Source organism: Thermobia domestica, chromosome 12, assembly GCF_964235325.1.
Source record: "Thermobia domestica chromosome 12, izTheDome1.hap1.1, whole genome shotgun sequence".
NCBI classification, from domain to species: domain Eukaryota; kingdom Metazoa; phylum Arthropoda; class Insecta; order Zygentoma; family Lepismatidae; genus Thermobia; species Thermobia domestica.
Genome location: NC_137465.1, coordinates 39,284,820 through 39,356,908, shown reverse-complemented (window position 1 = coordinate 39,356,908; position 72,089 = coordinate 39,284,820). Strand labels below are relative to the sequence as shown.

Below are 72,089 nucleotides of genomic sequence, written 5' to 3'. Positions count from 1 at the left end.
TAATTAATATTATTTTGTTACAATTTATAATATTTACTATAGAGTCAATCCATTCTAAGTGATCAAGCATGAGCCGTTCGACCATATCCAAAAAATCTAATTCTTTCATGAATGTTTATCCTTTGTCAGGGTACTTCAAAACCACAATTAATTATTTTTTTTACAACATCCCATGGCGACACAGGGCCTGGCGCCATTTTTTTTTTTAAGATTTTAGGCGTTTATGTTGTTTTGAATATCTCAGCATGTATTTGTCCTAACAAATTGAAAAATGCTGGATGTCTCCAACTCATGCAGAGCTAAAACTTTGATCGTTTAACAATTTTGCCTAAAACCACTTGAAAGGGGTGATCTGGGACTACAGCAGCAACATCCTTGGACATTGAATACATGTTTGGGAAGAGGAGACACTTGATGTAGAGGTCTGAATAGTGTGTGCATGTAGTTCGGGGTCTCAAGTTAATACACAAAAATTTACAGACCTGTAGGCCTGAAAAATCATAAAGTTGAGGAATTGTGCCAATTTGGCATATTTCACTGTTCAATATCTCCAATGGGCCTGGATGAAAAAATCTGAAATTTTGGGAATAGTTCGTCCTTTAGTATACCATAACACACAAGAAAGTTGGTTTTGTGCTTTTGAGCAGAAGGGGTTCAAAGTATTAAGAAATAACGTCATATTCTAAGAGGTGTTTTGTTCATAAATTCAACTGGGAATTTGTTGTTTTGAAGTAAAATAAAGTAGAATGAATGGTAAGTCCAGTCAAAGATCTCAAGCTCGTTTCTTTCCTCTAGTTATAACACTGCCTTATCACACCCACAGCAGCACTGGTGAAGAAGCCGCTATGAACAGAAGGAGAGGAAAGTCAAAATGCACACTTAAAAGAAAAAGTCCATAAGTACTCCTTGCCCTTGCTGCTTGCTATATGACTGATATTCAATCATGTTAATTTTTGTTTTAACTGTCAACTCATGCAGGAGACAATTGTCTTTTCGTTTGATATACATTCCCAAGTCAGGGAACACTTACTTACTGTGAACACTGACTTCGGACTAACCATTCATTCTACTTTATTTTACTTTACAACAACAAATTTCCACTTTAATTTATGAACAAAACACCTCCTAGAATATGACGTCATTACCTAATACTTTGAACCCCTTCTGATCAAAAACACAAAATGAAAACTTTGTTGTGTGTTATTGTATACTAAAGGACTAACTATTCCCAAAATTTCAGATTTTTTCATCCAGGCCGATTGGAGATATTGAACAGTGAAATATGCCTAATTGGCATAATTCCCCAACTTTACGATTTTTCAGGCCTTTGGGAGCAGCTACAGGTCTGTAAATTTTCGTGTATTAACTTGAGACCCCGAACTACATGAAGAAAATGGCGGCAGCCGTTGTGTCGCCTTGGGATCTTGTAAAAAATAATTATTTGTGATTTGAAGTACCCTGATATAGGTTAAACATTCATGGAAAAATTAGATTTTTTTTAAAAGGTCGAGCGGTAATTTTTTGTTTTTCCTCGATTACTTTGCATGGATTGACCGTATAATGTTTTCATCACCAAGTAATAATAATAAACAATCTTATCGTACTGTTAAATAACTTTATTAGTATAAGCAAAAAGTAAAATAATTTGCTCATATGCTGTGAGTTTTTTTTTTTTTTTTTTTTTTAAGATTGCAGAGGAACTGAATACTTGATATTTCTAACTGGATTCTTCCAATCATCTAACTGGATCAGTTGGTATTGCCTTTATGTCAGACCTTACTTATGACTTATCCAAGGAGTGTCGATGGGTATTAAGGTAAATAATTAATTAATGTTTTCCTTTAAATATGAAAAAAATAACTTAAAATGAAACGTTTTAGTGTCGAGTCCAACGATATTGCATCGTTTGGCCTAATCCTCGTTTCGCCTAACTAATTATCTGACAGTAACTAATAATAATAATAATAATAATAACCTTTATTATAAAACTGAAAGTGATTGTGATTTATGGTCTCTTGAACCAGCCGACCGATCTAGATCAAATATTCAATATTGATAATGTTCGGACCTGGTAGTGCTTCTATCTATTCGTTTTGATGGTGTTACTTAGGGGGATGGGGAGGGTGGAAAAATATATATATAAAAAAGAAAACTTAATAAGTCTTGGATCAAACGACCAATCTGGATGAAATTTTCAACATAGATTACGATTGTGTATGCTTTTACTCATTTCACTTTGATGGCGAAATGTAGAGAAGGGGGAGGGCGGGGAGATATACAAAAATCAATGTAAGTAAAAAGAAAAATGACTATGTTAATGAGTTAATAAGTCTTGAACCACCGGACAGATCTGCATCAATTTTTCAACATGGATGAAGTTCGAGTCTGGAGTGGTTTTCATCATATAACTTTGACGGTAAAACTTAGGGGAGTGGAGGGGAGGGGAAAGATATATATAAATAAATAAAACTTAGAAACTCTTGAACCACGCGACCTATCTCGATCAAATTTTTAATATAGATGAGGTTCGGGTCTGATATGGTTTTTATTATTTCACTTTGATGCTAGAACTTAGAGAAGGGGAATGGGAAAGGGATATATAAAAACATAAATAAAAAAATGAAATGAAATCTTTGAGTTTTACGTCCCATGCTTATGCCGGTTAGGCTAAAGGAGACAGTGATGATGAGTAATGAATGAAATGGTGGAATGAAGAAAGTGGGAGAAAACGGGAGAACCCCGAGAAAACCCACGCATATGGTGTTTGTCCACCACAAAATTCACTTGGCGGGGACTAGGATCGAACCCGGGACCCCAAACACCAGAGGTTTACGCTCTCACTCCGTGCCGCCGCGGCCCCAAAAACATAAATAAAATTTAATATCTTGAAGCAGCGTACTAATCTCGATAAAATTTTCAACCTACATGAAGTTCGAACCCGAGATGGTTTTCTTCATATCATTTTTATGGTGTAACTAAAGGAAGGGTGAAGGATAGCAACATTTAAAGGAGAACGAAAAATAACTGATATTAGTATCGAATCTATAATTTTTTGAATCGCTGAGATGAACAGTGACACATCTAATGCCGTTTAAATCCAAATTCAGCCCGCAACATGGAGATCAAAATGACCAATATCATTGTCTAATTTATAGTTTTCCGGATGGTTGAGATGAACAATGACACTGAAGATGCCGTGCTCCGCAACATGGGAAGGGGAGGGGATATATAAAACTCATCGAAAATGACCGATATCAAAGAGCGCTTTAGTAATAGTAAAAAGTGACTGAATAACGGAACATATTATTATTTTTACTCAATTTAGCCCAGGTAAAAGGCCAATTGATGCTAATAATAATAATAATAATAATAATAATAATAATAATAATAATAATAATAATAATAATAAGTGCTATTGAGAACATTAACACGTCTAATTTTCGTAAAACTGCTGCCAACCTGATGAAAAGTATGAACCAGTGTTTGAATCAAAACAGGGGACACTTCCAGCATCTGCTATAGATCTGGTAACTCATTTCTGATAGTAGCAGTGTTGTCGGGTGCATGCAAGTAAACGTGTTATCATGATAATTTCAAAGTTTGTTTTTCATTGTTTACACATAATGTAGACAGATCCTTAACACAGCTTTTGATGCACTGAAACATCAGCAAAGTTGCCAATTCAGAGTATTGATTTATGAAAAATGCGATTTTCCGAGTTCCCCCTTACAGAAGCCTTATCCAATTAGTTAATGGTAGATATGAAAAATTCTTTTTTTCTGTTCCATAGTTTCCAAGCCACTCCAAATAAACAAACTGAAAATTAACGAGAGAACACTATACGTGTGAGTTATGAGTCCGTTTACATGTTTTGCAAAAAAATTGATTTATACCTTCGGTTGTATCTGGCAACACTGTGCGGTTCCTAGTGTGCTTCAATCGTTGCTTCCTAGATTAAAAATATATGAATGAACAAGGCTTCATTTTGGTATAACCATTATTCGTGTATCACTTCAGGTTCAAAAGTTCTACTATCCCAAACTCTGTGTTGCATTGTGTATTGGACACCCTGTAGAAGTCAATATTTGCACATATTCGAACAATTATCAATAAGTTTTTGCCTTCACATTAAAAGAGTGAAATTGGGAGTTTGATACATTATTTGCTCTTTTCCACACGGTCATCGTGTAAAGTTACACAAACTTACTTTTGAAGTTGTCTTTCAAATCTCACAGTCATTATTTGGTGATAGTGTCACATTGACTAGAAAACCTATTGCTTGGTAGTGTAAATGTCGTAAGCATCCGAATAAATATGCCTACTTTTCATTGAAATCTTAACATTTGGAAAGAAGAAGACTGATGACATTGTAAACTAAACAAACTAATATTGGATATGTCACCATGCTTTATCTTCATCGCATCACGATGTTTATATGAGAAACCTCTATAATAGAGCGTAGTCGCGCTTTGACCATATAATCAATGCGGATTGCTCCCACAAAACTGAAAACATTACCGTCTTGGTAGAATGCGGCGCACATACGTTTATGGATGGGTGTAATGTTTCAACTGCTTATTCATAACTTGAGTCTGTGAGTGATGTTGAAGCAGCCAATATTCATCGATGGTCAGATGATGTTCAGAAAATTCATTCTCATCGGTTACGCAAAGGGGCAATACTTCAGACGCACTACCGACTCTTTGCTGTTTCTGAAAAGAGATAAGAACAGTTTTACACTTTCACTCATCTCAGACATATCTTCAAACCTCTTGTATCAAGAAACATAAAACATTTAAATTTGTAATTTAAGATGTGAACATTATTTTGTATGAAAATTTCATTCATCTAACGCAATACTCCCCATACGAAGGAAAAAGCTTATTGTTAAGCCTTTGCATATACTGCAGATATTTCATTACAGTAAAAACTCATTTTACCAAAAACTTGTATTGGGCAAAATACTGTACTATATTTGTAACGGAAGTTATATTTAAATTCTCTAAAATATATTTACACATTTTTATAATACGTCTACTAGCAGCATTATATATTTTGGAAATTTCTAACTATAATATTTTTCAGATACTCACAACGAAAGATTTGGAAGCAAAGAAGTTGTTGCGTTGGGTGGAAGCTTAATATTTCACAAAGTAAGTAATTTTATACTTACCACAGACTCAGGAACAAATTATTTTGCTTTGTTTCTTTTTTGAATTTATTGCCAATATAATGATTGATTTAGAATTTTAGGACTTTAGATTTCTGGGCTCTCGGCGTCTAAGGCCATTTAGCCCATCACGTTTTGAGGGATGCCGTCCCTCGGCGACACACTATCCGGGGAAAGGAAAGGAACGCCCTGGGACCTATAAGTTAGGTACCACCCCGGCATTTGTCTGGTGTGAATGAGGAAAACCCAGGAAGACCTCATTCAGGGTGGCTGGCCTGAAAAAGCGTTTTACACTTTTTCGACCGAGTGTCCCCACCGGGAATCGAATCCAGAACTTTATAATTATTGATATTTTATTATTATATATATAGGCCTTCGGAAAAATATTTTTATACTTCAAGATGGATATTACCTTTTCAGATGATTTTCATCGAATTATTTCAAGAAAACATCCTAGTTGTAAAGCAGTGGTAATGGTAAAGCCCTCCCAAAGTAAATCAGGATCATAGTATGCATCATCTCCTATCAAAAACCATTGTTTATAGTATTCACAATTTATTTCATGAATAATGGGATAATGCGTACTGAATTTCTAATAGATTCACCAGTGTAAATCCTTACGGAATACATAAAGATCTTCAGCGGATCGTAGTTTTAATATAGTTTAAGGCTTCGGGGACGGAAACCTCAAAAATTAAAGAGTGGCATCAGATGAGTGCGTTGAGTTAAAGCAGAGCAGAGCAGAGCAGAGATTTCTTGGCGGTTTTTTTGTGGTTGATTTAAGTACCGGGCTTGGGCCCTTGCCTTCCATTTGTGTTGTTGTCTGTCGTTTGTTTTGCGTGCGTATTTGTTGTGAGAGAGGACGCAACTGTCGCGCTCCTCTTTTGCTGTTCCTATGTCAGTTTAGTGGTTGTGCGTTTTAGGGGTGCGGCATCTTGTAAGTTCGTCTTCTTGGGTTGGCCGTTCCTATGGTGGCTATGTGTTGGTGTGGCGAGGCTCTGATTGTCCTCCAGAAGTTGGCTGATCTGTGAATTCTGTAGTCATGTAGAAATGGGAGTTCCAAATCTTCATGTATTTGCTCGAGGCGAGTGTCTCTCGAGTGTCCAGTGAAAGCCCTGGCTACTCTGTTCTGGATGACTTGTAGTTGGCTGAGGTGCGTTTTTGCTGCGTGTTGCCATGCAGGGTGGGCATACATCAGGATGGGACGAATGCTCATCTGATATATATGGCGTTTGGTTTTCAGGGTGAGGGATGGGGAGAGGAGTAGCGGTAGCAAGGCTTGATGGCGTTGACTGGCTTTCTTGGCGATGGAATGTATGTGGTGAGCAAATGTAAGTTTCCTGTCCAGTATTATTCCCAGGTATTTGGCATCATCTCGGTTCTGGAGGGGTGTTCCAGCCATGGTGATCCTGACGTGAACCCTTCTTCTGTTTCTTGTGAAGTTTACTACTGAGGTCTTCTGTTCGCTGACTTTGATCTTCCACTCTTCAGACCATCGGTGGAGAAGTTCGGCGTGTCGTCTGAGGTATAGTTCAGCGTATCTGATGTTTCCATGGCTGGCAAAGATTGCCGTGTCGTCTGCGAATGTTGCTACCGCTGTGTTGGGGGTTGTGGGAATGTCCGCCGTGTACATGGCGTAGAGGGTTGGGGATAGGCAGGATCCTTGGGGGACTCCTGCTAGGATAGGTCTGGAGGGTGTTAGGTGTCCTGCATGGGCAACACGAAAGGTTCTTCCTTGAAGAAAGGATTTGATGATTCTCAGAAGGTAGTGCGGAGTGCCCTGGAGCATCATCTTGTGAAAGAGGCCTTCGTGCCACACCTTGTCGAATGCTTTTTCTATGTCGAGAAAAAGCCCCAAGGTGTGGCCTCCCTCGTTGAATCTGTCACATATCTTCTCTACCACCTGTACCAGCTGCTGATCCGCGCAGTGTCCTTTCCTGAAGCCGAACTGGTGGTCCGGGATGATGTCATGATCTTCTATGAATTGCTGAAGTCTGCTCTGCAGTACTCTTTCAAACACCTTGCTGGTATGCGAGAGCAGGCTGATAAGGCGGTAGTTGGCCGGGTTTGATCTTTTCTTTCCTGGTTTGGCCAGCATTATGACTTTTGCTTCTTTCCAGGCTTCTGGGTAGTGTCCGGTTCTCATAATGGCGTTGCACAACTTACAGAGTAGGACCAGGGCCTTTCTCGGGAGGTGCTTCAGTGCTTGCGGCGTCACTCGGTCTTGACCTGGAGCCCGGTGTGCATTGATCCTCTTGATGATTGCTTGTATCTCCCGCGGTGTTGTGAGGGCTTCTGGAGGAGGTGGGTCTTCTATTCGGGAGAGGTGGTAGGATCTATGTACTGCTGCAGTGGTGGTTGCTGGCGTGTTGGTAGCGTTGATCTGGAAGGTGGTTTCCAGGGTCTGGGCGAAAAGTTCTGCCTGTTCTTCCGGTTCGTGTATTGTTCCTTGTGGAGTTTGAAGTGTGAGTGTTCTGGAGTTTGCTTCTGGTCTTGTGATGTTTTTCACTAACATCCAGAATTGCCTGCTGGGTGCATCTAGCTCCTGGAGGTGGAGGTTCCAGTTTCTGATTTTGATTCGAAGGAGCCTTTTCCTGACTCTGGATACTAGGTGGTTCCAAAGTGTTTTGAACTGGGGAATTCTCGTACGTTGCCACTGCTTCCGGGCCCAACGCTTCAAGTGGATCAAGGCTGAGGTGCGTCGTTCTTCTGGAGTGGTCTGGTGTGATGGATGAGTCGTTGTTGAGGTGGTTGAGGCGATGGCTATGGCTGAGTTGATGGCTGCGGTCAGGGACGCAGTGGTGGCCTCTATGTCTTCCGTTGTTTCAATTATCCGGCGTGGATCTAACATGTCGCTGAGCAAGGATCTGTAGTGGTCCCAGTCTGTTGTGCGCAGAGTTGGAAGGGTTCGAGTTGTGAAGTGGTAGCTGATTGCGATCGTTTGTAGAACGGGTAGATGATCCGAGTCGAGGCCGTGGAGAACTTGAGGTACACCTAGGATTGCCAGGTTCGCTGTCAGTACCATGTCCAGTACATCAGGCATCCCGCCGTTTCTTGGATAATGCGTGGGTTCCGTTGGAGCCGTGGGAGTGAAGTCTATGGTGGTGAGAGCGTGGTGGAGGATCCTTCCGTTTGCGTTGTTGAGTTAAAGATTGTACGAATAATTTTAGTAGAGAACTGACTTTTGGAATAATGCAGAAAGACTTATTTTTGCATATGAGGATTGAAATTAGAGCTTTGCTTCTCTCTGAGAGAATGAAAATTTTAGAAAAAGTTATTTCACTGCAATTTTCTGGTATGGTACTTTAAAAACATCTAATTCATAGTATCAATTGGAATGGTAACCAGCACAAACGCAAAAGAGTGACATCTAATATGACACTTGGTGTTTAAAATTAGACTAATTTTTAAAATCGAGGTGGAACGCTAGCACCGAAGTTCGTGTCACTGATATTTTAGATAATAATAATAATAATAATAATAATAATAATAATAATAATAATAATAATAATAATAATAATAATAATAATAATAATAATAATATTTAAATGTAGTAATATGTATTTTTTTAAATATATGTGTACTGTGTATTTCTGAAAATGAAATGAAATTTTTGAGTTTTACGTCCCACGCTTATGCCGGTTAGGCTAAAGGAGACGGTGATGATGAGTAATGGATGAAATGGTGGAATGAAGAAAGTAAGAAGAAACGGGAGAACCCCGAGAAAACCCACGCACACGATGTTTGTCCACCACAAAGTTCAGTTGGCGGGAGCAGGGTTTGAACCCGAGACCCCTAGCATCAGAGGTGAACGCTCTACCACTGAGCCACCGCAGCCCCCTGTGTATTTCTATGTGTACAATTGTCCTTTCGTTTGATCGACATTCTCGTCAGTGAACACTGACTTTGGAATGTAGATCAAACGATAGGACAACTGTCTCCTGTATAAGTTGACAGTTAATACAAAAATATACATGATTGAATATCATTGATATAGCAAGTAGCAAGAGCAAGGAATACTTAAGGACTTTTTTTTTGTTAAGTGTGCATTGTGACTTTCCTCGCCTTCTGTTCATAGCGGCTTCTTCAACAGTGCTGCTGTGGGTGTGATAAGACAGTTTTACAACTAAAGGAAAGAAACGAGCTTGAGAGCCTTGACTAGACTAACCATTCATTCTACTTTATTTTACTTCACAACAATAAATTTACAGTTGAATTTATGAACAAAACACCTTCTAGAGTATGATGTCATTACTTAATACTTTGAACCCCTTCTGCTCGAAAACATAAAACGAGCTTTGTTGTGTGTTATGGTATACGAAAACTTCAGATTTTTTTGTCCAGGACCATTGGAGATATTGGACAGTGAAACATGCCAAATTGGCATAATTCCCCAACTTTACGATCTTTTTAGGCCTTTGGGAGCAGCTATAGGTCTGTAAATTTTTGTGTATTAACTTATGACCTCGAACTACATGCACAAACTAATTCAGACCTCCACAGCAGTTGTTTCCTCTTCCCAAACATGTCTTCAATGTCCAAAGATGTTATTTCACCCCTTTCAAGTGGTTTTAGGCAAAATTGTTAAAAGATCAAAGTTTTAGCTGTGCACGAATTGGAGACATCCGGCAACTTTCAATTTGGTAGGACAAATACATGCTAAAGTTATATATTCATGAAAGAATTAATTTTATCTTGAAAAGGTCGAGCGGCATTTTTTTTCTCGATGACTTTGCATGGATTGACCGTATAATGTTTTCATCACCAAGTAATAATAATAAATTATTCTGTCGTAGTGTGAGACAACTTTATTAGTATAAGCAAAAAGTAAAATAATTTGTTTATATGCTGTGAGTTTTTTTTTTTTTTTTTTTAAGATTCCAGAGGAACTGAATACTTGATATTTCTAACTGGATTCTTTCAATCATCTGACCGGATCAGTTGGTATTGCTTTTATGTCAGACCTTACATATGACTGTTATCCAAGGAGTGTCGATGGGTATTAAGGTAACTAATTAATTAATGTTTTCTTAACTTAAAATGGAACGTTTTAGTGTCGAGTCCAACGGACGGAAAACAACTTTTTTGTAACAAGGTTCCTCTTATTTTTATTCTTAATTTTATAATTGAGATTTCGGTTTAATTAGGAAAGTGAAAGTGAAAGATAGTATGGTACTCCCCTCCCACAGAACTTTCCAGGTGACGTCACCCTACAGGTTGGCAACATTGCTGTCCAGTTGGCGAGCCTACGTAGCGGCTATTCTCGGTAAGTAGCGAGAGAGACTTGTTCGCTTCGTAGTCTACGGCCGCAGGAGCAGGTGGGAACTGGGAATTCAGTGTTGGAGGAGCAAGTAGTGAGCTCCAAGTGAAGAAAGAAGTAGAAAACACGTGCTGCACGGCAAACAATTATAAATATCACAGTTTGTAGGAACAGTGGACGAATATTTTGAACAACTATTTACTTATCTATTCTTGCACTATAAAATACTTTAATTGAATATTTAAATATTTAGTGCTCAGCCTAATAAATATTGTGATTTCAATTCAGTTGTTTTCGATCATCTACCTGGTTAATAGTCACATGCCATTAGCTATTAGCTTTCCTTGCATGCGTTTTACCTACGTTTTTGAGTGAGTAATGAGGAAGCGTATTCCTGCTGTTAGCTACCTTGGCCGACAATGGTGACATGTTCACTTGTTGTGAGGGTTTGTTGGTCCGCGGATCATTTAATTTCGAGTATTACTTCATGACTCTTTTAATTAAATGAGCCGGCGCCCACAATAGAGACCTTGGCGAACTGGTGGGACAATATAGTCCCTTACTTAATGATATCTTGCAGTTGTACTGGGTTATGTTAGTAGAAGGTAACTCATCGTGGTAGTGCCGGCTACGGACCGAAAGAGTAGGAAAATGTAAACTTCGGCTTACTTGTGTGTTACAAGAGACGCTGAGAGCAGTCTCCATTAAGGTCAAAGAACTTCAGCTCACGTCACAGCATATTAGTTGACACTGCCTGTGACTCTCACGGGTGTTATTCTGGATGGTGTAGGTAATATTTTGCTGCTTTGCAGTCAAGTTGTGCGGTTTATTGGCATACACCTATTGCTTTAAGCATCCCGATTCAAAAGATAAAAATCATAGAAAGATAAATCCGGGGAGCAAAGGGGTCAAGACCTCTTGCTTACTTTACGCTTTTCTGCAAACAGTTGATGCACCAACGCCAATGATTCTTTCAAAGTGTGGCATGTGCCTTTATCTAGTAGTAAATGTTACTGTATTCTTTCTTGTGATGCCAGTTCATGACAAAAGTGTCCTAAGAAATCATGATAAACTTCACTGTTCACTTTTGAGTGAAAGAACACTGGACTCACTACACGTATATATCCCTGAAACTCCGTACCAAATACGAACTTTTTGATAATAAAGTTTTTTTTTTTTTTGTCCAAGATGTGTGGATTCTCAGCAGATTAGTGCTGCGTATTTGGGATATTAGCGTATCCTGAGAAACGGAACAACGCTTAGTGGGACATAAACTATAGGAGAGGCTCCAAATATCCGTCAATAACCAATTACAGTACGTAACCCGTTCTTCTGTGTCGGTTCCTTCAGTTCCTGTACATGTGTCTCTCGGTATAGTTTTAAAAAGGCATCAGCATTGGCTGACATGTTCTTCGTGACATACCGACCTACTGAGATAATTTCTGAGTAGACTTTTGTGGGTTTCTTGTTATCTGGTGCAGAATATGACGAACAATTTTCGGTGTTCGGACAGACTTTGGTTTTCGCCCACTCGCATTCGCTACCTGATTTGACGCCATTTTTTGACCAGAGTCTGAACACAGTATTTCGCAGGTGTTTTTTTCCTGGGTATTAGAAGTGAAAGCATATTGTATAATCTTAATTGGAATCGTCCACACACGTATTCTGTCGCCGTCCCAATTCGTTTCTCCATGGACACCACCACCTTCTCGATGCAACTTGTTTATCAGGTATATCAGAGCTGTAAAGGCGGTAAATTGGGTTTTCAGGGGAATTTGATTCCCAAAGCGAGAATGCTTACCAGTTAGTCACAAAGAATGAATGATAGAGATACCTGGTGCAAATGCCACATGCTTGTATTATAATAATATAAATGTATATACAAATATATATTAATTATTATAAATTAATTAGGATTATCTCCAGGGCTGGGTAAAATTTATTTTATAGTATTTATTTGTATTCGTATGTTAAGTTCATTATTATTATTGTGTGTATAATTCTGTATATTCTATGTATTTTTTATTTAGTGCATCTGATCATGTTAACGAAAAAGTCTGTCTCTCCTTCTTCTAGCTATTTTATGTAAACTAATTTATTTTTCAAGTACACTGCAAAAGATACAGAGACTACTTTTAGACACAGTAGAACACTGTCAGATACTGTGTTGTCCAAGTATGTCCGGGATGTATGTACAAAATGTGCAAACTCTATATCATCAATGTCACTGACGACGCAGTGAGATGATACATAGGTATCTGGAATAGGCTTAACTCTGGACATATATATTTCCAAAATATAAATACACCTCTACTAACTATACTAGGAAATTTTCTGAAGCTACGTGTGAAGACAAAGGAAATTTTACCAATTATAAATTTGTTCTAACAAATTTGGAATATAGCATATAGAACATAAACAACTATTAACAAAGCAACAAAATAGGATTATACCAACAACGGCAAACATGAAAATTTCGAAGGTTAACTGTATCCAATTAGTAACAAACTTTAAGTTTCGAAAATCCCTCGTTAGTTGAGCAAATTATTATTAACAAGATTTTCCAATTTCAATTCGCAAAATTTCTTACTGCTCAGACACTTCAGTAACATGAAAATGAGGGAGGAAGCAATTATACAAACAGGCTTTAAAGGAAGTTAAACTCCCAAAAAATGGGATCCAATATTTCCTCGTGCTTTTATAATTGATCCAAGAATTGTTTCATTTAAAGTCTTTCTCTTGCCTAAAAATGTAATTGTGCAAAAGGAAAACTAAACGAAGCTTTTCTAATTTTTACAATATAGCTGTTGCCCGATTAGACAGTAAAACAAGTTTCAGCATGTCTTATTGCTAGACTAAAGCTTGGTTTTATTTCCAGAAAGCACGATGCAAGTTTCTTTTTTTATTATTATTATTATTTCTTTCTGTATTAAATAGTCCGTCTTCTAGCCAAGAAAATATTACTTGCAAAACCAATCTAAGATTCAAGTAGTTTAACGAAACGTAATTTGGACCCATTTTCTCTTTCTACATTCTTAAGTTAGATCATTGAACATAAGAATATCCCAGGTGTAAGCAACAAGCTATGAAAGTTTAATGAAAATAAAATGTTCGCGGATTTAGTTTCAATCTCTCGCGGCCTCCAAGAGTTTATGGACTAGAGATTGGGAAACACTGGTCTAGACGAAGTAAGACAAGATGGATTACCAACACGGACATTATGAGGAACACTAGATTTTGCGGGTGTAGGGTTAGTTTTGGAATCCCTTGGTTTACCATGATCCTGTCTGCGATCGCTAACGATTGTTGCAGGAGATGTGCTATTCATCAGAAGTCACAACTTTTGGCAGGAAACCTAAGTTACTCCTTACTCTAACTGAACTACTGTACATACATCCAGACAGCGATCTTTCTTGCTCGATGCTGCGAGCGACATATCTATGGTGTATAGATTTACACGAACACTTTTCCGATGGTACGCATCCACAATGTTCTGAGTATATCATCAGAACATAATCTCAGTCAGTGGCTGTGTGGGTCATCGGTATGAAATTTCCCAAACAAAAAGAATATGTGTTCTTTCACTGCTCCTAGCCCAAGTGCACTTTTGATGCGTTTCGGGGTTATGTGTGCGAAATGTCTCAGTTGGAACTCGTAATGGAAATCACTCAAAAGAAATCATGGTTATTTTCCATGGTGTACTTTCACAAAACCCTTTTCAACAACACATTGTTTTTTGACCGATTAAACACCTTAGCCTGTTTTTAGAAAATGTATGTAATTTGTAATTTTATACACGTGACCTACGACTATTCTTTCATTGCGTTATAGGAGTCAATATTTGCACATATTCGAAAAATTATCAATGTTTTAGCTTTCGAATAAAAAGAGTGAAGTTGGAAGTTTGCTACTCACATTACTTGCTCTTTCCCACGCGGTCATCGTGCAAAGTTAAAATACACAAAGTTACTTTTGAAATTGTCTTTCAAATTTCACCGTCATTACTTGGTGAAGGGTCACATTGACTAGAAATACCATTGCTTGGTAGTGTAAATGTCGTCAGCATCAGAATAAAAGAGGCTACTTTTCATGGAAATTTTAATATTTGGAAAGAAGAAGACTGATGACATTGCAAACTAAACAAACTGATACTTTTATTGGATATGTCACCATGTTTACCTTCATCGTATCACGATGTTTATATGAGCAAACCCCTGTAATAGAGCCTAGTCGCGCTTTGACCATATACTCAGGGCGGATTACTCCCACAAAAACTGAAAACATTACCTTCTTGGTAGAACGCTGCGCACATACGTTTATGGATGGGTGTAATGTTTGAACTGTTTATTAATAACTTTAGCCTGTGAGTGATGTTGAAGTAGCCAGTATTTATCGATGGTTAGAAGACGATCATAAAATTCATTCTCATCGGTTACGCAGAGGGCCAATACTTCAGACGCACTACCGACTCTTTGCTGTTTCTGAAAAGAGATAAGAACAGTTTTACACTTTCACTCATCTCAGACATACCGGGCATAGACAAAAAATCTAAAAACCACTTCGTGCAAGACACGTAAGTTTGGCCCTTCACTGTAAAACACGTGTTGCGGTTGCTGATAGTTTTTTGTTTTCAATGTATCGTGTGGATCTTCCTCTTCCATCAGCAGTAACCAGTTCACCTGTGAGTATTGTGGTGTGAAAGTGGTGCGGTAAAATGGGCGACCTGACAGACTTCCAAAGAGGCATGATCGTTTGTGCCCGTTTGGTTGGAGCTTCAATGGCATCAGTGGCGAACATTGTGGGGGGTATCGAAAGGCACTGTGTCCAATGTCACGAGGGCATACACAATTCATGGGCAAACGACGTCTGCAAAAAACAACAGCGATCAAAAGAATCCTGTCAGATAGGGACCGGAGGGCATTAAAACGGATTGTGGCAGCTAAAACGAAGACCACTGCAATGAAAATCATGTCTGAACTCAATTCCGGCCTATGGAACCCGGTTTCATCGAAAACAGTGCGACGGGAACTTCATAAAATGAAAATTCATGGCAGGGCCGCTATCGCAAAACCCCTGGTCGCAACAGTAAATGCGAAGAGGAGTGTCCAGTAGTGCAAGGATCACAAGGCGTATGAGGCCATTTTGGGGGACCAGATTTTAAACATGGCCCAAATATTGTTCCTTGATGGCGATGACATCTACCAAGATGATTTGGCACCCTGTCACGCTACAAAAACGGTGAAATCATGGTTTGAGGAGCATGACCAGGAGCTATCGCACCTTCCCTGGGTCCCACAATCACCAGATCTGAACATCATTGAGTCATTGTGGTCTGAGTTAGAAAGGCGTGTTCGGTCTCACAGCATCCCTTAAGGAACTGGAGCATGTTTTGGAGGAACAATGGTACAAAATTCCACACACCACGATTCAGGAGCTGTATACGTCCATTCCTTGTCGGATCCAAGCTCTTTTGGACGCAAAAGGAGACCCCACACAATACTAGGTATGAATTTCACACTTTTACAAACCTTTTAGCTTCTTTTTGTCCAACCCTTGTATCTTCAAACCTCTTGTATTAAGAAACATAAAACGTTCAAATTTATAACTGAAGATGTGAACATACTTTGTACGAATATTTCATTCATTTAACGCTCTACTATCCATACGAAGGAAAAATTTTATTTTTAAACCTTTGTATATACTGCAGATATTTCATTACAGTAAAAATTCATTTTACCAAAAACTTGTATTGGGCAAAATACTGTACTATATTTGTAACAGAAGTTCTATATTTAAAATCTCTATAGTATGTTTATACATTTTTATAATACACATACAAGCAGCATTATGGTATATTTTGGAAATTTCTAAGTATGATATTTTTCAGATACTCACAACGAAAGATTTGGAAGCAAAGAAGTTGTTGCGTCTGTTGGAAGCTGAATATTTCACAAAGTAAGTAATTTTATACTTACCACAGAGCCAGGAGTAAATTATTTTGCTTTGTTACTTTTTTAAATTTATTGCCAATATAATGCTTGATTTAGGATTTTAGCACTTTAGATTTCTGGACTCTCGGCATCTAAGGCCATTTAGCCTGTCATGTTTTGAGGGATGACGTCCTTCGGCGAGCACACTATATGGCGGAAAGGGAAGGAAGTGGTCTGGGACCTATAAGTTAGTTACCACCCCGGCATTTGCCTGGTTTGAATGAGGAAAACCTCATTCAGGATGGCTGGCCAAAAAAAGCGCTCTCACCGGGAATCGAATCCAGGACCGTATAATGATTGATATTATATTATATATCTAGGCCTACCTATTCGATATACACCCTTTTTGATGTACTACTTAATGTGAGATGTATTTCATTAATCATTATTTGAGACATATTAATTAAGTGAATTTTCTGATTGCATTTAAATCTGCAATTCGATATTTATTTTAACGCAATTACTTTTATACAATTTGACAATATTATAAAATTAATTGAAATGTTACCTACAGTGCTATAGAATTGATAATCATATTCCTAAGGCATAGTTTACAACTTTAAAATTGGATTTGAAGCCCCGTTGTTACCTTTGCTAACCACTCAAATCAATCTATAACTGGAGAATAGCAAAGGGACAAATACATTTCCCTAGTACGAAATAGTTTTTTCTATTATAAAATGTAATATTAATAGTTCCAATAAACCGGTTTCTTCTTCAATTCTATTTCAATGTCCGAACTTTGTGAACAATATTTTATATGATAATTAATAGTATTCATTAGTCAAATTTTACTTAAGTATTATTAACAACGATATCATGCAAATGAGTTTCGACAAAGTAAGCAACATTTAATAGAGGTGGGAGAAGAAATCAGTGAAATCAATAAATATTCCAGTTCACTTGAAAGAAAAGAAAACATTACCTTCTCGTAATCTATTAGTCCAGAGATGTCCTTGATACACAGTTGCTGAAAAATAACTATGTACTAAAAAGCGTTATAAATTGTGCAATATTGATTCTTGTTTATTACAAAAGCATGTATATACATGTCCTTCGTTAAATAGGAAAACAAAATAATAAGTTAAATCGCAACATATATCCTGGGTTGTTAACCAGTTTCATCAAACTGCCAGAAACAGTTAATACTATTCTAAAGGTAGTCAATTTAGATGTTGGCAGTTACCTATTAAATCCCAACGCCCACTTCCTCCACTGTGCGAGGTTTGGATACGTACACCTCCTTCTTAGTATAGAACCACAAGAAATGGTAACACCTACTGAGATCTATACTTATTGCCGACCGTTCATGAGGTCCAGCGCGGCGATCTGATCCCGTTCATAAACAGATTGACTATGCACCATTTTTAAAAAAAGGATTTTAGGATTTAGATTTCTGGGTTTTCGGTATCTAAGGCCATTTAGCCCTTCACCTTTGAGGGATGACGTCCATCGGCGAGCAGACAATCCGAGGAAAAGGAAGGAAGAAAGGATTGGGGGAGGAAGGAAGCGACCTGGGACCTATAAGTTAGGTACCTCCCGGCATTTGCCTTATGTGAGTGAGGAGAACCCAGGAAAACCTCATTCAGGGTGGCTGGCCTGAATAAGCGTTTTACTCTTTTTCGACCGAGTGCCCCCACCGGGAATCGAATGTTTGTTTATATTGCGTGTGCTGCTTCCAGCGGTCAACGTTTGAGGTAAGTGAAGTGGGTTCTGAGAAGTTTAGTAAATACTTATACTGTACTATCGCACTACTTTCAACATGAAATCAGTAATGTTACAATTGCTATAGAGAATTGGAAATACCTAGCCATGTGGTTTGTTGTGACTATTCTTATAAAATGGAATAGTGATTTTCAAGCTATTCGAGCTCACAGGGACTTAAAATTTAACTCAAAATGCTCTATACACTTGTGTTATCATCAGCGTTCTAGCATATCTCTGCCCACGATCGAAAACCACTCACTGACAGTACTAGTGATTTTTAACTTTATTTCAAGACTGATACCAATTAGGAAAAATATTTTTATTTTCATAAAATTCATTTCTGGGTAAGGGCATAAGTACAGGGTAGCTTGACTGCCAAATTTTCAGCACCAACAAGATAAAGAGACCAATCCTTGACTGGACGCGATTTTGTTTTGAGAAACCGTTCATAACATTAGAGAGATTAAATATACGTTATTCATTTTTATAATTATAGTAAAGCATATTACAGCTAGCTTGTTGCACTTAATAAAAATTGTCACCTCTTCAAGATGGATATTACCTTTTCAGGTGATTTTCATCGAATTATTTCAAGAAAACATCCTAGTTGTAAAGCAGTGATAATGGTAAAGCCCTCGCAAAGTAAATCAGAATCATAGTATGCATCATCTCCTCCATTGTTTATAGTACTCACAATTTATTTCATGAATAATGGGATGATGCGTACTGAATTTCTAATAGATTCACCAGTGTAAATCTTTACGGAATACATAAAGGTCTTCAGCGGATTGTAGGTTTAATATAGTTTAAGGTTTCGGGGACGGAAACCTTCTCAAAAATTAAAGAGTGGCATCAGATGAGTGCGTTGAGTTAAAGATTGTACGAATAATTTTAGTAGAGAACTGACTCTTGAAATAATGCAGGAAGACTTATTATTACATATGAGAATTGAAATTAGAACTTTGTTTCTCTGTGAGAGAATAAGGCCTATGTTTAGCAGAAGGGATCCAGCTCTTTTCTCTAAAAAATATTACAATTTTGGTAATTTCTGTTCACATTCGGTTAGTTTAGGGAAGGGTTGGTTAGTTTAAGTTAGGTTAGGCTAGTTTAGGTTACGGTAGGTTACTTTAGTTTATGTTATATTAGTGTAGAAGTCCCGCATAATTTTCCAAAAAATGATAGAATTTCGCTTATTTCTACTAATATTACGTTAGTTTAGATTAGTTCAGGTTAGCTTACGTTAGTTTATGTTAGGTTAGGTTAGATTTGGTTACGTTATGTTACGTCTAAGTACTTGCATCACTCATTTCTCCTGTAAATTTTGTGTGTTTTACGTGCTTCTGGACCCCTTGTACTAAACATACCCCGAGAATAAAAATTTTACAAAATGTTATTTCACTGCAATTTTCAGTATTGTACTTTAAAAACATCTAATTCATAATATCAATTAGAATGGTAACCATCACAAACGCTAAAGAGTGACATCTAATATGAAACTTTTTATTTGAAATTAGACTCTAATTTTTAAAATCGAGGTAGAAATTCGTATTACTGATATTTTAGATAACACTAATAATAATAATAATAATAATAATAATAATAATAATAATAATAATAATAATAATAATAATAATATTTAAATGTATTTATAGTAATGGGTATTTTTTAAAAATGTGTGTGTATTGTGTATTTTTATGTGTACAATTGTCCTTTCGTTTGATCTACATTGCCAAGTCAATGAACACTTACTCGCTTTGAACACTGACTTCGGAAAGTAGATCAAACGAAAGGACAGCTGTCTCCTGCATAAGTTGACAGTTAATACAAAAATAAACATGATTGAATATCATTGATATAGCAAGCAGCAAGAGCAAGGAGTACTTAAGGACTTTTTTTTTCTCTTGTTAAGTGTGCATTTTGACTTTCCTCGCCTTCTGTTCATAGCGGCTTCTTTACCAGTGCTGCTGTGGGTGTGATAAGACAGTTGTACAACTAAAGGAAAGAAACGAGCTTGAGAGCCTTGACTAGACTAACCATTCATTCTACTTTATCTTATTCGCAACAAATTTCCAGTGGATTTTATGAACAAAACACCTCCTATAGTATGACGTCATTACTTAATACTTTGACCCCCTTCTGCTCAAAAGCACAAAACGAGCTTTGTTGTGTGTTATGATATGCTAAAGAACTAACTATTCCCAAACTTTCAGATTTTTTCATCCAGGCCCATTGGAGATATTGAACAGTGAAACATGCATAATTCCCCAACTTTACGATTTTTTCAGGCCTTTGGGAGCAGCTACAGGTCTGTAAATTTTCGTGTATTAACTTGAGATCCCGAACTACATGAAAAAATAGCGGCAGCCGTTGTGTCGCCATGGGATGTTTAAAAAATAATTATTTGTGATTTGAAGTACCCTGATATAGGTTAAACATTCATAAAAAATTAGATTTTTTTTAAAAGGTCGAACGGTAATTTTTTTCTTTTTCCTCGATTACTTTTCATGGATTGACCGTCTAATGTTTTCATCACCAAGTAGTAATATAAACAATTTTATCGTAGTGTTAAACAACTTTATTAGTATAAGCAAAAAGTAAAATAATTTGCTCATATGCTGTGAGTTTTTTTTTTCTTTTTAAGATTGCAGAGGAACTGAATAATTGATATTTCTAAGTGGATTCTTCCAATCATCTAACTGGATTAGTTGGTATTGCCTTTATGTCAGACCTTACTTATGACTTATCCAAGGAGTGTCGATGGGTATTAAGGTAAATAATTAATTAATGTGTTCCTTTAAATATGAAAAAATAATTTAAAATGAAACGTTTTAGTGTCGAGTCCAACGATCTTGCATCGTTTGGCCTAATCCTCGTTTCGCCTAACCAATTATCTGACACTTTTATGACAGATAAAAGATAAGCTTTATGTCCGCCATTTTAGTCGAAATAAGGATACTCGTTTTGCCTACAATGGTGGACTATAAAAAGTCGTGGAGATAAAACTGGAGGGATATTTTCCGAAAAAAAAATATTCCCTATTCTGTAAAGAACTGAGAAATACAAATTAGTTTTCCCATAACTTATTTGTAATAGGACTATTTGCTTTCGGAAAAATGTTTTGATAATTGTACAGTTACTTGAGAATATTAATGCCTATACACTATAGGGTGTATAGTGACTATATTTGAGATGAGAGAAACACAAAAAGTTACACCTGTTATTAATTTTGTTTAAAGGTGAGTGCTGTTCAAAAGTAACTTTTAGTTTGCAGTTTGTTTCCAAATATCTGATATTGTCGAATGGTACTGCTAATCGGTATGTTAAAGAAAATATAGTTTGTGTGTTTCTTCTTATGTAGGTGCTAAAGTTATTTTATTGTAGGTTTTGCAGATCTTTCAGACGATTTCATTCCAGTTTCAACGCTTTTTTGAAACTGTTAATGCATTATAAGGGATCATATTGTGATTCTATTGTAATTACAATTCGTATGAAATTTGTAACTATTTCGAGCTAGATCTGACAAAAGATCCTTAAATTTGCACATAACTTAACAATAGACAACTGTGATCGAAATGAGCGATTTGTGACAAATCGCTCCGCTGACAAGTTGCTCTTTGGATAATTCCACAATTCAAACATCTCAATTGTCAATGTGTTACTGACAAACAAAGAAGAAAAGTATAATTCATTTCTTATTATTACTTTTGAAATTACAACTTTTGAGTTGAATTTCCACTCGTTTTACATACTACCGGGAATGTCCATAGCGTAAGTCTCTGAGATCCACAATGAGATTGAAATCCGGGCTTCTCGGTGGTTGTGTCAGCAGGAAGAAGTTGAATGCTCCTCCAAACAGATGGTGGCCAACCGGGATCTGTTACGAGGGTGGTTGTCCTGCTGGTACAATCCATTTCCACTCGTATGACAAAAATAAAGATATAGTTGACTCTGGTGATCTTCGTACTTCGATACAATACGGGTGAATAGTAGGTACCAAAGGTCCAAAGCATTGCTTACAGAAAAACACTCTATAAATCAACATGGTCTCCGTTATCTTGTACAATTCCAACCTGGCATGATTTCGTTGGGCTGGTACTAAATTATAGACCATTATCGGCGTAAAGAGATTGACATCGAGACTCATCGCACCAAGGAAAATGTTCGTAAAAGTGTAAGTGTTCGTAAAATCTTGACATTTATGGGTTATCACGTTTCACTCCCGTTTATTATTCGTATTATATTCAGATCTAAATTTCCCATTCATTACTCGAAAAGATTATACTACAAAAGCAACTTTTGAATTTTTTAAATAAGTTTACGAATGCTTCTTTTGTGATTTTTTTTCATAGTTTGTTACTACTGTTATCAAATTTTAATCAAAGAAAAACTCTAAATATTGTTTCGTTTTAATAATGTTTACTATTGATAAAATACATCGAAATGCTGTAGTTTTTTGGGGGGGGAGGAAAGTTCATACAAATCCCACGAGAGGCATTTATTGAAATCAGAAGTATCTTTGGTATTTATTTGTGTATAAATATAAATAGGTCAGAGCCAAAGTGGACTCAAATAATTCGTATCTTTGTTCACTTTTCTTACTGATATGCAAATTAACTCTATTTCTTCTTCGCGATGTATCTCTTTAACTTGGACTAATAAAAGTCGTAATGAACTAACTCGGACTAAGTTAGTACTTCTGTACTCTGCAGCATTTTGAAATTGTCCATATGTAATTCTGTATAATGGTTTCACTTGTGCAACTGGTTATCTTTTTGTCCTTCTGAAATGACGCTTGACAGTTACATTAACAAGTACCTAAAGATCAGAACAACGTATTTTTACCAGGGGTCCTTCATGAGTGAGTCGGCAGACATATCACATTTATGGTCAATTAGTCCCTGTTTCGAGTTCAAATGGAGGACAATTTCTCTCGGATGTAAGCCGAGAAGCGGTTTGATTCCGTTTAAGCTTATGCGACATCTTCCAGCATAACCCGGTTGTTGCATAATAACACCAAGATGAAACAAACGTATTTCTCTCCATATGTGATATAAATACATAAAGCAAATTATTTAAACAAAAACCTGGTTTCAGCCCAAAAAATACCGGGCCTTATGCAGAGTCGTTTTGCGGCGCAATTAGTGCCATACTAAAGAGTTCGGCTAACGTAAGTCTCCTGCAATAGTCAGTAGTTTAGTATGACTCTAATCATACTTCGAAACGACTCTGCATAAGGCGGACCGGGTTTAACACTAGAACGGCGGAGTTTTTGATACTCTCTAGAACGGTGGGAGTGGGTCAAAAATGACCCATTCCATTTTTATTAATTATTTGTATTCTAAACCACTAATATTTATTGCATAATAAAGTGTGACTTTCATTCAATAAAACAAAAAAACTTCTTTGAACTCTAGCTTAATGTTTATTGATCAATGTATTTATGCCAATAATGCAAATTTAAGAAACATGCTATTTTTTATGAATATAATATTGTTCGAATGATATTATTAAATGTATTATATACAATGTCAGTTTATTATATAGTAATGTTATATATCATTCTAATTCCTAGATAGTTTTTATTCTTAGATAGTTTCTTCAAGCGCATGACCTAACTGAACTAAACTAACCTGATCTACACACATCTAAACTTGCAGTCATACACAGAACAAAGTTCAGTCACTCCTCTACAAGGGGAAGGGTCATACAAAAACATTGTTTACAAATAAAAACGTGACGTATTACACACAAAAAAAATATTTTACTAATATGAGTGTAAACGCATCTATGCATTTCTATAACTTTCCTATTTAGAATTTGTGGGAACATAACCTGACATAACCTAAAATAGCATACAAAGTCGAAACTTGCAGTAGTTCAAACCAGAAAAAGTCAGCATAGAGTGATTGTTTTATAAATAAGATATGCTAGGTTCTAATCATGAAAGCTCTGACATGAAAAGAATGGTAAACTACCTGTTCTTTCGAACAACTCCTTTAGAGATTCTACTTCTTTGATTGAAATATAATTTATCCAAACACACGAGAAAGTAAGTTGTCTCCCATTTAGACCTCTAAACGTTTTGGTTTCAGTAGCTTTGAAATTTCTGGTTACGCCACAGGCTAGTAGTCTGAGAATTCTTGGCAGCGCCGGAAATCGAACTCGGGATCCCTCAATCCGTAGTCATCCACGTTCACCATTAAACCAGCGGGGCGGTCATATAATGGCGATCACAGAGAGAGCTTTGGCTTTCCTCTCCCAACCCGTCTGGTATATAGGAACCTTGTCCCAACCCGTCTGGTCAGCGTGGGAGCAGTAGACCAAGCCCTCCCTCCGGGGAGAGGCCTCATCCAATAGTGGATCGAATATGGCTGTGGTTTATTTATTATTATTTCTTTGTGCTATAAACGTCTTCTCATGAAACATTTCAACATAGTGATACAAAAAAAAAAAAACTAGCTATATATTTTCACAATAGCATGCAAATTGTTTGGAATTTTTTTGTTAAAATGATTGAAATTATTATGAATATTTTGTTACGATGTAAGGCATATAATATGTGTTTAATAATAATAATAATAATAATAATAATAATAATAATAATAATAATAATAATAATAATAATAATAATAATAATAATCTTACCTGTTTTTACGACGCTTATTTGCAGAAGTATGGTTTTCGGTGCTTATCTCTTTCTCTTCCGATATTTCATCCGAATCGTCATATTTGTTGTTATTCGGCAGGTACTCTTCATCTGAAGAAATAACAACGTATTCAGCGTCAGACTCGGCCTCACTTATGTCATTGAATTTTGCAAGTATTTCATCCGGTGTCATCAGTTTCTTGCTCATTATGAGTGTTTGAAATAGCACATCAGTCCGAAAATAATGAGATTCTCCTAATCAACACACTCTCTAAAGTATTACTAAATCCAACTAAACTGACAAAATTGCTGAGAAGCTGGTCTTGAACACGAGGTGGAATGGGAGAGTATTATGAGAAAGAACGGTCGCAAGATAAAGACGCAGTGTTGCTACAATGTAACAAAATATCACTAACAAAAGATACTTAGTACAAATATTTCTTCAAGAGAACGAGTAAAACTCACAATAATTCGATCCGATTCGTAAGAAAATAGAAAAGTTGTTAAAACGTAAAGTTCGAAATGGGTCAAAAATGACCCAGCCGCCGTTCTAGTGTTAAAAAAAACGGGTTTATTGCTTTTTTTTAAAAAAAAAAACATGGTTTTTGCAAACTCTGCATCGCACCATGCTACTCGTTTTTATGGTCCGGAAACGGCATTCTGTTCCCAGTGTAAAACATTAACCGTAGTGACATATAATGACAAGTAGTAACCTCGTGGGTTATCGTCTTCTGAAGTCCATACGATGAACCGAACGTTGTCTACTAACTATCCGGCTGAACCCCTTATTCAGTTGGGTGTCCGTCTTGGCTGAGGTTTACTGGTGTTTGGTGCAATAAGCAAAGTTATGAAAACATTTATACCTTGTTCTCTTATATGTGAGTTTCTTTTTACATTGTTAAATTACTGTAGATGTCCAAATTATGCACATTCAATATTGAAACGGGAAATATATCTATAACTTACTGCAGTAACAGAGTGATAGTTTGAGACATGCAACCTGTTTATCGGAAGCTGAATTCACATCAAAAACGATTTCTCATTATCTCTTACGATTTTTAATATTTAGGAATCAATATTGAAACCGAAAGTTGTACTAGTTCTTACTTTAATAGAAGACTCAAGCTGAGATGAAATCTATTCTTAAGATTTGGTATCCATACCATAAATCGTTTGGATCGTTGGAGAACGTGTCGATATATATACTATATATGAGTGGGACAATGGCAAAACCCGTTAAATTCACTTTTAAAAAAATGAGATAGTGGCTGCTCTGGAAAAATTACTTATTTCCAAATAGTATTCAGTAGAAAAAGCCATTTTAACTAGTTAAAATTGAGATTGAAATATGTGCCAATTACCAAAACTTGTTAAATCCATCATGGTAACAGATGCAAAACCAGTTAAATCTCTCTACCATATTCAGTTTCATAAACTGTTAAATCCCAAACCTGCAAATAACCTCATGAGAAAAGCAGAAACAAACCCGATTAATTCCATATTTTAAACAATTTGAGGTTTCGTGTTGTATAGGATTAGTTTTGTAATCTGAATATTTATTGCAACTCTTCGTAAATCATTCGAAATTTTATTTGGCGGAATTTGAAGTGTGTGATTTCATTATTTTTTTTTTATTTTTGGACTGAAAATTGAAAAGAAATGAAAACGGAATCTTTAATTTTACGTCCCACGGTTACGCCGGTTAGGCTAAAGGAGACGGTGATGATGAGAAATGTATGAAATGGTGGAATGAAGAAAGTGGGAGAAAACGGGAGAACCTGGAGAAAACCCACGCACACGATGTTTGTTCACCATAAAGTTCACTTGGCGGGGACTGGGATCGAACCCGGGACCCCAAACACCAGAGTTTAACGCTCTCACACCGTGCCGCCGCGGCTCCAAAAACATAAATAAAATGTAATATCTTGAAACACCGTATTAATCTCGATAAAATTTTCAACCTATATGAAGTTCGAACCCGAGATGGTTTTCTTCATATCATTTTGATGGTGTAACTAAAGGAAGGGTGAAGGATAGCAACATTTAAAGGAGAAGGAAAAATGACCGATATTAGTATCGAATCTATAATTTTTTGAATCGCTGAGATGAACAGTGACATATCTAATGCCGTTTAAATCCAAATTCAGCCCGCAACATGGAGATCAAAATGACCAATATCATTGTCTAATTCATAGTTTTCCGGATGGCCGAGATGAACAATGACACTGAAGATGCCGTGCTCCGCAACATGGGAAGGGGAGAGGGATATATAAAACTCATCGAAAATGACCAATATCAAATAGCGCTTTAGTAATAGTAAAAAGTGACTGAATAACGGAGCATATTATTATTTTTTCTCAATTTAGCCCAGCTAAGCGGCCAATAAATGCTAATAATAATAATAATAATAATAATAATAATAATATTATAATAATAATAATAATAATAATAATAATAATAATAATAATAATAATAATAATAATAATAATAATAATAATAATAATAATAATAAGTGCCATTGAGAACATTAACACTTCTAATATCCGTAAAGCTGCTTCCAACCTGATGAAACGTGTGAACCAGTGTTTGAATCAAAACAGGGGACACTCCCAGCATCCGCAGTAGATCTGGTAACTGATTTCTGATAGCAGCAGTGTTGCCGGGTGCATGTAAGTAAACGTTTTATCATGATAATTTCAAAGTTTCTTTTTCGTTGTTTACAGGAATTGCATAATGTAGACAGATCCTTAACACACCTTTGTTCCACTGAAACATCAACAAAGTTGCCAATCCAGAGTATTAATTTATGAAAACTACGATTTCCCTAGTTCCCCCTTACAGAGGCCTCATCCGATTAGTTATCGGTTGATATGAAAAATTCTTTTTTCTGCTCCATAGTTTCCAAACCACTCCAACTAAACAAACTGAAAATTAACAATAGAACACCATACGTATGAGTTATGTGTCTATTTACATGTTTTGCAAAAAAAAAAAACCTTCGGTTGCATCTGGCAACACTGTGCGGTTCCTAGTGTACTTCAATCGTTGCTTCCTAGTTTAAAAATATATGAATGAATAAGGCTTCATTTTGGTGTAACCATTATTCGTGTATCACTTCAGGTTCAAAAGTTCTGCTATCCCAAACACAGGGTTCCATTGAATATTGGACACCCTGTAGAAGTCAATATTTGCACATATTCGAAAAATTATCAATAAGTTTTTGCCTTCACATTAAAAGAGTGAAATTGGGTGTTTGATACTCACATTATTTGCTCTTTTCCACACAGTCATCGTGTAAATTAACACAAACTTACTTTTGAAGTTGTCTTTTAAATTTCAGTCATTATTTGGTGAAAGTGTCACATTGACTAAAAAAAACATTGCTTGGTAGTGTAAATGTCAGCATACGAATAAAAGTGCCTACTTTTCATTGAAATCTTAACATTTGGAAAGAAGAAGACTGATGACATTGTAAACTAAACCAACTGATACTTTTATTGGATATGTCACCATGCTTTACCTTCATCTCATCACGATGTTTAAATGAGCAAACCCCTGTAGTAGAGCCTAGTCGCGCCTTGATCATATAATCAGTGCGGATTACTCCCACAAAATTGAAAACATTACCCTGTTGATTGAACGCTGCGCACATGCGTTTATGGGTGGGTGTAATGTTTCAATTGTTTATTCATAACTTTAGTCTGTGAGTAATGTTGAAGTAGCCAGTATTCATCGATGATCAGAAGACAATCATAAAATTCATTCTCATCGGTTACGCAGAGGGGCAATACTTCAGACACACTATCGACTCTTTGCTGTTTCTGAAAAGAGATAAGAACAGTTTTACACTCTCACTCATCTCAGACATATCTTCAAACCTCTTGTATCAAGAAACATAAAACATTCAAATTTGTAACTGAAGATGTGAATATATTTTGTACGGATATTTCATTCACTACTCTCCATACGAAGGGGAAAGCTTATTGTTAAGTCTTTGCATATACTGCAAATATTCCATTACAGTAAAAACTCATTTTTACCAAAAATTTGTATTTAGCAAAATACTATATTTGTAACAGAAGTTCTATATTTAAGTTCTCTATAGTATGTTTACACATTTTTATAATACGCGTACTAGCAGCATTATATATTTTGGAAATTTCTACGTATATTTTTCAGATACTCACAAGCAAAGAAGGTGTGCGTCTGGTGGAAGCTTAATATTTCACAAAGTAAGTAATTTTATACTTACCACAGATTCAAGAGCAAATTATTTTCCTTTGTTTCTTTTTTAAATTTATTGCCAATATAATGATTGATTTAGGATTTTAGGACTTTAGATTTCTGGACTCTCGGCATCTAAGGCCATTTAGCCCATCACGTTTTGAGGGATGCCGTCCCTCAGCGAGCACACCATCCGGGGAAAGGAAAGGAACGCCCTGGGACCTATAAGTTCGGCATTTGCCTTGTGTGAATGAGGAAAACTCAGGAAGACCTCATTCAGGGTGGCTGGCCTGAAAAAGCGTTTTACACTTATTCGACCGAGTGCCCCTACCGGGAATCGAATCCAGAACCCACCAACCGAATAATGATTGATATTTTATTATTACATATATAGGCCTATCTATTCGATATATATCTATTCGATGTACAACTTAAAAATGTGAGATGAATTTTATTTAACATTATTTGAGACATATTAATTAAGTGGTTTTTCTGATTGCCTTTAAATCTGCAACTAGATATTTAACGCAATTACTTTTATACAATTTGACTATAAAATTAATTGAAATGTTATTTTCAGTATTATAGAATTAATAATCGTATTCCTAAGGCATAGTTTACAACTTTAAAATTGGATTTGAAGCACCGTTGTTACCCTTGCTAACCACTCACATCAATCTATAACTGGAAAATAGTAAAGGGATAAATGCATTTCGCTAGTACGAAATAGTTTTTTCCATTGTACGATGTAATATTAATAGTTCCAGTAAACCGGTTTCTTCTTCAATATTGTACCTGGTATTTCAATGTCCGAACCTTGTGAACATTATTTTTATGATAATTAATACAGTATTCATTAGTCAAATTTTACTTAAGTATTATTAACAACGACATAACGCAAATGAGCTTCGGCAAAGTAAGCAACATTTAATAGAAATGGGAGAAGAAATCAGTGAAATCAATAAAAATTCCAGTTCACTTGAAAGAAAAGAAAACATTACCTTCTCGTAATCTATGAATCCAGAGATGTCCTTGATACACAGTTGCTGAAAAATAACCATCTATTAAAAATTGTTATCAATTGTGCAATATTGATTCTTGTATATTAGAAAAGCATGCATGTCCTTAGTTAAATAGGAAAACAAAATAATAAATGAAATCGCAACATATATCCTGTGTTGTTAACCAGCTTCATCAAACTGCCAGAAACAGTTAATACTATTCTAAAGGTAGTCAATTTGGATGTTGGCAGTTACCTATTAAATTCGTACGCCCACTTCCTCCACTGTGCGAGGTTAGGATACGTACACCTTCTTCTTAGTATAGAGCCACAGGAAATGGTAACACCTTCTGAGATCTATACTTATTGCTGACTGTTCATGAGGTCAAGCGCGGCGATCTGATCTTGTTCACAAACAGATTGACGATCCACCATTTTTTAATTTTTTTTAGGATTTATGTTTCTGGGCTTTCGGTATCTAAGGTCATTTAGCCCTTCACCTTCGAGGGATGACGTCCCTCGGCGAGCACACAATCCGGGGAAAAGTAAGGAAGAAAGGATTGGGGGAGGTAGGAAACGGCCTGGGACCTATAAGTTAGGTACCACCCTAGCATTTGCCTGATGTGAGTGAGGAAAACCCAGGAAAACCTCATTCAGGGTGGCTGGCCTGAAAAAGCGTTTTACTCTTTTTCGACCGAGTGCCCCCACCGGGAATCGAACGTTTGTTTATATTGCGCGTGGTGCTTCCAGCGGTCAACGTTTGAGGTAAGTGAAGTGAGTTCTGAGAAGTTTAGTAAATACTTATACTGTACTATCGCACTACTTTCAACATGAAATCAGTAATGTTACAATTGCTATAGAGAATTGGAAATACCTACCCATGTGGTTTGTTGTGACTATTCTTATAAAATGGAATAGTGATTTTCAAGCTTTTCGAGCTCACAGGGACTTAAAATTTAACTCAAAATGCTCTATACACTCGTGTCATCATCAGCGTTCTAGCATATTGCTGCCCACGATCGAAAACCACTCACTGACAATACTAGTGATTTTTAACTTTATTTCAAGGCTGATACCAATTAGGAAAAATATTTTTATTTTCATCAAATTCATTTCTGGGTAAGGGCATAAGTACAGGGTAGCTTGACTGCCAAATTTTCAGCACCAACAAGATAAAGAGGCCAATCCTTGACTGGACGCGATTTTGTTTTGAGAAACCGTTCATAACATAAAAGAGATTAAATATATGTTATTCATTTTTATAATTATACTAAAGCATAGTACAGCCAGCTTGTTGCACTTAATAAAAATTGTTACCTCTTCAAGATGGATATTACCTTTTCAGATGATTTTCATCGAATTATTTCAAGGAAACATGGTAGTTGTAAAGCCGTGGTAATGGTAAAGCCCTCGCAAAGTAAATCAGAATCATAGTATGCATCATCTCCTATCGAAAACCATTGTTTATAGTACTCAGAATTTATTTTATGAATAATGGGATGATGCGTACTGAATTTCTAATAGATCCACCAGTGTAAATCCTTACGGAATACGTAAAGGTCTTAAGCGGATCGTAGGTTTAATATAGTTTAAGGTTTCGGGGACGGAAACCTTCTCAAAAATTAAAGAGTGGCATCAGATGAGTGCGTTGAGCTAAAGATTGTACGAATAATTTTAGTAGAGAAGTGACTTTTCAAATAATGCAGAAAGACTTATTATTGCATATGAGAATTGAAATTAGAACTTTGTTTCTCTATGAGAGAATAAAAATTTTAGAAAAATTTATTTCACTGCAATTTTCTGGTATGGTACTTTAAAAACATCTAATTCATAGTATCAATTAGAATGGTAACCAGCAGAAACGCAAAAGAGTGACATCTAATATGAAACTTTGTATTTAAAATTAGACTAATTTTTAAAATCGAGGTAGAAGTTCGTATCACGGATATTTTAGATAACACTAATAATAATAATAATAATAAATAATAATAATAATAATAATAATAATAATAATAATAATAATAATAATAATAATATTTAAATTTAGTAATTTGTATTTTTAAAAAATTATGTGTATTGTGTTTTTTTGTGTACAATTGTCCTTTCGTTTGATCTACATTCCCAAGTCAGTGAACAGGCCCACTTACTCGCTTTGAACACTGACTTCGGAAAGTAGATCAAACGAAAGGACAACTGTCTCCTGCATAAGTTGACAGTTAATACAAAAATAAACATGATTGAATATCATTGATATAGCAAGCAGCAAGAGCAAGGAGTACTTAAGGACTTTTTTTTTAAGTGTGCATTTTGACTTTCCTCGCCTTCTGTTCATAGCGGCTTCTTTACCAGTGCTGCTGTGGGTGTGATAAGAAAGTGTTATAACTAGAGGAAAGAAACGAGCTTGAGAGCCTTGACTAGACTAACTATTCATTCTACTTTATTTTACTTCACAACACAAATTTCCAACATACTTTGAATTTATGAATAAAACACCTCCTAGAATATGACGTCATTACTTAATACTTTGAATCCCTTCTGCTCAAAAACACGAAACGAGCTTTGTTGTGTGTTATGGTATACTAAAGGACTAACTATTCTCAAAATTTCAGATTTTTTCATCCAGGCCCATTGAAGATATTTAACAGTGAGCATGCCAAATTGGCATATTTCCCCAACTTTACGATTTTTTCAGGCCTTTGGGAGCAGCTACAGGTCTCTAAATTTTTTATGACTCCGGACTACATGCACACACAATTTCAGACCTCTACGTCAGTTGTTGCTTCTTCCCAAACATGTCTTCAATGTCCAAAGATGTTACTGCTGTAGGCTCTGTTTTCACCCCTTTCAAATGGTTTTAGGCAAAATCGTTAAAATATCAAAGTTTTAGCTCTGCACGAATTGGAGACGTCCAACAATTTTCAATTTGGTAGGACAAATACATGCTGAGATATTCAAAACAACGTAAACGCCAAAAATTGATAAAACAAAAACAAAATGGCGGCAGCCGTTGTGTCGCCATGGGATGTTGGAAAAAAAAATTAATTGTGGTTTTGAAGTTCCTGATATAGGTTATACATTCATGAAAGAACTAATTTTTTCTTGAAAAGGTCGAGCGGCACTTATTTTCTCGATCACTTTGTATGGATTGACCGTATAATGCTTTCATCACCAAGTAATAATAATAAACAATTCTATCGTAGTGTTAAACAACTTTATTAGTATAAGCAAAAAGTAAAATAATTTGTTTATATGCTGTGAGTTTTTTTTTTTTTTTTTTTTTTAAGATTCCAGAGGAACTGAATACTTGATATTTCTAACTGGATTCTTGCGATCATCTAACCGGATCAGTTGGTATTGCCTTTATGTCAGACCTTACTTATGACTGTTATCCAAGGAGTGTCGATGGCTATTAAGGTAATTAATTAATTAATGTTTTCTTTTAAATACGAAAAAATAATTTAAAATGGAACGGTTTAGTGTCGAGTCCAACGGACGGAAAGCAACTTTTTTGTAACAAGGTCTCTCTTATTTTTATTCCTAATTTTATAATTGAGATTTCGGTTTAATTGGGAAAGTGAAAGCGAAAGATATTATGGTACTCCCCTCCAGCAGAACTCTCCATTTGACGTCACCCTACAGGTTGGCAACATTGCTGTCCAGTTGGCGAGCCTACGTAGTGGCTATTCTCGGCACGCAGCGGGAGAGAATCGTTCACTTCGTACTCGACGGCCGCAGGAGCAGGTGGGAACTGGGAGTTCAGTGTTGGAGGAGCAAATAGTGAGCTCCAAGTGAAGAAAGAAGTAGAAAACACGTGCTGCATGGCAAACAATTATAAGTAACACAGTTTGTAGGAACAGTGGACGAATATTTTGAACAACTATTTACTTATCTATTCTTGCACTATAAAATACTTTAATTGTATATTTAAATATTTAGGCCTGAGCCTAAAAAATATTGTGATTTCATTTCAGTTGTTTTCGATCTTCTACTTGGTTAATAGTCACATGCCATTAGCTATTAGCTTTCCTTGCATGTGTTTTATCTACGTTTTTGAGTGAGTAACGAGGAAGCGTATTCCTGCTGTTAGCTACCTTGGCCGACAATGGTGAAATTTTCACTTGTTGTGAGGGTTCGTTGGTCCGCAGATAATTTAATTTCGAATATTACTTCATAATTCTTTTAATTAAATCAGGCGGCGCCCACAATAGAGACCTTGGCGAACTGGTGGGGCAATATAGTCCCTTACTTAATATCTTACAGTTGTACTGGGTTATGTTAGTAGAAGGTAACTCATCGTGGTAGTACCGGCTACGGACCGAAAGAGTAGGAAAATGTAACTTCTGCTTACTTGTGTGTTACAAGAGACGCTGAGAGCAGTCTCCATTAAGGTCAAAGAACTTCAGCTCACGTCGCAGCATATTAGTTGACACTGCATGTGACTCTCACGGGTGTTATTCTGGATGGTGTAGGTAATATTTTACTGCTTTGCAGTCAGATTGTGCGGTTTATTGGCATACACCCTTGCTTTAAGCATCCTGATTCAAAAGATAAAAATCATAGAAAGATAAATTCGGGGAACAAAGGGGTCATGATCTCTTGCTTACTTTACGCTTTTCTGCAAACTGTTGATGCACCAACGCCAAGGATTCTTTCAAAGTGTGGCATGTGCCTTTATCTAGTAGTAAATGTTACTGTATTCTTTCTTGTGATGCCAGTTCGTGACAAAAGTGTTCCAAGAAATCATGATAAACTTCACTGTTCAGTTTTGAGTGAAAGAACACTGGACTCACTACAGGTATATATCCCTGAAACTCCGTACGAAACTCGAACTTTTTGATAATAAAGGGGTCTTTTCTCTAAAGATGTGTGGATTCTCAGCAGATCAGTGCTGCGTATTTTGGCTATTAGCGTATCCTGAGAAACGGCACAACGCTTCGTCGGACATAAACTATAGGAGAGGCTCCAAATATCCGTCAATAACCAATTACAGTACGCAACCCGTTCTTATGTGTCTGTTTCCTTCAGTTCCTGTACATTTGTCTCTCGGTATAGTTTTAAAAGAAGCATCAGCATTGGCTGACATGTTGTTCGTGACATACCGACCTACTGAGATAATTTCTGGGTAGACTTTTGTGGGTTTCTTGTTATCTGGTGCAGAATATCACGAACAATTTTCGGTGTTCGGACAGAACCTGATTTGACGCCATTTTTTGACCAGAGTCTGAACACAGTATTTCGCAAGTGGTTTTGTTTCTGGGTATTAAAAGTGAAAGCATATAGTGTAATGGTAATCTTAATTGGCCTCGTCCATACACGTATTCTGTCGCCGTCTCAATTGGTTACTCCATGCACAACACCACCTTCTGGATGCAACTTTTTTATCAGGTATATGAGAGCTGAAAAGGCGGTAAATTGGGTTTTCAGGGGAATTCGATTCCCAAAGCTTGAATGCTTACCAGTTAGTCACAAAGAATGAATGATAGAGATACCTGGTGCAAATGCCACGTGCTTGTATTATATTAAATAAATGTAGATACAAATATATATTAATTATTACAAGTTAATTAGGATAAACTCCAGGGCTGGGTAAAATTTATTTTATAGTATTTATTTGTATTCCTATGTTAAGTTCATTATTATTATTGTGTGTATAATTCTGTATATTCTATGTATTTTTTATTTAGTGCATCTGTTCATGTTAACGAAAAAGTCTTTCTCTCCTTCTTCTAGCTATTTTATGTAAACCAATTTATTTTTCAAATACACTGCAAAAGATACAGAGACTACTTTTAGACACAGTAGGAAACTGTAATATACTCTGTTGTCCAAGTATGTCCCAGATGTATGTACAAAATGTGCAAACTGTATATCATCACTGTCACTGACGACGCAGTGAGATGATACATAGGTATCTGGAATAAGCTTAACTCTGGACAAACATATTTCCAAAATATAAAATACACCTCTACTAACTATACTAAGAAAACTTTCTGAAGTTACGTGTGAAAACAAATGAAATTTTAACAGGTATACATTTGTTGTAACAAATTTGGAATATAGCATATAGAGCATAAATAACAATTAACAAAGCAACAAAGTAGGATTATACCAACAACGACAAACATGAAAATTTCGAAGGTTAACTGTATCCAATTAGTAACAAACTTTAAGTTTCGAAAATCCCTCGTTAATTGAGCAAATTATTATTAACAAGATTTTCCAATTTCAATTCGCAAAATTTTTTACTGCTCAGACACTTCAGTAACATGAAAATGAGGGAGGAAGCAATTATACAAACAGGCTTTAAAGGAAGTTAAACTCTCAAAAAATGGGATTCAATATTTCCTCGCGCTTTTATAATGAGATCCAAGAATTGTTTCATTTAAAGTCTTTCTCTTGTCTAAAAATGAAATTGTGCAAAAGGAAAACTAAACGAAGCTTTTCTAATTTTTGCAATATAACTGTGCCAGATTACGCAGTAAAACAAGTTGCACAATGCCTTATTACTAGACGAAAGCTTGCTTTTATTTCTAGAAAACACGATGCAAGTTTCTTTTTTGCTTTCTTTCTGTATTCAATAGTCCGTCTTCTAGCCAAGAAAATATTACTTACGCTAAACACACACTATATCATATAACCCAAAATAATAATAGCCGAAACCACAAATTTATAAGCATTGCAAAACCAATCTAAGATTCAAGTAATTTAACGAAATGTAATTTCGAACCATTTTCTTTTTCTACGTTCCTAAGTTAGGTCATTGAACATTACGAATATCCCAAGTGTAAGCAACAAGTTATGAAAGTTTTGAAGAGATGAGTGAAATCAATCAAAATTCCAGTTCACTTGAAAGAAAAGAAAACATTACCTTCTCGTAGCCTATTTATCTTGAGATGTCCTTGATACGCGGTTGCTGAAAAATAACTATATATTAAAAAGTGTTATAAATTGTACAATATTGATTCTTGTTTATTAGAAAAGCATGCATGTCCTTCGTTAAATAGGAAAACAAAATAATAAGTTAAATCGCAAGGTCCTGTGTTATTGACCAACTTCCTGAAACTGCCAGAAACAGTTAATACTATTCTCAAGGAAGTAAATTTGGACGTTGGCAGTTACCTATTAAATTCGTACGCCCACTTCCTCCACTGTGCGAGGTTAGGATACGTACACCTCCTTCTTAGTATAGAGCCATAAGAAATGGTAATACCTACTCAGATCTATACATATTGCTGACCGTTCATGAGGTCCAGCGCGGCGATCTGATCTCGCTCATAAACAGATAGACGAACCATCATGTTTATTTATTTATTTAGAATTTTAGGATTTAGAATTCTGGGCTTTCGGTATCTAAGGCCATTTAGCCCTTCACCTTTGAGGGATGACGTCCCTCCGCGATCACACAATCCGGGGAAAGGGAAAGAAGAAAGGATAGGGGAAGGAAGAAAGCAGCTTAGGACCTACAAGTTAGGTACCACCCGGCATTTGCCTTGTGTGAATGAGAAAAACCCAGGAAAACTTCATTCAAGATGGCTGTCCTGAAAAAACGTTTTACTCTTTTTCGACCGAGTGCCTCCACTGGGAATCGAATGTTTGTTTATATTGCGTGTGCTGCTTCCTGCGGTCAACATTTGAGGTAAGTGAAGTGGGTTCTGAGAAGTTTAGTAAATACTTATAGTGTACTATCGCACTACTTTCAACATGAAATCAGTAATGTTATAATTGTTATAGAGTATTGGAAATACCTACCCGTGTGGTTTGTTATGAGTACTCTTATGAAATGGAATAGCGATTTTCAGGATTTTCCTGCTCACAGTGACTTAAAATTTAATTCAAAATGCTGTATATACGCGTGTTATCATCAGCGTTCTAGCATATCGCTGCTTACTGACAGTGGTAGTGATTTTTAACTTTATTTCGAGACTGATACCATTTAGGAGAAATATTTTTATTTTCATTAAATTCATTTCGTGATTCTGGGTAAGGGCGTAAGTACAGGGTAGCTTGACTACCAAATTTTCAGCACCAACAAGATAAAGAGGCCAATCCTTGACTGGACGCGATTTTGTTTTGAGAAACCGCTCATAACATTAAAGAGATTAAATATATGTTATTCATATTTATAATTATAGTAATGCATGGTATAGCCAGCTTGTTCCACTTAATAAAAAATGTTACCTCTTCAAGATGGATATTACCTTTTCAGATGATTTTCATCGAATTATTAGTTGTAAAGCCGTGGTAATGGTAAAGCCCTCCCAAAGTAAATCAGAATCATAGTATGCATCATCATCTATCAAAAACCATTGTTTATAGTACTCAGAATTTATTTCATGAATAATGGGATAATGCGTACTGAATTTCTAGTTGATTCACCAGTATAAATGCGTACGGAATACGTAACGGTGTTTAGCTGATCGTAGGTTAAGTTAAGGTTTCGGGCCAGAAACCTTCTCAAATATTAATAAATGGAGGCATCGGATTGGTGCGTGTTAATCTGAAATTGTACGAATAATTTTAGTAGAGAACTGACTCATGAAATAATGCAGAAAGGCTTATTATTACATATGAGAATTGAAATTAGATCTTTGTTTCTCTGTGAGACAATAAAAATTTTAGAAAATTTTATTTCACTGCAATTTACAGTATGGTACTTTAAAAACATCTAATTCATAATATCAATTAGAATGGTAACCAGCACAAACAGTACGGAGTGACATCTAATATGAAAATTTTTATTTAAAATTAGACTCTAATTTTTAAAATCGAGGTGAAAGTTCGTATTACTGATATTTTAAATAATAATAATAATAATAATAATAATAATAATAATAATAATAATAATAATAATACATTTAAATGTGTTTATTTCTTATCTTCTACATGTATCTCCACTTTACCATTTTTACTGTACGTAATAATAAATACCATTCGCTTGCTTATTTGTATTATACTGAACATGATAAAAAGAAATCTAACTTCAACTATGAACACAGCTATTTGTAAACACTCCGGCTGAGGTGCGTTCGTAAGTCTCACGTAAAACATTGAGTGACGATGCTATCTTAAATTTTAGGTGTAGGGAGGAAAGAGAGGGGCATCTATTTTTTAGTACCAAAAAGCATAGTTTTATATTACTTCATTTAGAATAAAGTAGGCTACATGTCCGGGGTGGAGACAAGGGCGTAAAGAAATGTCAGATTTCAGTCTAACTTAAGAAAAGTATAGCTAATGGCTCACTTTTGTTGAGGGCCTTTAAGAAATTTAAAGGAAAAACCTGGATGTTCATACATTTCCAAAAATAAAATAAAAATATCATAAAATTACGTATAGCAATAATGTGCTTCAATGATGTAAATAATAGGTCTCCTCGTGCTAGCCTGCTCCGTAAGATTTCAGTTCACAATGGACAGCTGGGCGTATAAAATACCCAGTTATTTTCAATTGCCTAGGGCTAGTTCAAAAATCAATCTGGCTCTGGGGACAGGGTACGCCTCTGGGCACCACCCACCCGCTCTCCTTTTTCTACCATCGTCATTGATAACATATAAACCGTGCCCCACTCTAGAACAAATACGAATTGCAGAAAACTCTCTGAAGATCAGTGGGGGATCTAGAAGGTAAAAAATGGGGGGGGGGCAGCCAGTACCCAGAATATAATAGGTATATAGAAACTTTCAAAAATATATAAGTAACAGCTTAAATTATGTTGTCAGTGAAGAAACTAAGGGGGCTAGGCCCCCTCCGGCCCTCGCCTAGATCCGCCACTGCTGAAGAGCAAATGTCGGGATCCAAATAGCAGACAGTTGTCACGATGGATGAAGCATAGAAATATCTCATTGCTGGTTATACATTCAGGCGCAGATACATCGTGACAGAGATACGAAGGGCCGATACAGCTTTGTTCGCCAATGCCAGAATAGATTTCCGCATATGTTATAACGGGATTCAGCTATGTGGGAAAGTTGCTAATACATAAGACTGAAAAACGTGAAAGTGAATGCATCATACTTCCAAGATCCACAATTATGTGCTACGAATCTATATAAATCTGATTTCAGGTCATGCTGTCAAAACATTTGAGTCCTTATCAGCAAATGGAACAGGAAATCTGAACTGATGTCATTCTGTTACTTGAGATTCCTGTAAAAATTCATGATTCAAGTGCAACAGATTTCTGTGGCTTTGGTCTGCCGAAAATACATCTTTATGATTTGCGTGCGTGCACCCCCGTGGCCTCTTAGAAGCTTGAAGAGAGAAATGGATACTAAATACTCTTACCCGTGCACCACCGGTGGTTTTCTTCACCGCAAAGTTCGATGGCGTGTGACAGTCGATATTATTGTGGGTCGAAGAGAATATCGTCGGTACTAGCAATGAGGTTCCTGGAAAGGTGAATACTATTCAAATTCCGTTCAATATAAAGAAAACAACCTTCTGCATAACAACACATTGTGCTTCGGCATTGCAAGAAAAACAAAACTTTAAAAAAAAAAAAAACAATTTGAAATAAATAGTTTCTTTCCGAGTTAAATTCGTTGTAATACCACAAGAACACAGCTTCGTTAAAACACTTGACTCTTATACTTCAGCTTTAATTACAACTGTAGAATAATAAAAATAAAATAATGAAAGTTTCAAAATTTGTAGGTTTTCAAATATAAGTAGTGCTTGAGCATTTAGAAAATTATAATTAATATTATTTTGTTACAATTTATAATATTTACTATAGAGTCAATCCATTCTAAGTGATCAAGTATGAGCCGTTCGACCATATCCAAAAAATCTAATTCTTTCATGAATGTTTATCCTTTGTCAGGGTACTTCAAAACCACAATTAATTATTTTCTTTACAACATCCCATGGCGACACAGTGGCTGGCGCCAATTTTTTTTTCGATTTTAGGCGTTTATGTTGTTTTGAGTATCTCAGCACGTATTTGTTCTAACAAGCTGAAAAATGCTGGATGTCTCTAACTCATTCAGAGCTAAAACTTTGATCTTTTAACAATTTTGCCTAAAACCACTTGAAAGGGGTGATCTGGGCCTTCAGTAGCAACATCCTTGGACATTGAATACATGTTTGGGAAGAGGAGACACTTGATGTAGAGGTCTGAATAGTGTGTGCATGTAGTTCGGGGTCTCAAGTTAATACACAAAAATTTACAGACCTGTAGGCCTGAAAAATCATAAAGTTGGGGAATTGTGCTAATTTGGCATATTTCACTGTTCAATATCTCCAATGGGCCTGGATGAAAAAATCTGAAATTTTGGGAATAGTTCGTCCTTTAGTATACCATAACATACAAGAAAGTTGGTTTTGTGCTTTTGAGCAGAAGGGGTTCAAAGTATTAAGTAATAACGTCATATTCTAAGAGGTGTTTTGTTCATAAATTCAACTGGGAATTTGTTGTTTCGAAGTAAAATAAAGTAGAATGAATGGTAAGTCCAGTCAAGGCTCTCAAGCTCGTTTCTTTCCTCTAGTTATAACACTGCCTTAACACACCCACAGTAGTACTGGTGAAGAAGCCACTCTCAACAGAAGGCGAAGAAAGTCAAAATGCACACTTAACAAAAAAAAAAAAAGTCCATAAGTACTCCTTGCCCTTGCTGCTTGCTATATGACTGATATTCAATCATGTTAATTTTTGTTTTAACTGTCAACTCATGCCGGAGACAATTGTCTTTTCGTTTGATATACATATATCCAAGTCAGTGAACACTTACTTGCTGTGAACACTGACTTCGGACTAACCATTCATTCTACTTTATTTTACTTTACAACAACAAATTTCCAGTTGAATTTATGAACAAAACACCTCCTAGAATATGATATCATTACCTAATACTTTGAACCCCTTCTGCTCAAAAACACATAAAGGACTAACTATTCCCAAAATTTCAGAGATTTTCATCCAGGCCCATTGGAGATATGGAACTGTGAAATATGCCAAATGGGCATAATTCCCCAACTTTACGATTTTTTCAGGCCTTTGGGAGCAGCTACAGGTCTGTAAATTTTCGTGTATTAACTTGAGACCCCGAACTACATGAAGAAAATGGCGGCAGCCGTTGTGTCGCCGTGGGTTGTTGTAAAAAATAATTATTTGTGATTTGAAGTACTCTGATATAGGTTAAACATTCATGAAAAAATTAGATTTTTTTTAAAAGGTCGAGCGGTAATTTTTTCTTTTTCCTCGATTACTTTGCATGGATTGACCGTATAATGTTTTCATCACCAAGTAATAATAATAAACAATCTTATCGTACTGTTAAATAACTTTATTAGTATAAGAAAAAAGTAAAATAATTAGCTCATATGCTGTGAGTTTTTTTCTTTTTAAGATTGCAGAGGAACTGAATACTTGATATTTCTAAGTGGATTCTTCCAATCATCTAACCGGATCAGTTGGTATTGCCTTTATATCAGACCTTACTTATGACTTATCCAAGGAGTGTCGATGGGTATTAAGGTAAATAATTAATTAATGTTTTCCTTTAAATATGAAAAAAATAACTTAAAATGAAACGTTTTAGTGTCGAGTCCAACGATATTGCATCGTTTGGCCTAATACTCGTTTCGCCTAACTAATTATCTGACACTTTTATGACCGTGTTGCCACGTTTGGCCTAATCCTCGTTTTGCCTACAACGATGGACTATAAAAAAATCGCGGAAATAAAACTGGAGGGAAATTACAAGAGAAAATTCCCTAGAAGTATTAAGAAATGCAAAATATATAGTTTCACCAATAACTAACTAACTAACTAACTCTATGGCCTATGGAACCCGGAGGTTAAAGCCGCGTTCACAAAAGCGTCCGAATATTCATCTCAGGATCTAGTTCTCAAATACTTTCAGTCTATGTTCTTCCCTCAGAGTAAGTGACCATGTTTCGCAGCCATACAAAACAACAGGCATGATTATCATTTTGTATATTTTAAGCTTCAAATTCCTCGACAGAATTCGCGACGACAAGTGATTTTGAACCGAATAGTAACACGAATTCCCTGCTTTTAGTCGACATTTAATTTCTCCGTGAATATGATTTTCCTCTGTTAATATTGATCCTAGATATTTGAAACTATCCACTTTATCAAAAGTATTATTTAATATTTTAACGCATCCATAATTTGCTGTATTCTGGTCCCGAGTATAGTTTCAAACGAGGATAGTTTCACAACGAAAATAAAAAGTAGTTGATTAAGAAAATTCAAAATGTAATGCATTGGGACGACAAAAACATAAGTGAAGCAGAGACGTATAAAAAAAACTACTAGGATATGAAGAATACTTGTTTATCTGGAGCTCCTTTCCTATGTGTTCGTGCACAGCTGACTTTAATGTACCTCAGAACATTTTGCAATAAAGAACACAAATACTGAAAGTAGTGAAAGAGCTTTGAAATCATTTCCTACGTTTGAGTTTCTGAAATTTGAGTAAATACTGAAAAATAGTCCAATGTCATGTGAAATATACTTGCTAAAAAAAGCCTTTACAGTAGATTATGTGACTAAATAATTACACAAATAATATATACATTTGAAAAAAAATCGTTGAGTTTAACGTCCCACAATTATGCCCTTCAGGCTAAGGGAGATGAAATAGATACATTTGAATTGAATGAAATACCACGCTCAAGCGCACCTTACAAACATATTTGTAAGGTTTATCTTCGGATTCATGCGTTTCCTTCCACTTTGCTCATCCCATCATTTTCGATCATTACCATCATCACCGCCTCTCTCAGTCTCGGAGCATAAAAATGAGATTTAAACTAAAAGAAAAAAGGAAATGTTTACACCTTCTCAATAGTGAATTCTCAGAAGTGTTGGAAGTAAAATGAGAAAACCATTTTTTTTTTTTTAGAATGAACGTTAGTTTTATTTCACAAAATTTTACGTAAAATGGCAAACAAATAAATTAAGTTTGCATTAAAAGTGAACAAGTAAAATGTAAATTAACATTTCAGTCACCTAATAGTCTAGATGAATACAATACGACACAGCATCCAAATAAGAAAATAAATTGATTTCATTGTTTTTAAGCCTGTCTTTCAAAACATTAAGTCGTTCATTCACTCGCTTCCACTTCTTTATCTGAACTGCACTGTGTTGGCCTAATTGCAACATAGTCATGACAGTCTCGTTCTCCGCTTGCTCATGTTTCATTTCTTGAATAAATGTGTAGACATTTGGATGATGCCTGGAGAATCACTTATTCCATTTGAAATGCCATCCTTCCACTTTGTTCGTCGTCCTGTCTTGCGTGTTTTCATAGTGATTCCACACCAACCTAGAAGGTAAAGCGAGCAATCAGGTAGTAAATCGCAGCAAGAATAATGTAACGTTAAAATATGTTTCAAATAGCATGTTGAAATGTTATAATAATAATAATAATAATAATAATAATAATAATAATAATAATAATAATAATAATAATAATAATAATAAAATAACATGAAGAATACTGTTAAATTTAAATGAAAAGCACCTCTATGTTAATCTATTCCAAATGGAAAATGAAAATAACTACAATACAGCAGTCAAACCACTAGTCTAAGTAAAATATTACAAATTACTTACGGGAGAAATAAAGCATCAGAATCGTCCATCCAAGTTTCCACCATATAATCGTGAAAGGCCTCTTTCTGTGGTACATCTGGTGAGTTTTCTTGCACATAAAGGTATGCTTCGCTCACACTATCCAAAGGAACAAGAGCCAGAGCTGCTAAACGGCGAATCCACTTCGATACATCTTCATCTTCTTTGTATAAGCATGACAATCCCAAGTTTTGTACCTTCCTCCATATACATTGAGAGAAATGGAAAAAGCATCCACGAATTGTAGCACAAGGAAAACATAGCGATTGCGTTCATGGCTGCTTTTTCAAAATCTATGAGAACATCCCGCATCATAAACTCCATATGGTTAACTTCTGCTTTTTGCTTAATAAGCGTAAGCAACCTAACATAAGTCTCTTGGGATTTGCTAGGAAGCAAACAATATAAATAGTTTGCCCCAGGCATTTTCCATGAACAGTGTACAGCTGTTCAAACAGTGAAGGAACACATTTGGAAGTACCATCCAGAAGGACAGTCTTACTGTTGCACAAACTCTCTAGATTCTCGAGTGTTCCAAAAACCTGGAAAGTAAGAAGGGAGTATAAATATAATATACTAAATTTGATAAATTCATGTAATTTGGATTAATTCGCATTCATAAAATTATCTAATACTTGCACAAAAAATAAAAATCTCTGAACAAAGTAAAGTTTTAACTAAAAAGTAATCAATGTATGACAGTTTCGCCAACTAACTGAACATATTGGCTTCATCATTCGCAGTACCGATACAATACAAGAAAGAGTTGCATCTTAATATAACTGGCTCTGAACGCTGATTGGCTGATCAGAATGACCTCAGCCAATCAGAATTAGTTAAAAGAAATAAACTAAAGCCATAAGTCCCCTTTCGTTTCCTGGGCTGGTAGAAACTTCTAGCCCTAAGAACAAAACAAGCTACAAACTAAGTCTGTACAAGTACAAAAGTTATTGTTCAAGTACCCAAGACGACATATACCGTAATTTATATTATTTACATTTTAAAGTGCTTGTCACAAGTATTGTTTCAAATGTATTACCATTACATACGTGATTATATTTATATCCAAAAGTAGAAAACCGTGACCAACAATATTTTCCAACCAAGGGTGCCAATCAGGGGGGCAAGGTGGGGCGCTCGCCCCCTAGAGGAAATTGTACTTCAGAATATCGAAAATCCAATAGAATTTTTACATTAGTTACAGCAAAATTTGAAACGATTTTTGAAACGTCAATATTCATCGATGATCAGAAGACAATCATAAAATTCATTCTCATCGGTTACGCAGAGGGGCAATACTTCAGACACACTATCGACTCTTTGCTGTTTCTGAAAAGAGATAAGAACAGTTTTACACTTTCACTCATCTCAGACATATCTTCAAACCTCTTGTATCAAGAAACATAAAACATTCAAATTTGTAACTGAAGATGTGAACATATTTTGTACGAATATTTCATTCACTACTCTCCATACGAAGGAAAAAGCTTATTGTTAAGTCTTTGCATATACTGCAGATATTCCATTACAGTAAAAACTCATTTTTACCAAAAACTTGTATTTAGCAAAATACTATATTTGTAACAGAAGTTCTATATTTAAATTCTCTATAGTATGTTTACACATTTTTATAATACGCGTACTAGCAGCATTATATATTTTGGAAATTTCTAAGTATGATATTTTTCAGATACTCACAACGAAAGATTAGGAAGCAAAGAAGGTGTTGCGTCTGCTGGAAGCTTAATATTTCACAAAGTAAGTAATTTTATACTTACCACAGAGTCAGGAACAAATTATTTTGCTTCGTTTCTTTCTTTAATTTATTGCCAATATAATTATTGATTTAGGATTTTAGGACTTTAGATTTCTGGGCTCTTGGCATCTAAGGCCATTTAGCCCGTCATGTTTTGAGGGATGACGTCCCTCGGCGAGCACACTATACGGAGAAAGGGAAGGAAGCGGTCTGGGACCTATAAGTTAGTTACCACCCCGGCATTTGCCTGGTTTGAATGACAAAAACCTCATTCAGGGTGGCTGGTCAAAAAAAGCGCTCCCACCGGGAATCGAATTCAGGACCGTATAATGATTGATATTTTATTATATATATAGGCCTACCTATTCGATATACACCTATTTGATGTACAACTTAATCTGAGATGAATTTCATTAAACATTATTTGAGACATGTTAATTAAGTGAATTTTCTGATTGCCTTTAAATCTGCAACTCGATATTTATTTTAACGCAATTACTTTTATACAATTTGACAATATTATAAAATTCTCCATTGCTATAGAATTAATAATCGTATTTCTAAGGCATAATTTACAACTTTAAAATTTGATTTGAAGCCCCGTTGTTACCTTTGCTAACCACTCACATCAATCTATAACTGGAGAATAGCAAAGGGACAAATACATTTCCCTAGTACGAAATAGTTTTTTCTATTATAAGATGTAATATTAATAGTTCCAATAAACCGGTTTCTTCTTCAATTCTATTTCAATGTCCGAACTTTGTGAACAATATTTTTATGATAATTAATAGTATTCATTAGTCAAATTTTACTTAAGTATTATCAACAACGATATCATGCAAATGAGTTTCGACAAAGTAAACAACATTTAATAGAAATGGGAGAAGAAATCAGTGAAATCAATAAAAATTCCAGTTCACTTGAAAGAAAAGAAAACATTACCTTCTCGTAATCTATTAATCCAGAGATGTCCTTGATACACAGTTGCTGAAAAATAACCATGTATTAAAAATTGTGCAATATTGATTCTTGTTTATTAGAAAAGCATGCATGTCCTTAGTTAAATAGGAAAACAAAATAAGTTAAATCGCAACATAGGTCCTGTGTTGTTAACCAGTTTCATCAAACTGCCAGAAACAGTTAATTTTATTCTAAAGGTAGTCAATTTGGATGTTGGCAGTTACCTATTAAATCCCTACGCCCACTTCCTCCACTGTGCGAGGTTTGGATACGTACACCTCCTTCTTAGTATAGAACCACAAGAAATTGTAACACCTACTGAGACCTATACTTATTGCTGACCGTTCATGAGGTCAAGCGCGGCGATCTGATCTTGTTCACAAACAGATTGACGATCCACATTTTTTTTTTTTTTTTTTTAAGGATTTATGTTTCTGGGCTTTTGGTATCTAAGGTCATTTAGCCGTTCACCTTTGAGGGATGACGTCCCTCGGCGAGCACACAATCCTGGGAAAAGTAAGGAAGAAAGGATTGGGGGAGGAAGGAAACGGCCTGGGACCTATAAGTTAGGTACCACCCCGACATTTGCCTGATGTGAGTAACAAAACCCAGGAAAACCTCATGCAGGGTGGCTGGCCTGAAAAAGCGTTTTACTCTTTTTCGACCGAGTGCCCCCACCGGGAATCGAATGTTTGTTTATATTGCGCGTGGTGCTTCCAGCGGTCAACGTTTGAGGTAAGTGAAGTGGGTTCTGAGAAGTTTAGTAAATACTTATACTGTACTATCGCACTACTTTCAACATGAAATCAGTAATGTTACAATTGCTATAGAGAATTGGAAACACCTAGCCATGTGGTTTGTTGTGACTATTCTTATAAAATGGAATAGTGATTTTCAAGCTTTTCGAGCTCACAGGGACTTAAAATTTAACTCAAAATGCTCTATACACTCGTGTTATCATCAGCGTTCTAGCATATCGCTGCCCACGATCGAAAACCACTCACTGACAGTACTAGTGATTTTTAACTTTATTTCAAGACTGATACCAATTAGGAAAAATATTTTTATTTTCATCAAATTCATTTCTGGGTAAGGGCATAAGTACAGGGTAGCTTGACTGCCAAATTTTCAGCACCAACAAGATAAAGAGGCCAATCCTTGACTGGACGCTATTTTGTTTTGAGAAACCGTTCATAACATTAGAGAGATTAAATATATGTTATTCATTTTTATAATTATAGTAAAGCATAGTACAGCCAGCTTGTTGCACTTAATAAAAATTGTTACCTCTTCAAGATGGATATTACCTTTTCAGATGATTTTCATCGAATTATTTCAAGAAAACATCCTAGTTGTAAAGCAGTGGTAATGGTAAAGCCCTCGCAAAGTAAATCAGAATCATAGTATGCATCATCTCCTATCAAAAACCATTGTTTATAGTACTCATGAATTTATTTCATGAATAATGGGATGATGCGTACTGAATTTCTAATAGATCCACCAGTGTAAATCTTTACGGAATACATAAAGGTCTTCAGCGGATTGTAGGTTTAATATAGTTTAAGGTTTCGGGGACGGAAACCTTCTCAAAAATTAAAGAGTGGCATCACATGAGTGCGTTGAGTTAAAGATTGTACGAATAATTTTAGTAGAGAACTGACTTTTGGAATAATGCAGAAAGACTTATTTTTGCTAATGAGGATTGAAATTAGAGCTTTGTTTCTCTCTGAGAGAATGAAAATTTTAGAAAAAGTTATTTCACTGCAATTTTCTGTATGATACTTTAAAAACATCTAATTCATAGTATCAATTAGAATGGTAACCAGCAGAAACGCAAAAGAGTGACATCTAATATGAAATTTTGTATTTAAAATTAGACTCTAATTTTTAAAATCGAGGTGGAACGCTAGCACCGAAGTTCGTGTCACTGATATTTTAGATAATAATAATAATAATAATAATAATAATAATAATAATAATAATAATAATAATAATAATAATAATAATAATAATAATAATAATATTTAAATGTAGTAATGTGTATTTTTTAAAAATATATGTGTACTGTGTATTTTTATGTGTACAATTGTCCTTTCGTTTGATCGACATTCCCGTCAGTGAACACTTACTCGCTGTGAACACTGACTTCGGAATGTAGATCAAACGAAAGTACAACTGTCTCCTGTATAAGTGGACAGTTAATACAAAAATAAACATGATTGAATATCATTGATATAGCAAGCAGCAAGAGCAAGGAGTACTTACGGACTTTTTTTTTTTTTTTTTTGTTAAGTGTGCATTGTGACTTTCCTCGCCTTCTGTTCATAGCAGCTTCTTCAACAGTGCTGCTGTGGGTGTGATAAGGCAGTGTTATAACTAGAGGAAAGAAACGAGCTTGAGAGCCTTGATTAGACTAACCATTCATTCTACTTTATCTTATTCACAACAACAAATTTCCAGTTGAATTTATTAACAAAACACCTCCTAGAGTATGATGTCATTACTTAATACTTTGAACCCCTTCTGCTCAAAAACATAAAACGAGCTTTGTTGTGTGTTATGGTATACCAAAATTTCAGATTTTTTCGTCCAGGACCATTGGAGATATTGAACAGTGAAACATGCCAAATTGGCATAATTCCCCAACTTTACGATCTTTTTAGGCCTTTGAGAGCAGCAACAGGTCTGTAAATTTTTGTGTATTAACTTATGACCCCGAACTACATGCACATACTGATTCAGACCTCCACAGCAGTTGTTTCCTCTTCCCAAACATGTCTTCAATGTCCAAAGATGTTACTTCACCCCTTTCAAGTGGTTTTAGGCAAAATTGTTAAAAGATCAAAGTTTTAGCTGTGCACGAATTGGAGACATCCGGCAACTTTCAATTTGGTAGGACAAATACATGCTAAAGTTATACATTCATGAAAGAATTAATTTTATATTGAAAAGGTCGAGCGGCATTTTTTTTTTCTCGATGACTTTGCATGGATTGACCGTATAATGTTTTCATCACCAAGCAGTGGCGTATTTAGGGGGGGGTGCTTCCGGGCTTAAGCCCCCCCCGAAATCTTACTTACTATAGTAAAGTATATGAAATATCTTGCAGAATTTTCACATTTTCAGGCAAAGCCCTCCCCGAAAGTTAGCAAAGCCCCCTCCCCGAAAGAAAATCGTAAATACGCCACTGTCACCAAGTAATAATAATAAACTATTCTATCGTAGTGTTAGACAACTTTATTAGTATAAGCAAAAAGTAAAATAATTTGTTAATATGCTGTGAGTTTCTTTTTCTTTTTTTTTTTTAAGATTCCAGAGGAACTGAATACTTGATATTTTTAACTGGATTCTTCCAATCATCTGACCGGATCAGTTGGTATTGCTTTTATGTCAGACCTTGCTTATGACTGTTATCCAACGAGTGTCGATGGGTATTAAGGTAAATAATTAATTAATGTTTTCTTTTAAATACGAAAAAAAAATAACTTAAAATGGAACGGTGTAGTGTCGAGTCCAACGGACGGAAAACAACTTTTTTGTAACAAGGTCTCTCTTATTTTTATTCTTAATTTTATAATTGAGATTTCGGTTTAATTAGGAAAGTGAAAGTGAAAGATAGTATGGTACTCCCCTCCCACAGAACTTTCCAAGTGACGTCACCCTACAAGTTGGCAACATTGCTGTCCAGTTGGCGAGCCTACGTAGCGGCTATTCTCGGCAAGCAGCGAGAGAGACTCGTTCACTTCGTACTTGACGGCAGTGATGCCAATTGAAGGGAAATTTCCCTTGGCGCAGGGAAATTTTGAGTAAATTTTAGAGAAAAGGGAAAAAGGGAAATTGCTTGTAATATCTCAATATTTTAGGGAAATTTGAACCTCTCTTCAATCATTTATAGATTGAATGTATTTACGTATCTAATTAATCTCATTATAATTCAGTATAAATTCAACATCCTATTTGTTTCAAACACAATCCGTTGCACATATTTCACATAAATTCTCACAAGTTATCTTGCTTTGCATTCGTTAATATTTATCAACATTACACATCGATCAACATATTCAGTTAAATTCGAAACATTACAACAATGCTTATTTAAAATCTTTTATCAAAATTAATCTTCCCATTGTTGAATTAAATGCAATGCAATAAGATTAAATATTTCTCAATTAAATTATCACTCCAGCTATTATAACAGTTTGGTTTTCCCAACCAAAAAATTGATTCTGAAGAGGATTAATCAATGTAAGAGAAGAAAATCTGCGTGTCGTGAATGTAAATATGTATATATGGGCGAATACTGGGTCATTAGTGTATGTGTGTTTGTGTAAGTTTACAGATTTCCTGGTGACTGTGTGCACAGAATTATAAATTCTTAAGAATTCCGCATCTCTAAACTTTGTATTGTGCTTACGAACATTCCTCGTGTACAGCCAAAGACAGTAGCAGCTAGAGTTTTCTTTGTAACTGTTCGTATTCGTTTCAGTAAATATGGGAGTTCTGTTCTTAAGTAAGTACATACCAAATATATACTTAATAATTTCTTTGTACCTTAGGTTACATTAATATTAAAATCTATCATGATATCTATAATAAAAATAAGTTACGTAATATTTATTTTATATTTTTTATGATTTATTTAGGTTGTCCGTCCTGATCGAGGTATTTATAGGATTTTTCCTAAATCACACCAGGCAAATGCAGAGATTGCACCTTTAGCATAGGTCCTGGCTTACACCTTTCCATATCATTTCCCCTCCTCTATAGTGACGCCTTAGATACCTAAACAACAAATCAAGTTCAAATTCTGCGTAAGCTCAAAGGAAGGCTCTCAGGTATCTGCTTGATGTGATTATAAGATTGCGGTGAGGGGGTGGAAGCGAAAACGATTAAAAATACGTTTACTAAATACAGTACTTGAACGTTTCGGGTGAAGGGAAATTTAGTCCGGAAAAGGGAAATTCTGAAGCTTGTGAAGGGAAAATGGCTCTGAAGGAATTGGCATCACTGCTCGACGGCCGCAGGAGCAGGTGGGAACTGGGAATTCAGTGTTGGAGGAGCAAATAGTGAGCTCCAAGTGAAGAAAGAAGTAGAAAACATGTGCTGCACGGCAAACAATTATAAGTATCACAGTTTGTAGGAACAGTGGACGAATATTTTGAACAACTATTTACTTATCTATTCTTGCACTATAAAATACTTTAATTGAATATTTAAATATTTAGTGCTCAGCCTAATAAATATTGTGATTTCAATTCAGTTTTTTTCGATCATCTACCTGGTTAATAGTCACATGCCATTAGCTATTAGCTTTCCCTGCATGGGTTTTATCTACGTTTTCGAGTGAGTAACGAGGAAGCGTATTCCTGCTGTTAGCTACCTTGGCCGACAATGGTGAAATTTTCACTTGTTGTGAGGGTTTGTTGGTCCGCGGATCATTTAATTTCGAGTATTACTTCATGATTCTTTTAATTAAATGAGCCGGCGCCCACAATAGAGACCTTGGCGAACTGGTGGGAGAATATAGTCCCTTACTTAATGAAATCTTACAATTGTACTGGGTTATGTTAGTAGAAGATAACTCATCGTGGTAATACCGGATACGGACCGAAAGAGTAGGAAAATGGAAACTTCGGCTTACTTGTGTGTTACAAGAGACGCTGAGAGCAGTCTCCATTAAGGTCAAAGAACTTAAGCTCACGTCGCAGCATATTAGTTGACACTGCATGTGACTCTCACGGGTGTTATTTTGGATGGTGTAGGTAATATTTTGCTGCTTTGCAGTCAAATTGTGCTGTTTATTAGCATACACCTCTTGCTTTACGCATCCTGATTCAAAAGATAAAAATCATAGAAAGATAAATCCGGGGAGCAAAGGGGTCATGATCTCTTGCTTACTTTACGCTTTTCTGCAAACAGTTGATGCACCAACGCCAATGATTATTTCAAAGTGTGGCATGTGCCTTTATCTAGTAGTAAATGTTACTGTATTCTTTCTTGTGATGCCAGTTCGTGACAAAAGTGTTCCAAGAAATCATGATAAACTTCACTCTTCACTTTTGAGTCAAAGAACACTGAACCCATTGCACGTATATATCCCTGAAACTCCGTACCGAGCACGGACTTTTTGATAATAAAGGGGTCTTTTGTGCAAGATGTGTGGATTCTCAGCAGATCAGTGTTGCGTATTTTGGATATTAGCGTATCCTGAGAAACGGAACAACGCTTCGTGGGACATAAACTATAGGAGAGGCTCCAAATAACTGTCAATACCAATTACAGTACGCAACCCGTGCAGTAGATTTCTATTGGATTCATTAGTGTAAATCAACACGGAATATCTTTAATATTTTTAAGGTTATCTCATCAATAGAGTGAAAAATCTGTCCCTTGGGTAATGTTTTCAATTACTAGTTAAAAGCATCTTAGATTTAATACGTATAGTTTAAAGTTTTCCCGCCGATTTTAGGTTTAATATAGTTTATGGTTTCCCGCCGGAAACCGTCTCAAAAAGTATATACATTAGGAATTAAGAGAGCATGGATAACTTTAGTAAATCATTTTAGTAGAGAAGTAACGTTGAGAATTCTGCAGGAAGACTTATTATTCCACATGTGAATTGAAGTTTAGAACTTTGTTTCACTCTGAAAATAATACAATGTCATAAAAGTTATTTCAATATTTTTTTTGTGTTCTACTTTTAAAAAAATACACTTCAAAATATTAATTTGAATGTTAAGTAGCACAAAAGGAAAGGAGCGATATCTAATATGAAACTTTGAATTCAAATTTAAATGAAATCTGCAGTCGAGGTGATTCCCTCGCACCGAACTTCAAATCACTAATTCACTAATATTTTAAATAATAGTAATATTTATATACTGTATATTATTATGTATACTTATATCACTTTACCATTTTTAATGCACACTATAATAAATACTATTCATTTGCTTATTTGTAAAATACCGAAAATGGGGAAAAAAGGTGTGAGCAGTTGTATATCTCAAGTTAACTGGGTGATTGTTGTCAAATTGTGTTTAAATTAAACCGTTACGTGGAAGGTTATGTCATGGGTGTTTTCCATGTTCGTTTTCGCTAGTGGACAGTATCGACAGAATTTCACACCCCGTGAAAGTGTGATGAAAGCTGTTAAGGCTCGTTACACAAGGCAGAAGCCCGTAGTGAATCACTCAGCAACGAAAATCACCAGGAAGAAGGCTCCAAAGAAAGTGATGCCCACAGTACTACGGCGGATACATCGATTGACGTACCAAAAAATATACCAACCTGACGTGCACTGGATCAATAATTCAATGGCATTTTCAATTGTGAACACAGTTATCCGTAAGCACCGGCCGAGATACGTCTGTAAATCGCACGTACAACACCCAGTGACGAAATCAGTATGTATGTTGTATGAAGGGAGAAAGCGGAGGAGTAGAGCCTATTTATTGGGATGTCAGTTGTTTTTACGTATACTAAAAATATAGTTTCATACTACTTCACCTACATTAAAATACATGTCACGGTCAGTTACGGAGGCAGGCTGAGCATAGTATCACCCGGTCGGTCTCACAGTTTTGGCGTGTGTCACTGACTATATCTGCTTCCGTGTCACATTGGAGAACAAAAAATTCATTGCAAAAGACTGAAAAGTGCAAGACAGAACTCAAATAGCAGACACTACATTCATTTTGTTGCCGACAGTCAAATTCAAATGTAGGTATACCGTGACAACGATAACTGATCAATACAACTTGTTCGCCAATGACAGGAAGTATTTCTGCCTAAGTTATTGGAATTCAACTATGTAGATAAGTTGCTAATACGTAAGGTTGGAAAACGTGAAAGCAAATGGAATATACTTCCAGGATTCCACAATTGTACGCATCGGATCCATATATCAATCTTGAAGTCGTTCTGTCGGAATATCTGCATTTTATCGGGAAATGAAACGGAAATGAGGAATTCGTGTCATTCAGCTGCAAGACATTCCCTAAAAAATCCCTGATTCCAGTGCAACAGATTTCTTTGGCTTTGGTGTGCTGAAAATACGTCTTCAGCATCGGCGTCCGCGTACCCTCGTGGTCTCTTAAAAGCTTGCAGAGAGAAATGGGAATTAAATACAATTATCCGTGAACCACCGGAGTTTTCTCCAACGTACACATCAATATCAGACAATAATCGACAGTATTGTTTGTCAAAGAGAATATCGTCGGTAGTGGAAACGAGCTTTCTTGTAAGGTGAATACTTTCCAATTCCGTTTAATATAAAACGATCAATCTTCCACATAACAGCAAATTCCACTTCGGCATTATAATAAATACAAAACTTTTAAAAGAAACAGTTTAACCCTTAACGCACCAAAGCTAAATCGTCAACGTTGTTTACCAAGCTGGGGTCTTCTAGGGACCCCAAGTATTATTTTAATTTCCCAACTTTTTTTTTTGCTCTTTTTTAACGAACGTATCATTGATCTAATTATGTAGCAGATATTAGTGATGAGAAAATGGAAGATCAAGACCAAGACCCGGGTGGTCTTGGTCTTGCACATCCAGTCTTGGTCTTGGTCTTGGTCTTGCACTGGAACCCATGGTCTTGGTCTTGATCTTGCACACCCAGTCTTGGTCTTGCTCTTGGTCTTGCATGCAAGAGTCTTGAAAGTCTTGCTTTTAAGAAATCTTATGTTTTTCATAGGTAAATTTTACTCTCGATATAAGGGATAATAAATTCTACAGTACGCCAATAGTAACGTAAATACAATGTATGTTTCTAAATGTAACATAGTTCACCTTCGTGTAAGTATGATGATAATGTACAACATGGGCGATGACTTTTATTATTTTTTTTCAATGGGTGCCCACGTTTCACTACACAGTAAAAAGTAGATGTGTTAACTCAATTTTAACACAGAGCAGTGGTTCCAGCGTGACTACCACTATGCGGTGTTAGTTCAACACATACCCCACGGTATTGGCGTTTAACACAGGGGGTGTGTTACGTCTTTAACACACAACCGGTATTGAACCGTGCCGTAAGCGTTAATGAACCACAAAATTACTGCCCCAAAATATGTTAAATCGCCTACATGCGTAATGTGTTTACATTATGCTGAGTCTAAAAAAGCACTTTAAACAAGTAAAAAAATGTACTCCAGTGGCGGGAGGAGGGCACGAACCACCAACCTTCCAATTACTAACCGCGTGCTCTTCCGACTTGGCGACGGGGGCGATGAAGAAAACGTCGCTTGTAGAAGGATTAATTGTCGAGGTCTTTTGAATTTGGCTAATCAGAGTGCTCTTTAAGCCGCGTATATTCGTCGATAATAGTTCAGGATAAGGTAAAATCTGCTCGCCATGTAGACCTAATTTTATAACAAAATGACGACTGTCTATTTACTTTATTTTATAGTTCTTCCATATTCACTTTCAAATGATCGGCGGCAGTTGCCATCTAATAAAGTTGATGCATTTGTTGCTTCTAGTACATAATCGCTTAGAAAAAGAAGCAATAAATACATCAAATGTGGGAGATGAATTTAGAAACCTAAATGGCACATACCTAGCACATCTTGTGCTGTTAGGGTTTCTTCAGAAACATTATGTAAAACAATTGAAAACACGTCGCGCGGTTTGCATTTTTAAATTTTGCGTATATTTGGACTTCTTTAAGTATTTCTTTCTACTGTGTTTGTCTGTAACTTCAATTCATAAGCCTTTATAATTAGATGCCCAATATATTTGGCAATCACGCAGAAAACAACACCGTTTTGTTAATTTAACACACAGACCGTGTGTCATTTCAACTACCGGCATTTGATACACAACTCCAAAATGGAAGGTGAGTTGTTCTAACCACTTGTTTGTGTTATATTTTAACACAATCGTGTTAACACATAGGCATGTCGTTGAAATAATAACGATTTTTTACAGTGTACTTATAAGATAAATCACAATCTTCATAATCCTTTTATATATTTTTTTAACAGATCCAATATTCCACTTGTTTCCAAACTGGGAAGGGTACCCCTGAGACGCATAAAAGAAAATCAAGATGGCAGAGATTACTAAAATACCATAAATTGCAATATTATTTTTACACTCTAAAGGCGTCAGAATTTTCCAACCTAATCTTTGTATTGAACAAACTTCGAATTAAACATTAATATTTTGTTTTATTGATTCCAATATGTACTCTATGGGCAGAAACAAGAACATTACGCGAAAGCAATTAAAAAAATGAAAAATGAGGTTTTCGAAACATGGGTATGGAGAAAAAATGAGAGAATTAGCTGGGTTGAACGGAAAACGAATGATAAGGTCATAGAAATAGTAGCAGTACGGGAGAAAAAAAATAGAATTTTAGATATAAATAAAAGGAGGAGGAGGAACTGGTTGGGACATTGGCTGAGGGGTACGCCAATGGGGTACGTGCTATGGGGTACGTGCTAGAGTTTATGGTGAAAGAAAAGAGAGGGAGAGGCGAAGAAGATTAGTTGAAGGAAGGTATTAAAACAGAAAATTTCTATGTCAAGACGAAGAGACTAGCTTAGGACCACCGTACATCGAAGCTTCTCAGATGCAGCAAGTGACCTGCCAATAATGGAAGAATAGCTATGATAATGATGATAATGATACGTTTAGCAATATTGGCCAAGAAAGGAGAGAAGAATTATAGTAATATTGATTATAAGCTAAATAGATTTAAAAAGAAATTGCAATATTTCAAGTATGTTGCTGCTTTAATGGAAATAGTTCCTGCGTTTCGTTCTTACGCACTGATAAAAGATGTTTTCAGTCCTGAAAGGTTTCTGTTTTTCATTTCTATTGTCACTTTATTCTTTGATTTTTGCATGTTTGCATAACCCATAGAGATACTCTCCACTTCCCATAACAACTTCGAAGCACGCATGAAATTTCCTTTTTGAGCTCGTCACTCGCGTTTGTTTTATTTTGCAATGGCGTTTCGTCAGTAGACTGCCTGAGGCAAAGAAATTGAAGGGTGAAAAACACATCCTTCTTTTCCTATATTTATCCAAGGACGAGCCAATAAACTTTACCAGCTCGAAGGTCGAAGGTTTAAGTTTACTCCAGATAACGCACCTGTAGAATAGTGTCTGATTTTCCGGTAAGTAATCCTCATTGTTTAAAAACGCAGGAATGCATCATAATCCAGCACCAATGACACATTTCTTTGTATGTAACATGCTTTGATTAGAATGACACCTTTGTGGCTTGAAAACGAGTAATAAGTACAGAAAACGCGAACAACCGATTCAGAAAACGACATACTGTAGCAATATGCTACAGGAGCAGCTCGATTCACACGGATTGCATAAACTACTGGGAACACATTCACTCCAGTGGCATTTTTACTGACGCTAAGAAATTCAAGTGAAAGATGTAGTGATTTTACCCCTTTTTTATATTCTATTAAAGAATTCAAGTAGTGCCGATACTTGTGCAAGACTCTTGCGCAAGAGACTTGGTCTTGGTCTTGGTCTTGCAGGTATGGTCTTGGTCTTGGTCTTGGTCTTGCACCCCTTGGTCTTGGTCTTACATCGAGATGCCTGGTCTTGGTCTTGCATGCAAGACTCTTGCAAAAACTGCAAGACCAAGACTCTTGCTCTCATCACTAGCAGATATCCCAAAAGAATGCAGCCACATACAAAAATCGAGAAGAAATTTGTTCTTATAGTTGCAGCATTATCACCAAATATCACCCTCTGGGGTCCCTGGAGGACCCACTTAAGGGTTAAAATGAGTACCGCCTTCGACTTATATTCGTTTCAATGCTACACCTTTGCTAAAACTCTTGACTGTTGTACTTGTTTCAATTACCACTGTATGATAATATTAAAGAAAGGCTGATTTCAAAACTTGTGTAGTTTTTCAAATATAAATAATGCTTTTACATTAATAAATTTATAATTAATATTATTTTATATGCTGAATAATTACTGTAATGTTTTTATTACCAAGTAATAGCAACTAACAATTATATAATAGTTTAAAACAACTTTAGTAATGTAAGGACAAAGTAAAATAATTTGTTCATATGCTGGGAATTTTTGTTTTAAGATGCCGGAGAACCGAAGACTTGATATTTCTGTACCTATTCTTCGAGATCACTTGGCATTGCCTTTACGTCAAGGCTTATTTATGAATGGTATCCAAGGATAGTCGATGGGTACAAATGTAAAATAATGAACGTTTTTCTTTAAATATGGAAAAATAATTTAAAATAAAATGTTTTTTCATAACAAAGTTTCTCTTATTCTTATTCTTAATTTTATAGTCGAGATTTCTGTTTAATTAGGAAAGTGAAAGTGAAAGATAGACACCTTGTTGGGGCAATGTAGTCCTTTGCTTAAGAATGCATTACAGCTATATTGGTTTATATTAATACAAGATGGTTCACATGAAAATAGTACAGCTTGGTGGTATCTGATACCTACCGAAAGAGTAGGAAAATGTAAATATTGGCTTTCCTACGCAGGCACGTTCCAAGGGGGATTCCGGGAGGTCCGGACCCTCTTTGGAAATCAGAAATGAAAATAAATTAAGGAAGAATGAAACAAAAAGAAAGGAGGAAAGAAGAATCAGAGTTAAAAATAAAAAGCTACAGCAAGCGTTTGGTTACTCTTTCTTATGAAGAAGAGCTTTGTGTGGAGGAAACGGGGGGAGGCGTCAAGTTAAAAATGGATATTATTGTAACGGGGTTATTATTGTAACAGAGCATTCCGAATTACACCTAGCTCCATGCTAATCCTATGGACTATAAATGACTATCGATAAACCGGTTCTATAAAAAATGAAAATGAAATGAGATCTTTGAGTTTTACGTCCCACGGTTATGCCGGTTAGGCTAAAGGAGACAGTGATGATGAATAATGGATGAAATGGTGGAATGAAGAAAGTGGGAGGAAACGGGAGAACCCCGAGAAAACCCACGCACACGGTGTTTGTCCACCACAAAGTTCACTTGGCCGGGGCTGGGATCGAACCCAGGGCCCCAAACACCAGAAGTGAACGCCCTATCACTGAGCCACCTCGGCCCCTCGGTTCTATAAAATACTCTCAGGTAGAACTTAACAAGTGCCCATAATTAGTGGTGAAAGTGTGGGGAACGCGGGAGAACGCCGTCCACCTACTTCCAGAAAATATCTGTGTCGTTCCCCCACTTTCTCCAAGAATTCCAATGGGCAAAAATAAGCATGAGGGACGGCGTGACTTCACGCGTCCTTCTACCTTTTCAGATCCATTTTTATCTCTGACCAATAACATGAGCCTGGCAACGTAGGTTCCATTTACGCTTGTTAAGAAATTTTTCAATTCGTGAAAAAACTCATCCATTTTATAGGATATCTTTACTGCCGAAAGAGATCTCGTTACTATCCTTTTACTGCATTAAACGAAAATAAGAGAAAGAAGAAGAAAGAAGACAAGAGGAGCCAAATTCGAATGACTGTGACAAAAGAACTCCTTCCTGCTGCAGTTCCAAGTCTCCAAAAGCTTTCAGAAATGGGCAGGTCATTTACTTGTCGGTTCCAAATGACAAGTTCAATAAGCAGTAGTCAATGATACGCAAAGCGTCGTCGGCATGTGTCCTTCTCATTGTTTCCTCTCCACTCCAGCCTTACTAGGAACGCATTAGCCGAATTTCTTGCAATACATGGCTGGAGAATGAGCAGGGTATCCTGGAAAACTCAGGGAATTTGAAATTTCTAGTAAAGTTACGGAATTCTCAGAATTTCTGTTACTAGTCAGAGAAATTTCAAGCTTTCGAAAGCATAGTGCTGTTCTGTAACAGTGTAGACATTTTTTATCATAATTTTTCGTCATCGCTTCTCTGCAGTATCAAACATGTTATTTCAGAAACAGTTTTCTACCACTCCTTTAACTTGTCATTTGGAACAAACAGTAATTGACGGTATAATAAAAACAAAAAGAGTTATGTGGAAAGAAAGTTCTGTTAACATTTGATTCAACAGAGAAAGGAAGCCAGATTTTGTAAAATATTTTACAAGACATTAATGGATATGTACTTTTTTTATAATAGTGGATACGTACTTTTTATAATAGTTAAGGTCATAATGAAAATTGTTATATTTGAATTAACAGAGGAATCAATGTAGATATTGTAAAATATTTTTCAATACTTTTTATATTCTTTTACTCGAGATTTCTTCATAGTTTATTAAAATACTTACTAACATATCCTCATATCATTATTCTAACAAAGCAATATATGTTGCCAGTAAAATAGTTTAGATTGATCAAGCCCCTGGTTTGATAACCACAGTATTTCATGTCACGCCCCACCGTATTACAAAATGCTGGCTAAACGAACCAATTTATGTTGCCAATAAAATAGTTTAAAATGATCAAGCCCTTGGTGTATTAACCATAGTATTTCATGTCATGGACCCCCATTACGAAATTCTGGATACGTGTCTGACCTACATGATGCAAGAGATATTGAAAGTAGCTACCAGAAACTTCGGCCCACTTTGCAGCACTTTGGCTGACACTGCCTATAACTCTTCACGAGTGATACTCCGGATGGTGTGGGTAAAGTTTGGCTGAAGTCAAGTTGGGACATATAGTTTATCGGCATACAACTTCTGCCATAGGCATCCTAATTTAGGAGATAAAAACCATTAAAAACATAAATCCGGGGAACGTAGGGACACAACCCCTTGCTTACTGTGCACTCTTCTGTAAACAGTTCATGCACCAACGACAAGGATTCATTGGAGTGTAAATGTGGTAACATCTAGTAGAAAATAGGAGCATAGACTTTCTTGTAGTGCCAGTTCGTCGTAAAAGTGTTCTGGGAAGCCACGATAAATATCACTATCCACTATTGACTCAAAGAACACTGAATCCACTACACATATCCCTGAAACTCGGCAGTGACGTAACTAAGGGGCAGCAAATGGAGCTTGTGCCCCGAGATTGGAGGAAGCGCAAAACTGGACATATATTTTTTTTCACTATAAGACAAGGAAAATAATTTTATCAAAATAAAGATCAGAAAAAATACCTCAGAAACTTAACAGGACAACAACGACTCATCAACCTTAGAAGTTAAGCAAGCGAACTACAAACAACCAGACAGTGACCCTTGTTCCTCGGTGCAGCGAACGACAGACGCATGGCGTATGTATTTGGACAAACTTTTTTTCGAGGGTTCACATCCACGATGTTCTAACTGTGAGTATATCAACAGAACATGATCCTGGTCAGTGGCCGTGGGGGACATCCAAGGGCGCCGATCCTGGGGGGTGGCAAAGCTCATGTGGGCCCCCTATTGTATTTATGAATATACAATATTTGGCATAATTTGAATGCAATTTGTCTTAACACCCTCATATATTTACCTTCTGCTCTGAGTGCCCCCCCTAAATTTACAGAGAAATCAGCGCCCTTGTGGACATCGGCATGAAATTTCATAAACCAACGTAATGTACTGTATGTTCATTCAGTATTCTTGACTCAAACACACTCTTGATGTGTTTCGGGTCTAGATGAGCAAAAGGTGTCAGTTTAAACTCGTAAAGGAAAACCATTCACGCTTGTTTGTTCTCCATTCTACACTTTCACAATCCCTGTTCAACAACACCGTACCTCTTGCCTGTGTGGGCACTTTAGCCTGTTTTTTTAAATGTACGTAATTAGTAATATCATACATGTGACCTTGTTTTTACCTTTGGTTGCGTTATAGAAGGTGGAAAACTATGATGTTACAGTAGCACTAAGTCAATATTTACACATATTCAAGGGCTATAAATAAGGTTTTGGCTTTGCATAGAAACAGTGAAGTTAGAAGTTTACTACCCATATTATTTGTCCTTTTTAACATGGTCATCGTGCAAAATTATATAGGGTATACTCTTGAAACGGTCTTTTTTTTTTTTTCAAATTCTAGTGACATTTTTTGTAAAAAGTATCTCATTGACTAGAAACCACTGCATAGTAGTGGAGATGATCTCACTGCACCCCACTGATCAGCATTAAAACACTTGACCTGACCCCACTGCATCAGCATTAAAAACACATTCTTCTCAGCGAGAGTTTAATTTGCGGAAAGAAGTCTAACGGAGGGACGTCATAGAATATGGCGGATGAGAAATTAACTGGTAACCTTGGCTCTGCATAATATTTAATGTTTCCTGGACTTTGTGAGCAGAACCATTTTCAGCTAGCAGACGAATGTTCTTATTGGATGTGCCACGGCGCTTTACCTTTACAACAATACAACGCTTATGTGGGCGGATCCTTGTAATAGATTCGTCATGGTATGACCATAGACTAGGTGGTCAGTGAGGATTACTCCTAGAAAACTGAAAACTCTTTTGGTAGAAAGTTGCAGACCGGTCTTTTTGAGTGGAGAAAATGTTTTAACTGTATTCAAAACCTTTGTTTCTGGATTATGGTAAATACCCAACATTCGTCTATTATCACATCATAATTCATTCTCATTGGTTACGTAGAGGGACAACACTTGAGACGCACAATAAACTCGTTGCTGTTTCTGAAAAGAGGTGACCGTAGTTCGATATTTTTAATCATCTCAGACATCATACTTCAAACTTCTTGTGTCTCGAAACAAAAATTCTTAAGATACGGACACAATTATTACGAAAGTTTCACACATTTTCTCCACACCTCCCATACGAGAGCAAATACATATTTTTGGACTTTGTTTATATTCCAGGAGTTTCATTACAACAACTGAAATTTTGTTGCAGGGAAAACTTGTACCAGGTAATAATATCTTCGTAACACAAGTTTTGTATTTAAATTCTGTCTTGTATATCTATACATTTTTATAATACACATTCCTCTACATAGCTCAAGAAGCTCGGGAAAGTGTGATATAGAGGAGGTGTAATGACCACCTAACACTTGTATAAGACATGTATAAACAGAAAGAAGCACAAGCATTGCGAGTGACCTCTATGTAGCTTCACCTTAGCAACCAAGGCAAGAGCTGTGCCTTCCAACGCAAACCACAGCGTAGAATTGACCCAGTCTGCAAGCAGTGAAGTGGTGATTCGTGCGTTGGATATCAATTGTAGAGATCTCGAAATGAATCGTAGACAGCACTTGAGTGACGTTTACCAAGGTCGAATAACTGGATGACTGGAAATGGATCCGTCACAAGTTGAAATGGCATATAAATTCAATGTGAATAGAAGTGTCGAGTCATGATTGTAGTTTTGCTTCCAAAAAGGTCCTGCAATCAATAGAAGTAATGAGGAGGGGCGCTCCGAGGACTATATCAGCAGCTGACGATTGCTTTCTCACAATCACTGCCAGACGTAACTGTCCAGCATCATGCTCTCAGCATCATTAACATCAGACAATTGTCTAAATTATTTTAATTCATCTCACATTCTTAAGTTGTAAATCGAATAGGCGAGCAATATAATAAGATACCATCATTATATTGACCATTAATTAAAAGGAAATTAAGGAAAGCAAAGCAGCTTGATCCATACTTTGTGGTAAGTATAAAATTACTTACTTTGTGAAATATTGAGCTTCCACCAAAGATACAATCATTTTTGTTTCTAAATGTTTCATAGTGAAGATATGCAAAAAATCTTCCTAAGAAAGTTTCGAAAATACAATGCTCTTTATAGTTTTAGTAACTCGAAGGAACTAATACTAAAGAAAAAATATTTCACCAACTATAATGCGTATAACACTTTTGTTACCATGGCGTAGTACCGTCTTTGACCGCTTATTTAGGTCCTATAACAGGGATTTAAGCCATCTTTTTATTAGTCAAGTCAAGGATGGACCAAAGAACACCCCAGATGCGTTTTGGAACCGGATGGTCAACTTGGCGGGGAATGGGGGCGAAGGGGCGTGACTTTTTTTTTTAATCTTAAGGCAAATTTGAAAATTTTTTCACGCTTTTAGTTTTCAAGATATCAGATTGGAAGTTTGCATACAAATTGTATGCACCTTCCGATATTTCTCAAATTTTTCTGAGATCCCAATGTGGAACCGGGCCAGAGCGGTACAAAAATTTAAAAATAAAATCGAAATATCTCCTGTTTTTTTTTTTTTTCGATTTTCTTATTTCTGGTGTATAATACGGAACAAGAGGTGGTACCGTTTGAAACTATGATCTATCCTGAAAACAACGAAGTATGAACAATGATGTTACGATAAATAGTAAGGAAGCAATAGCTGTTTAAGTGAAAGTGTAAAGTTTATCTCAAAACGTGGAAATCCTAAAAGAGATAATGATGATATAGACGCACAATGCAACACAAATGAACAATATTAATGCAGATATTGTGTACAGGGTGTCCAGAAAGTTCAGAACCACGATACAGCATCTGGCCGTCATGGAACATATTAGATGGCTTATCAAATCTTGAGGAAAATAAAGTCACTCCTAAGGGGGTTCGCTGCAGTTCTGGAATTGCTCGTGATGGTGGATTGCGCTGCGCTATTTTTCGCCTAATAGCATCCAAAACATGCTCTATTGGATTAAGTATAGCTACTTTACTTAAAATATTAAGCATATTTTATACTTACCACAAATAAAGACCAAATTCTTTTGCTTTGTTTCATCTTTTAATTTATGGTCAATATTATGGCCGATAACTTATTATGATTATTATTATACATCTCGTAAAGTAACAAATGTGAGATGAATTTGAATTAACATTATTTAAGATATGTTAAGTAATTGACTGAAATATCATAATCGAGTTTAAAACTGCAAGTCGCAATTTATTACATCATTAGTTGTATGCAATTTGATAGTATTTGAAATATTAATTGCAATCTTCTTTGCAGTGTTATAGAATTAATGACAATATTCCCACACCACGGCTTATCAATATAAAACCGGACTTGAAGGACTGTTACTACTTCAGCTAAAAACACGTTTCTGTCTGTAATCAGAACATTAGTATAGGAACAACTATATTTCACTAGTACGAAATAGTTTTTTCTATTGCCCGCTGAAACTATATATAACTGTAAGCTTGATATTATCTATATATATCAAATTTTACAAAAAAAAAAAAAAAAAAAAAAAAACTAACAAATTCGTAACAAGTGAACCTAATTTCATATACACCTATTACCTATACCTCTGTTTTCGAAGAGATATGTATGCAGATGCACCACCTAGGTTTTCTAATTTACGAATTTAATTTTAAAAAAAAACTTTATTCTTTGAAATGAAGATATAATAATATTTTCACTAAATTGGTTCCTTACTCAATTCTATTTTAACGTCCACACTTTGTGAACATCGTTTTACATTATAATTAATACACTGTTCATAAGTGAAATGTAATTTAAATATTCTATTAGTAACTATACCGGATGAGTTAAAATGATGTTCCCGATTTCGTTAATTTATTATTGGAACAGTAATGAGCTTTTCTCCCCCCCCCCATATATATACATACATACATACTGGAATACAATTTCAAAAAAATCTTTTTTTCTCTTTCTATTGCAGAGGCGTAGTTACGTAGACGTCTACTAGGTAGCAGTTTAGCCGAAGCGAACAGTATGGTTTCTACATGTCACAGAGCGTTTTGTGTGTTTGATTTTCATGCGACTAAGTCCGTTGTGTAAGTTCAACGGGCACTTCTGTGGAAAATTTAGGGTATTTGTGCCGCCATTTGCAATAACTGTGATTGAATTGCGTGAGTGCATCATTGTCTCTGTGGCCGATATCGACCCTGACATGCTATGAAGAGTTTGGCGGCAACTTGATTATAAACGGGTCAATCCATACGAAGTGGTCCAGAGCAGGTTGCTCGACCATCTCTCAAAATTATAAAAAAGTGAGTGTGATAAACCTTGTGCATGAGGTCAACAACACTATTCACATTGTCGTATGTACAAGTGTTCCTGAATGGTGGATATCTTTGTTGTCGGTGAAGTGCCAATTTTTGCATTTGCAAGCGTGTACGAAAACTACAGTTGCTCAGGACGTACGAATCAGCCGAACACAAAACAAAAAGGAATGTTTATAGGAAAGACTGAGAACATATACTATTGCTTCTAAATAAATATGCAGGGTTGCAAACCAATACATGAAATCACCATTAAAAGTACAGAAAATCACACTTTTAAAAGGGCTGTATGTTAAAATGGGATAAAGTGGGGGGGGTTCATAAGTTTTGTGCTGAATACTATTGCATGTAAAGAGTCTGCAGAAGTATGCACAGCTATGATACTATTGGCACTGAAGATTTATGGGGGTTCGAAAGTTGAAGTTTGTGATTTTGATAGTATATTTTGGCGTAATATCTCAGAAGGGCAAAGTGCTAAAAATTGCTATATGTGAATGAACTATTGCAAGAAAATCAGGATTGATATAACATGGAGAAAAAAGTCAGGACATGGTAAAATAACAAAGAAAGCACGTGCGTGACGATGATTGTAGCCTGGAAAAATTTAAATGTTTGGATAGTTTTCATGCTAGATCTAAAAATTACGCATGGTTCAGCAATTAGGCTCGCTTTCATTTGCGTTCAGTTGTGCAAAAGCTTGCAAGTGGCGTTTGTTCTGTCTTTCTAGCTCCTTGATCATTGCCACGTTTATATGGGAGAGGGGATTAGCTCCCCCTTGCACCCACGACGCCCATCGTCTATAAGCGCAGTAATAAGGCACTCAATATATCAGCAAAGTGTCATTGAAATCCAATCCCAGTTACGGAAGTTAATGTGTTCACAAGGTTGCTTTACATCTATCTATCCTATATAACGCAACCTTGTGAACACATTCTTCGCTTTTTTTTTTTTTTTTTACCATGTCCTCACTTTTTCTCCATGTAACATCAGTCCTGATTTTTTTGCAATAGTTTACTAACATATAGAATTACTTTGTGGCCTAAGCAGCAATTTTTTTAATTTTTTTTTTTTTTTTTTTTTTTTTAGCTCATTGCCCTTCTGAGATATTACGCCCCAAAAATAGCATCAAAATCATAAACTTCAACTTTCGAACCTCCATAAATCTACGGTGCCGGTAATATCATAATTTTGAATATTTCTACAGACTCTTTACATGCAATAGTATTCAGCATAAAACTTATGAACCTCTGACTTTATGCCATTCCAACATACAGCCCCGTTAAAAGTGTGATCTTTCTGTACTTTTTATGGCGATTTCATGTGCTGGTTTGCAACCCTGCATTTTTATTTAGAAACGAGAGTAGGTATATACAGTGGTGCTATTCAGCCGGTTCTCACCGGTTCGCTAGAACCGCTTGTTAAAGTTTTTTGAGTTCGCGGACACACACGCATGACTTAGCCAAGAGTGAAAGAAAGAAGGCAAACAAATTTCCAGAAAACACTTCTGTACTTTTCCCACACTCTTGTATTGTTGTGGAAACAAGTAACTCTGAATTGTTTCAATTTAATGGGCAGACGTATATTTGAATGGGCAGATAGAAATTTCAATACGAATTCCGGGATTTTGTCCGGGATACTGGGATCTGTGAGTGTAATGAATGTGATACATATCTAATACTAATTATGTCTGCTACCTGTACCTGTTTTTGAATGATTCCGATTTCTTCATAAATTCTGGAGATATACTATATGCTTTCAAACCAATGTGTACGAAATAAAATGGTCTTTTCATTGCTATCTCGAACGATTGCTTGTCATGACCCATACTACTATTCCTCAAAATATGGCCTTTTCCTGGTGGGAAGTAATATATTTAACTAACTGAAAATACCGATTCTTCGCATGGGGGCTGTACTTCGAAGTCAACGCGTGTGGGAGTATCAACATCCATCTGAGCGACAGCAAAAACTGGATTTGACACTAATATCGGTCATTTTCTACTACTTTTACAGGTCCCGGTAAACTTCCTCCATGAGAACCCCCTGGTTCGAATTTGAAAAAAAAGTTTCCTCTTGGTCTGGGTTATGGAACAAGGTACACGTAACCAAAATTTGGTGACTCTCGGTCCATTCGTCTGGTCCCCAGGCTGCACAGAGACAGACAGGCAGACACACAGGCAAACTTTTTAAAAATTTATATTGTACAGAACCGGTTGTTAAAAAAATAGAATAGCACTACTGGGTATATATAACCTCCGTGCACCCAAGTCTCTCCTCTAAACATTTATTTTTGTTTGGTGTTCATCTGATTCGTACGTCCTGGGCAACTGTACTTTTCGTACAAGCTTGCAAATGCAAAAATTGGCGCTCCACCGACAACAAAGAAGGTCGCCATTCAGGGACACTTGTACATGCGACAACATGAAAAGTATTATTGACCTTCTCATACACAAGGTTCGTCACACTCTAATTTTTATAATTTTCGGAGACCGTCGAGCAACCACTTTCACCATTTTTGGACCACTTCAGATGAATTGACCCAGACTAGATGCGTGTCGTGCAATTCGTGGATCAGATATTGAACATTTATAATATGTTAGAAGAAAAAAACTTTTTGAGTTGATCAATCAGTGTGTGTAATCCAAGGATGTTATAAATAGAGGATCTGCCCATATGTATCTTCATCCTATTAAATCGATGAAGCCAAAAAACAACCGAGCATCGGCACGTCTGATTGGCTACTCTCGTTTCTGCCATCGTCTGATGGGCTACTTTCGTTTCCGCCATGATTGTTGGCTCAAAACATCGCGATCCTATTGGGCGGAGTGGGCGGAGTAGGGGTGGCAAAACTGTGACGTATGGCTTCAAGATTTTGTTGTAAGGGCAGATCCTCTATTTTATAAGATACTTGGTGTAATCTCTGTTTAGATACGTGTTCTTAAAAGCAAAACAAAATAAATAAAATAAAATTAAATAAAATAAAAAATCATTGTTATCGGGACATCATTTTGACTCACCTTGTATAACGCAAATGCTTTCGACAAAGCAAGTGATCTGTAACAAAAGTTGAGAAAGAAATCATTGAAATGAAATAATTAAAATCCTGTTTATTTCAAAGAAAAAGAGAATGCCCCTCGTATTTATCCACGGGCGTCCTTAATACAGTTTGGGTGAAATGTATTTACATATTAAAAGCTGTTATAAATCAGAGAGGTTGTCAGCTTTAATTTCGTGGCGGGTGGGGGACAAACGGAGGGCAAACTCAATTTTAAGGGCAGTTTGTTTTTTGTATACCGAAAATAATATCAATAGTTTTATTTTACTTAACGTAGGTATACATTACAATAAAGCACGTGTGGGGCGGACCCATAGCTACGGCGAGACACAAAAAGGCTGGGCCCCCAAAAAATTTAGTTGTGATCCCTAGATGAAAGATCAACACAAAGTACTTGATAAGTTTTATATCAATTTATTAGTTTAGAAATGCCGTTAATCGATCGGTGCTAGTTTTCGTCATTTCGGATCTCAAATCTGGCAAAGTAACGAAAGAAGTAGGGGGCACGAAATGACCGAAATCTAAAAAGGACTTTTAACCTAATATCGACATTATTCACTGATATTTACACTACGCGTGGTTTGACTGACTAAAGATTTTAGAAAAAAAATTCCAAGATGTATTACTTCAGAACATATATTCTGAATTAAATCATTATACATTTTGTTCAGCGTTCCTTTGAAATATCACCTGTTTACACTGAACATGTGAAACATATTTTTGGTTAGAGTGATCATACTAATAAGCAAAGACGGTGTTTCATAACCACTCTTAAAACTATACTTGGATTCATGCTTAAACTAGTGACATTTATTTCTTTCATTTTTAAGTCGATATACCACACTATTTGTTCCTCATATAAAAAAGGTAATATGATTAACATCATATTATAAATATAAATAGCTTCAGTTAAATAGTTTTATTAACGAATCTTAGATGGGGCAAATAATTTAAACTTTGGGTTCAAATATATGGATATTGTTTAAAACTTAAAAATTAATATTTTTGAATCAAGAAATATTACTCACAATAGACTAGTCAATTTGTTTAAAACGTTCTTGACTTTGAAGAAACTAACGTTATCTAGAGAATCATTCTTTCAACTTCTCAATGTATATCATTTTATGTCGGTGTTTGTATAGCTTATTTCTAATGTGTCTTTACAAAAAAGAAAATATTTAATGAATTTCCAATTCAAGGTAGTAGGAATAATTTTGATGCTCTTCGGTCAGGTGACACAATTATTCAAACCAACAGCCTCAGCAAAATAACTGGCATTAAAGGTTCAGTAGATAGTATTCAGAGGCAGTTGTCAAGCGCAAAAGCTACAACTTGGAATTGCACTAGAAAAGCGACGTATCTTGAGAACGAAAGACCTGTTAAATCCAATCTACAGTGCAGTTTACGAAAGCTGACTTCTGATAGTTCGAGATAACACGTGTTGTATTGGAAGCGTTGTTGCCAAATGCTCTGCAACATTCCAGTATCTTATTTATTTATTTCTAGACACAAAAGGCTACATAACTCAATTATAGTGCCCATTACATGTTTAAGCAATTATAACACATTCATACGTTCATATTATAATACACTTATATGTGGTTGCAATATCATTAATGTTCTTTCATCTAAAATTATTTCTTATTACATTACATAGAACTGTCTTGAATAACTTACGCTGTTAACATTGATATCCAAATCCATTGTGTATTTTGTTAACCTATTGTAAGTTGTACTCAAATCTCCATACTTGTGACTTCTTGTTTGCGTTCGTATGTAATCTGTCACAATAAAATAAAATTGAAATTTTCAAGACGAGTTACATTTGTAGGAGTGGATATTTTAAATTCCTGCAGTAAATTGGCGC

The 72,089-nt window shown here is 36.0% G+C and overlaps 1 long non-coding RNA gene across 1 annotated transcript; it reads left to right on the top strand.

The window, feature by feature from the left end:
• The first annotated feature begins 28,974 nt into the window (after nucleotides 1-28,974).
• LOC145665693 (uncharacterized) lies at nucleotides 28,975-42,450 on the top strand. Its single transcript, XR_014127598.1, has 3 exons — nucleotides 28,975-29,005; nucleotides 33,282-33,411; nucleotides 42,342-42,450. It is a non-coding gene; the product is annotated as an uncharacterized LOC145665693 (long non-coding RNA).
• Nucleotides 42,451-72,089: the final 29,639 nt, after the last annotated feature.